Source organism: Tyto alba, unplaced genomic scaffold (genome assembly GCF_018691265.1).
Source record: "Tyto alba isolate M040663 unplaced genomic scaffold, T.alba_DEE_v4.0 Super-Scaffold_20, whole genome shotgun sequence".
NCBI classification, from domain to species: Eukaryota; Metazoa; Chordata; class Aves; order Strigiformes; family Tytonidae; genus Tyto; species Tyto alba.
In genome coordinates, this window is record NW_024881283.1 from 4,788,775 (window position 1) to 4,842,140 (window position 53,366).

General features: G+C 54.7%; 4 protein-coding genes across 5 annotated transcripts; 3 read left to right on the forward strand and 1 right to left on the reverse strand.

The window, feature by feature from the left end:
- Positions 1 to 1,544: 1,544 nt before the first annotated feature.
- Positions 1,545 to 14,852, forward strand: LOC116960342 (cAMP-dependent protein kinase inhibitor alpha-like). The gene is made up of 5 exons (XM_032987528.2): positions 1,545 to 1,867; positions 12,750 to 12,846; positions 13,650 to 13,805; positions 14,114 to 14,265; positions 14,360 to 14,852. The coding sequence occupies exons 4-5, from the start codon at positions 14,121 to 14,123 to the stop codon at positions 14,440 to 14,442; spliced, it is 228 nt and encodes a 75-aa protein (XP_032843419.1). The 5' UTR covers positions 1,545 to 1,867; positions 12,750 to 12,846; positions 13,650 to 13,805; positions 14,114 to 14,120; the 3' UTR covers positions 14,443 to 14,852.
- Positions 14,853 to 18,090: 3,238 nt separating this feature from the next.
- Positions 18,091 to 21,831, forward strand: FABP3 (fatty acid binding protein 3). Of its 2 annotated transcripts, XM_042793513.1 has the most exons (5): positions 18,091 to 18,406; positions 18,445 to 18,578; positions 19,315 to 19,487; positions 21,309 to 21,410; positions 21,532 to 21,831. In XM_042793513.1, the coding sequence occupies exons 1-5, from the start codon at positions 18,324 to 18,326 to the stop codon at positions 21,583 to 21,585; spliced, it is 546 nt and encodes a 181-aa protein (XP_042649447.1). In that variant the 5' UTR covers positions 18,091 to 18,323; the 3' UTR covers positions 21,586 to 21,831. The 2 variants fall into 2 exon arrangements, with proteins under 2 accessions (XP_042649447.1, XP_042649446.1); XM_042793512.1 differs by having other exon boundaries at positions 18,231 to 18,578.
- Positions 21,832 to 22,551: 720 nt separating this feature from the next.
- ZCCHC17 (zinc finger CCHC-type containing 17) lies at positions 22,552 to 38,763 on the reverse strand. The gene is made up of 8 exons (XM_042793511.1): positions 38,671 to 38,763; positions 38,444 to 38,549; positions 38,020 to 38,077; positions 36,472 to 36,572; positions 34,648 to 34,739; positions 33,802 to 33,902; positions 32,423 to 32,571; positions 22,552 to 23,430 (listed from the first exon to the last, which is right to left on the reverse strand). The coding sequence occupies exons 1-8, from the start codon at positions 38,688 to 38,690 to the stop codon at positions 23,251 to 23,253; spliced, it is 807 nt and encodes a 268-aa protein (XP_042649445.1). The 5' UTR covers positions 38,691 to 38,763; the 3' UTR covers positions 22,552 to 23,250.
- Positions 38,764 to 39,020: 257 nt separating this feature from the next.
- On the forward strand, positions 39,021 to 49,722 carry SNRNP40 (small nuclear ribonucleoprotein U5 subunit 40). Its single transcript, XM_042793510.1, has 10 exons — positions 39,021 to 39,272; positions 39,603 to 39,732; positions 40,283 to 40,376; positions 40,993 to 41,158; positions 41,650 to 41,772; positions 42,756 to 42,876; positions 43,626 to 43,708; positions 44,126 to 44,187; positions 47,418 to 47,521; positions 49,280 to 49,722. Exons 1-10 carry the CDS (start codon positions 39,057 to 39,059, stop codon positions 49,327 to 49,329), a joined length of 1,149 nt encoding a protein of 382 aa, XP_042649444.1. The 5' UTR covers positions 39,021 to 39,056; the 3' UTR covers positions 49,330 to 49,722.
- Positions 49,723 to 53,366: the final 3,644 nt, after the last annotated feature.

The window sequence follows — 53,366 nt, forward strand, 5'->3', positions numbered from 1 at the left end:
GCCGATGGCAGCCTGGGGAGGTGGGTTACCGTTCCTGCATCAAAATTTGAGTTGCTTTCAGCTCACACTCAGGGTGACTCTGTTCATCACCACCTCTCCACTCCCTCGCTGCTCAGATCCAGCTCAGGGGTGCAGGCGGGGAACCCCCATCACACACACCCAGTGTTGGCCGTGTCCCCCCCTTGAGGTGATGGAGGGGCCAGGCCAGGAGCAGCCTGGGCTGTCTGGACGGTGGCATCTGCTCTGCACCCAGGCTCTGCCCAGCATCCTTCTGCAGCGAGGACAGCTCTTGTGTTGGGCAAAACGTGGGGTTGTGACATGATCAGGTGGATTTACCAGTCAGATTCAGGGTCTCCTAGCTCCCTCCCCCCCAACTCCTACACCCACTGGGCACCACATGCCACAGGGGTGCAGACACATATTTTTTCATCACTTTTTTTCCAAAGATTTTGAGTCTGGCAATCATTTTTGGCTGAAATAAATGCGCAGGTTGGTGTGTGGGCTGGGGCCAAGCTGTCCTGGTAGGCAAGCAGAGCCCTTCTTACCCCCTCACTGGGGCCATGGAGCTCCTTCCCCACGGCTGCATCCAGGGACCCTAATTCAGAAGAAATTTGGAGGGTTGTACTTTTTTTTCCAAGTGGGCTACCTGGGCCCCTGGCCTGAGCAGAATTGCTGGCCATGCTGGGCTAAGAGCCTGGGCTGGTAGGTCCTCCCAGTGCATCCCAGGGCAATGTCAAACCTTATGGGGGGAGGCGGGAACCCCGGCTGGGATGCCACAGCCCCACCCCAAATGTCTTATTGAGGGGGGACACAGGGGACACAGCCCCTGGGCACATTGGCATCTCTGTGGCAAACAGCCACCACATGCAGGGCCAGCCCGAGGCAGGGTGGGGGGGCTGCAACGTGGCTCCAGAGGGGGGAGGGGGCCGGTCTCCAGCAGGTGGGATGGGGATGGGATGAGGATGGGGATGGAATGGGGATGGGATGGGAATGGGGATGGGATGGGAATGGGGATGGGATAGATATGGGGATGGGATGGGGATAGGGATGGGGATGGGATGGGGAGGGGATGAGGATGGGGATTGGGATGGGATGTGGATGGGATGGGGATGGGATGGGGAGGGGATAGATATGGGGATGGGATGGGGATGAGGATGGGGTTGGGGATGGGATGGGGAGGGGATGAGGATGGGGATTGGGATGGGATGGGGAGGGGATGAGGATGGGGATTGGGATGGGATGGGGAGGGGATGGGGAGGGGATAGGGATGAGGATGGGGAGGGGATGGGAATGGGGATGGAGATGGGGATGGGGAGGGGATGGGAATGGGGGTGGGGATGGGGAGGGGATGGGATGGGATAGGAATGGGATGGGGATGGAATGGGGAGGGGCGGCCCCAGCAGCCCCCGGCAGCGCCCGGCGGCGGGGGGGGAGGCGGCGGGCGGGGCGGCGCGGCGGCGGTGGAAGGAAGGGGGGGGGGGGGGGGGGGCCGGGCGGGTGGGTCCCCCCCCGCACGGAGCGTGGGCCGGGCGCGGGGAGCGGCGGGGAGCGGCGGCGTTGGGCGGGCGGCTGCGGGCGGCTCGGCCTCGGGTGCCCCAGGGCTGCCTGCGAGCCGGAGGCTTCCCCGGGGCTCCTGCAGAGCGCCGAGCATCCTTCCTTCCTCCCGCCCGCCCGGCTGGCACCGGCACCGGCACCGGCACCGGCACCGGCACCGGCACCGGCACCGGCACCGGCACCGCCAGCATCGGTACCAACGTCAGCACTGGGCACAGGCATCGCCACCGGCACCGGCAGCAGCACCAGCCCCGGCACCGGCACCGGCAGCAGCATCGGTAGCGACGTTGGCACCGGCTCCGGCAGAGCCCAGGTGAGCAGCTGATGTGTGGTGGGTGCTGGTGACGTGGTCGCACCGAGGCCCTGGGCCGCGGCGCTGGGTGTCCTGTGCTGGCGGGTGCTGGGGAGCAGGTCAGGGTGCCCGCCCTGGGAAGTGGGTGCCCACCCTGGGCACCCCCACGGCAGCACATCGGGGCACAGGGAAGGGCGGAGAGGCAGGAGGCTCAGGAGATGGCGGTGTCCTTGGGGGGCAGACGTGTTTTGGGGGGGTGTGAAACTTTGCGGCAGGCTGTGGTGCTGAGCAGGGTGACGGGGTGTCCCTCGAGGGCTTGGGGGGGGGGGCCGTGCCAATCCCACAGGGGGCCGTGCCCATCCCACGGGGGGCCAGGTGCCTCCAGGGAGGATTGGGGTGAGCGGTGGTCAGGTGCTGAGCAAGGCTTGTCCATCTTAGGGTGGCCACTTCAGCTCAACCCCCCATGGTGTCACCCCTGTCCCATCCTGGCACCCACCCCTGCCCCCCTCACCCCATGTCCCCTCCTTCCTGGCAGGTCCTGGGGTCCCCACTGTTCCCTCCACCTTCCACCCTGCCCTGTCCTCATCTCAGCTACCCTGACCCCTCCCAAGCCCCCAGCTCCAGCCCTCAGTTTCCCAGATTAGAGCTTCCCAGATGATTTCAGGCCTGGGGAGCTGCAGGGGTCCAGACAGTGAGAGCCCAGGGAGAGCTGCTGTGGGACTGAGCACCGCTCTGTGCAGGGGACACGCTTGTCTTATGCCTCCTCCCAAGTGGCATCCTCTCAGAAGAAAAGGGCTTCCCAAGGGACAACCCTTCCTTGCTGCCTTCAGGGCTTTATTTTGGCAGGTTGCCCCCATAGATGCTTGGATCGGGTCCCTGTGGTCCCCAGAGCTGGCTCCTGTCCCCTGGCTGGGTGGCAGTGCCACCGAGGAGGTGGCAGAGGAAGGATGTCCTGTCCTCACCCCAAATACTCCCAACCTGTGACCTTGGGGCTGTCCACCAAGGGACACCTCAACCCTTGCTGTCACAGAGGGCTGCCTGGACTCCTCCCGGGATGTCCCTCCTGTCACAACTGGGCAGAAGAGGTGGGAGGTATAATGGGGTGGGAACAGCCCTACCACTGTCTCCACCCTTTAACTGCTCAGTACCATCTCCCCCCAAAAAGCAGGAGGTTTTGGAGTGGGAAAGGTGGTGGCTGAGCCAGGTTCTCCTCACTTTTTCAAACTGGGGGAATCACAGTGTTTCTTCCCAGAGTGGGATGCTGGGAGGCAGAGCGGGAGGCGGAGGAGGTGGCTGGGAGCTGGGGGATGCTCAGTGGGGTGCTTGGGGGAAGCCTTGGGGCTCAGCTCTCGGTTCAGCCCGTGAAGTTCTGGCACTCGTTCCTGACCTGGCCCCGCGCTCCCTCGCAAGACGAGGTGCTCCAGTCACCTGCAGGGACATGGTGCCACAAAGGATGGGGACAGGGGCCACAGCCCTGCCCTGACCTTGGCTCCTCAGGCTAGCGGTTCTGGTGCCTGGCTCAGCTGAGGGGACATGGATCCAGCTCTGCCCCATCAGGGCTGGGAACTTCAACCCGTGCTTCTGATCCTAGGGTGACTGCACAGGTTTCTTCCCTCCTTGGCTTTCAGTCCCTTCCCCGCCAGCTCCCCAGGTGCCAGGCGGGTGGCTTTGGGTGGCAGGGAAGGTGCTGTGACAGCCACAGTGTCAGGGAATCCCAGTGATGCTCCCAGCATCCATGCAGGGATGGGGGAAAACATCTGGATCACCTCCACGCAAGGCCTCGCCACGGGGGAGGCCCGTCAGTCCCTCCCGAGAGAATGCTGCCTGGGGAGCAGGATACCCTGGAAGATTTCCACCTCCCTTCTTGGATAAGTTGCAGTGGGAAGGAGCAAATCTTCCGGCTGCCAGTGACCTGGGGGAAGCACATGCCAGGGGCTCCCCAGGGAGCCGGAGGTACCAGCTGCATCACTTGGCCTGGGAAGCTGTCAGCTGGCTCCGCTCCCCAAAATTAATTATCCGGGTGCCTGAAGATGTCCTGCTGCTTTGGCAGAGCCAAGGAGCCTCTTCCAAATTCCGTGCCTCTTCCCCGGGGCACCCGCTGCCCTCTCCGCCACACCCAGCTGGATACAGCAGCACCCACGGGCTGAGCTGGGCTCTCCTTGGGGTGACCAATCCAGCCTTTGTGGTGGAACCAGTATCGCCCAGCATCAGTCTGTGGATTCACTGGGCAGGTGGGGGCTCAGGGAAAGGGGATCTGGAGGAAGGGAACCCTGGAGGTGGCGAACTGGGAGGTCCCTGCATGTGGTGCAAGCACTAACATGGTGCCATGGGATGGGTGACGTGGAGCATCACTCCCCCCGACCTGACTGCAGCGGGACAGGGCTGTGGGGAGGGGGCAAATGCCCCCAACATTGGGAGCTGGACCACTGTCCTCTCCTGGTGCCAACCAAGGGCAGGTGGAGATAAGGAGCCTTGCACAGGCTGAAGAGACTCCCACGGTGCAGAGCCGAGCCTGGGGCATTTCAGAAGTACCTGCTGCCTCGTGTCACCCAGCCCACGGTGCTCCCGGCATGGCACAGCCCGGCACGTGCTTGGTGGCACCCAGGTGGCACCCTGTGCCCCAGCAGATCTCCCAGCCCCTGCCCCAAGCAGCGCACAGCCCGTGGCGCAGCATCCTTGCAGCTCCTTGGGTTTCCCCTGGCACAGAGCCCTGCGCCGTGGTGCTCACCCACATGCTCCTCACCCACAGCCGGGAGAATCGAGAACGTCCCTGTCCCTGTCCCCATCGTCTTGGATCGGGTTCATCGGCTCTCACCCAGGATGCTCAGGCTGGAGCAACTGATGAAGAGCCTTTTGGGGAGGAAGGAGCCTGAAAATCCTAAAGAATGAAACTGATTTCGATGTGGGTGACACGTTTATTATGCAAAATTATAGTTTGTGCCATCGTCAGAGCAGCTAACTAAAGGTTACGGTGGGAGCTGTATTACCCAGGGCTCAATCATCATAATTACCTCCCATTAGATCACCTACTTTGCAACTGAGACGCGTAGTAGGGGAAGCTCCTGTTTACCTCCCTTGGCTACAGGAGCAAGTGCTGATCTACCCTGACGCCAGGTCCTTCTCTGTGGGGGTTGCGGGCGGGTTTCCATCATCCCTGTGTGAAAGGAGCTGTAGTATTTTCCCCCTTGGACTCAAAAAGGACCTGAATGCAGATGATGGGACTGAGAACAGACCCACAGGGTTAGGAGTGCAGGGAACACAGGCTCAGCCCTCCCACGCAGCACCCAGCACCCTCACAGGGTCCCTGATGGGCACCTGAACCCCCCAGGGGAAAATTCCTGTTCTCCTCCCACCATACCAGCAATTAAAGGTAATTAACTGATGGGGATGTAGGCAGGGATGCTCACAAGCCCTGGAAGAGGTCACGGCCCACAGGCTGGCAAACACCCAGCTGGCCTGGGAGAGGCTAGAGCAGCCTTCATCCCTGCCTGGGATGTGGTGGGATCCCTCCCTGCATCCCTCCCTGGGATCCCTCCCTTCATCCCTCCCTGGGATCCCTCCATCCCTCCCTGGGATCCCTCCCTGCATCCCTCCCTGGGATCCCTCCATCCCTCCCTGGGATCCCTCCATCCCTCCCTGGGATCCCTCCCTGCATCCCTCCCTGGGATCCCTCCATCCCTCCCTGGGATCCCTCCATCCCTCCCTGGGATCCCTCCATTCCTCCCTGGGATGCAGGACAGCATCTCCATCTGAGATGTCTGAACAGGGGGGCACAAGCCGGTGGTCCAGGCTGCTCGTGTGTGGGCAAGGGGACGGGTACAAGCCAGGGAAGCTGCTGTTTGATGGGTGATCCCAATCTGCACCCAAACCGATGTGTGGGTGGGGGTCTCGCTCACTGCTGTGCTCATGCTGGATGCGTCCTCCTGTGTGGTGGTGCTGAGCTGGGTCACGTAGCTGTCACCCCCCACGCTGTCACCAGGAAGCCAGGGGCTGCCAGCACTGCCGGCCCTAAGGATTTGCCATGTTCCCACAGTAAACAGCCACAACCGGAATATCACTGGTGATTTTTTGGGTGCTTTTCATTTTCCTAATGCCAATGATCAGGCGGGCTGGCAGACCCGGCGGTGGCTGTGGCACAGAGATGGGATCATTTTACTGTCCCAAAGCTGCTCCTGCTCCGGTGCCTTTGTGTGTCAGACCCCAGGGAGGGAGCTGCTGGCTCCTTCCTCGGTCCTTCCTCGGGGATGCCATATTGCAAAGCAGCTCCGTCCCTGCCAGCAGCAGCTTTCCCCGAGCCCTGCCTGCATCTTTGCCCAGGGACCTCGCACCTCCCAGCTGCCGGGGAACAGGAGCCCTGTGATGGTAAAAGCCAGAGGTGCTTGTTATTAGCACAGAGTGAAGGAAAAACTTTCCTCTCTAAATTTCCTGGAGGAGAATGGGGAACCCAGGGGAGGTGGGGCAGGATGGGAAGCAGTGATGTGCATTGGGCCAGGAGCCCCAGGCTGCAGGAGGATGGAGAAGAGGACCCGGGATATGGTTATTCCTTCTCCAGGTGAGTGGGCCCCGATGCACGCCCCATGGCCAACACAGCTGAGGTTTATCCATCCTCTCCCTGCACCAGGGTTTGGGGAGTTTTTGGGTGCAGGGTAGGTCCCCAGCAAAGCCTAGCAATGATGCTGTGCTGTCAGCACACGTCCTTGCACTGCTGCAGATTGAGTTTTTAGCGCTTTGCTCTTTAATAAGAGCAACTGAGGCTTGTCCAGGAATTAAATTAGGGTGGTCCAGAGGGCATCGCACATTCAGGTTTTCCTGGTGCTCTTGGCATCTGCCTGGGATGCTGCATGCACTATTCCCACGGAAAAAGATGCCTCACTTTTATCAGTGTATGGACTTGTAGGAGATGCTGTGCTCAGTGGGGCTGTGTTGGGATTAAACTGCCTACTCTGGAGCGCTTTTTTCTGGCCCAATCCAAGTCTGCAGGACCAAAAGGGGATTTTCTCTGTGGTCACTACCCTTTGGGGAAGCCAAGCCATGGTGTGGGGCATGGTGGTGAGCACCTTGAGGTCTGGAGGCAGCCAGATTCTGGTTGGCAGCGTTTGGGTTTGCCCTGCAGATGCTCAGGGAAACTTTGGGTTGGGATGTCAGCGAGCACATGAGCTGGTTTCACTCTTACCCTCGAGCAGGACTTGCTCTGATTTGTGTTTGCAACATTATAAACCAAAGTGACAGTTTATACAAATAGCCTGAAATACTGTCTGGAGAGACTCAGGTTGGATTTTATTTTTTTTACTGGCTTTTGTGAGGGTATTAAACAGAGCTGAACTCTGCCATCATCCCCAAACACGATGAGACTGGGACTGATGGAGCTATAATGTACCCTTCGTTTCTCCCAGCGACTCCATCCTATGGATTTCAGCAGCAAAATGCTCCTCTTGTTCTCGCCTCCCTGTTGGCTTGCAGGAATTATGGGGAATGAAGATGATCTGTCTCCCATCTCAAAGCCCTTCATTCTCACTCTTTGCCTTGAACAGGAATTTAGGTAGCAATATCTAACAAGCCTGGATGAGCCCTGTGCAGAACCAGTGAAGGGAAGCCTTTGTGTTCAGTCCAAGCTGGCATTAGCTAGGACACGTCTCAGGTTTTAGTGTGAAAAAGAAAATCTGAAGGCCCACAGCTGGAGGAAAAAATCCTAAAAAAATAAGTCAGCCCTAAAGCATGCAAAAAAAGAAACAGAGGGTGAATAAAGGCAGGTGAAAGATGATCTTTAAAAGTATTGTTATAAACCAGGGAGAGGACTGGGTGGAATAAATTAGGATTGGGGTGGAATAATTCAGGAATGGGGTATGAGCAGGGGTGGGACTGCGCGTAGACCTGGTCCTGCCCACCTGCAGGTCAGTGATGGAGACCAGGGAGGGAGGAGGGAAAGGGGAGGAGAGGAATGTCAGGATGATGGAGGGAAGGAAGAGACACTTCAGCATGTCCCAAACTGATGGATGAGGCGATTCAAGCATGAGCAGGAACCGAAGAGAAGACGAGAAGCAGGTCAGGGTGCGAGGATGGGTGTGCAAGAGCAAGAGCAGGGAGGAAGGTCAATGTGCAAAGCAGGACACACCAGGAGGGGGCTTAGAGGGTAATGGGAATTACTGCTGTAAGTTTATTAGTCTAATGAGGAAGATCCGCTGCTCAGCAGCGAGGGGTGGTGCTGGGACCCCATGTGTTGGATGCCTTTGGGGCAATGGGGTTTGCTGGAAAGTACATCATGTGGAGGGGCCAACCCCACAGGTACCAGGATGCACTGGATCTTCTCAGACTGGGACAGTGATCTGGGGAGCTGCCAACGTAACATCCTCTCTGAAAACCTGCTGGTATGATTTCTCAAAGTTTTGGGGAGGAGCCGAGGACACACAGTGAGGAGAAACCGGGGAAAAATGGGAGAAAAAGTATTGTGAGACCTCAATGATGCTCCAAGCATCTGGGCACAGGTTTAGTTGGGTCCCTGCACTTCACTCCGTGCATGTCACTGTCACTCGAAAGGTGCCAGGCAGGATCCAGGCTGGCCCAGGCACCTTCCCAGCCTGCCTGGAAACCTGGTGATTTAGGGACAAAAGTGCCAGTCTGTGGTTGGAGAGGTTTCACTGCCGAGGGCAGGCACTGGCAGCTGCTTCTCTCCCAGCACAGCTTCCAGGAGTCATCATCATCTCGAGGCACTTGGGTTGAGACTTTCCCGTGCTGTGGGATTGAAGCAAAACCTGTTCTCTGTGTCACTCTGCATCTCCATGTTAAAAATCCCTGCACCAGCCAACATCCCTGGAGTCTTTTCCCTTCTCATTTTCTCGCCCTGCCCTGGAGATGACGAGTTTGGGACAGTATTTATTCCCATCCTTCCCTCCCACCTGGATCCTGGGAGCTGTTTGTGGGTTGCTGACAGCTGATGAAACCCATTTCTACATGGCAGTGGGTACCTGCTCAGCATCTCCTGGGCTCCGGCAGTGCTGCCGCTACGTCGGGCAGGAGCGCAGCTGCCTGCGGCCACGACCCTCGAGACAAAACCAGTGGGACCAAACCTGCCGCCTCCGTGGGAGATCTCTCAGCTCTCCAGATTTTATCCGGTGTTTAATTATTGCCATCTGCTATTCCAGGCTCCAGGGGCTGCTCGGTCTGTCTGGTGGTTGTTGGTCTCTGGTTAAATCAGCCCTGTTGGATTTTCCTCCCATGCGGACTCATCACTGATTTTCCTGGATGATGCTCTCATCCCTATCTGATCCAGGGCAGCTCTCTCCTTCCCGGCTTGCAACGCTCATTTAATTCAACGTTACAGTTACGCTTTGGTAAATCCTTCCCATTTTTCATCACTTTCATCATCTCTTAATAACATCCATGTCATGGGGTTGCTGGTGAATTTCAGAGGGCTTGTGCTGGGCTGCAGCGTTTCCCAGCCTTTCATCAGCAGGGCATGGCACAGACCCTCTAACACATTGAATTAAATGAGCATGAAGAACCCTCCTTATAAAGAAAGCCAAGAACATTAAATGGTCCAAACCCACACTTCCAAATTAGTTGACAACCCACCACTTCGAAGATGAAAAATCAAATCTTTATGCCTATGGTTAAATGAATCCTTAACAAAATTTTACAGCCGTCGCTGTAACACCTCCCCAGTCCTAAACATCCCAGAGCACTTCTGGTTCATGTGCCCTAGGAGAGGGAACGTGTTGGGAAAAGCTGTCCAGCATGGTGTGACCACGCTCAGGGTGCTGGCTCTGGCAGCAGCCACAGATGCTATTTTGGGTGAGCCTGGTCTGCTCCCTCCCACCCCCTGGCACCCCAAGTTGCTGTGTTAGAGGGGACATCCCTGCCTCGATCGCTGGGGAGGATCCATGGACATGCTGCCCATGGAGGTGTCTAACCCTGAACTGAACCCTCAGTCTCTTTGGCTGCTTCATCCCTGGAGTGGTTCACATTTTTCTCTGCCCACTCAGCATCTTCTTTCCTTCCTCCAGGGCTTTTATATCCTGGGAAATGGGAGATTAGGTCAAACCTTTGAGCAGGAATGACGCCACACCGGAGGGAAGACCTCCACCACCAAACCCTGCTACCCATCTACCCATCCTACCCAAACCCCCCGCGGGATGGGACCGAGCTCCTCCTAAACCCTCGGCTGGTTTCCTCCCAGTGGGGTGGCCAGAGCGTGTCCCTGCCCGTCACTGCCTGCGGGTGGCAGGGAAAGGGGTGGCTGTTTCCAAGCCAGGTCAGCCCCTTGGCTGGGTCCGTCCTGCAGCTTCCCTGGCCCAAGGCTGGGAGAGGAGGATGATAAGGAGGAGGAAGAGGAAAAAGAGGGGGTTGGGCACTCCTCACCCCAAACTGCTCTCTCTCCCAGAGCTGACACTCTGGGTCTCAGCGGAGGTGTCCAGCTGTAGCACCTCCTTCACAAGCCATGGAGTTTGGCTTTTTTGGGTGATCTAATCCTGCACAAGCTGCACGGGCAGCCTGGATGCCGGGCACAGGGTGGGGATCTGCAGCAGCATGTGATGAGGAGTGGCACATCCTGGCCATGATGAGATGGCAAAATCTCACTTCTCTTCTCTTTCGTGTCGTGATTACTTTGCATCTCACCCATTGGCCTTCATCCAGATCATCACCTTCCTCTGCTGTGCTTTAATTGGTCACTGCTGCAGCCAAATTATGCTACTGAGCATCCCCAGCCCATTCCAAGCTGCCCAGCGTGTGCCCATGGCTCTTGCCCGCATGACACAAGAGCATCAGGGCTCAGCGGCACCACGGGGGCAGAGACCTGGGGAGCTCTTGTGTTGGGAGGACATCGGGTTGCATGAAGATGCCCAAGGGACATTTCTGGTCTCCTGGTGGCCTCTGTGCAAGTGGCAGCTTTTGCCATGGTGGAGCTGGCAAAAGGGACTTGCCCAAGGAGACACAACACGTCCCAGGGCCGTGTCCTTTCACCACCACCTCTTCCCAGTACCTCCCACCACAGCCCATCTCCAGGAGTGATTAAGGTTTATTTCTGCCCTGCCCTCCTGTATCCCATTAGGGGAATTTAAAGCAGGAGCCAGCAGCCCCAAGGACCTTCTGTGTGACTCCAGGAGCTTTTAAGTTGACACCACATTAAGCCCCCCAGAAACAGTCCCTGAATAGCGGGAGAAATCCCTGCTCACGGGGCAGAGGCCCTGGGGTTTATGCAACATTATTTGCCCAGAGCTGGGTTGGATTTGCTGCCTGTGGGACCGGGAGGACGCAGCAGGGCTCAGCACGGTGCGGGCGTTGGCACCTTGGACCTTGCTCCCAAGGGAGCGGCAGGGATGCGGGGGGTGGGGGACAGCCCGGTGGGCTCCCCGTGACAGCAATGCTGCCTCCCAGGAGCGTTCAGGATTCCCCTCCTCCCTGTGACAACCCTGTCCCCCTCCGGGGTCCCGGCGGCTTTTCTGTCTGTGCCAGCATCAAAGTCCTGCTCTCTCTGCACGGCTTTTTGGTGTGCAGGGTGAGCGTAGGGGTTGTAACCCCTGCTGCATCCCGGGCACCCCATCCTGGGCACCCCATCCCGGCATCCCTGGAGGTGTTTTGCTGCAGGAAGGAGACGGGCAGGATCCAGCCTGGTCCTGCAGGCTGTTTATTGCCTGGTTCTCCGGCGCCTGAGCCAGCAGGAGCTGCTGGGCTGCCGGGAAGGCAGCTTTGAGCCAGCCCTGCAGGGCTCCTGCCTCGCTGGGATGTGCAGAGTCTGTCTGTCTGTCTGTGTGCAGCGTGTGTGTGCATGCGCGCACTCGTGTATGTGTGAATCTGCATGCACGCAGGGTTGCACGTGTGCACGCATGTCTTTATGCGTACGTCCGTGTGACAACATGCGTGCACAGGTCTGTGTGCTTGTGCACGCTCGCATGCTCACACCATCGTGCACGACGGGCGTGTGAGCCCCGGCTCCCCCCGGCCCCTGTTCCCAACGGGTTCCCAGGGTGACACGGCGGGTGCTCCGGTGCCATCGCGGCTGCCACACGCTGCCTGCCCCTGTCCTGCCGCCCGGAGCAGCGGCTGTGGGGCCAAGGGCTCCCGCCGGGTGAGCAGGGGCTGCTGTGGGGCGCTCGGTGCCAGGTTCGGGACATGAACGTGAACGTGTGGTGTGTGATGAGAATCTCTGTGACCAGGAGGTGACACGGCTCCAGCGCTCACGGGAGCTGGCAGGAGCCCTCGCACTGACCTAGGGGTGCACATGTGTGCTGGCATGCATGCAGGGCACACAGCATGCACACATGTGTGTCAGAGGGTGCCACGTATGCACATTTATGTGCCAGTGGGCGCCAGGCACGCACACACATGTGCCATGGGACACCATGTAAGCACACGTGTGCCAGGGGATGCCATGCGTTCACACACACACGCTCCGATGCACCATGCAAGTACACTCATGTGCCAAAGGGTGCCATGCAGGAACAAACATGCGCTAGAATGCACCATGTATTCACTTACTTGTGCCAAGAGATGTCAGGCATACACATATGTGTGCCATGGGACACCACGCATGTACATGTGTACGGGAGGACACCACACATGCACACCCTGGGGCTCAGCTCCAGCTGCATGTACACATACGCTCACACACAACAGCCCGGCCAAAGGTGATGCATGCAAGCATGCACATATGTGTGCCAATACACACACACACACACACACCCCACTGCACACGCAAATGAACGCAGCTCCAGAGTGCCGTGGATGGTGCACGGGTACACACATACACCCACGCAGGGAGCATTGCACAGACACAGCTCGCAGGGCCACCCGCCCTGCCCATGTCACACCCCTGAGCCTCGCTCCATGCCTCAGTTTCCCCACCTGGAAAGGGTCCTGTGATTAATCACCTGCTGGGTTAATGATTCATTTCTCCTCCTCCACACAGTCGGGGTCACTTGTCCCTCTCAGCACGGTGCCTGTGCCCAAGGACTCAGGGACGTTGGTTTGTCCTCCACCGGAGAGTGATTCCCAGGGGGACGCTGGTGAGTTCATGCCCCCCACAGCAGGACAAGCTCCCACTGCCACCAGCTTGAGGACACTAGTCCCAGCATTGCCACCAGCATCCAGCTTGGAGGGGACAGGGCTGCTGGGGTTATGCCTTGGGGGTCCCTGCGCCCCATGAGTGGGTAGAGGGGGTTTGGGGAATGTGGAGGCCACCCTGTCACTGTGAAATCCTCTGCCAACCCCCACCCCCCACCACCACCTGCAGCTGCAAAATCCTTCTGTAAAAGCTAAAAATATTTACCAGCACTGAGCAAACATCCCAGTAAGGTCCCAGCAGCGGCGTGCACCAGGGCCAGCTCCATGCTGGCAGGATCTGCACCATGTCTGGTGCTGGGGGCTTCCCTGGAGAGCCCCCCACCTGCTCGAGGGCACCCCAGCGTCACCACTGCCTGCCCTGGCTCAGCAAAGCTGCTCTCCAAGGGACATGGTGGGGTCCCCAGGTTGGGGACGATGTGCCCTTGTCCCCTGGCACTGCAGCTGGTCCCGCTGCGCCCTCTCCACCTCCCTTTCTGTCCCTCCTCCCAGCCGGGTGTCACCCCCATGTCCCTATCCCTGCTCTCCATTCTTCCCTCGCTGCCACCCCCTCCTCCTACCTGCCCACCAGGGACGAGGAGGGGTCCCTGCCTTTCACAGCCTGGCACGGTGTGGCCATGCAGGGAGGAGGGTGCTGGATGCTATGGGGACACAGCCTCTCCCACCCCCGGGCACTGCTCCCCGCTCCCTCCTTCACAATCCGTTGGCACCAGCCCCATCGCTGACCCCCTGCTCTGCCTCCCCCCAGGTCAGAGCCGGAGGGGACCCAGCCGGCAGTCCCAGTCTCTTGTGTGGCCCCTCGCTGGCTGGGAGACGTCTGGAAGGAGAATCACCAGGCCAGGGAGTGGAGCGGGACCCTGGGCCCGGGGGAGACGCAGCACCAGGCCAGGCTGGAGGGTGCCCGGTAAGGCTGCTTGGGGTGGCGGGTGCTGGTGGGACCCCTGAGGACACCCCCCCCCTCCCCTTTCCTCCATGATGTGGTGACCAACGAAGATCAGAGCACCCAAAGGTGCCAACCCTGGGCATGGGGGGAGTCCCATGGGTAGGGTGGCCCCTGCCTTCGAGCCTGCAGTCCGGGCGGGCAGAGGGGGTCCTGGAGGGCTCAGCCCCACTCCCCGGGCAGCTGCAGGCGGGGGATGCTGGAGCAGAGCAGGGTCCCCCTTGCCCTCCGCGCTCAGAGGGGCTGACGGCGAGGGGACCGTGTCTCTCCAGGGTTAGCATGACCGAGGTGGAACCCGTGCTGGACTTCGCATCCTCCGGGAGAACGGGCCGGCGCAATGCCCTGCCCGACATCCTGGGCTCGCCGGCCGGCGTCAGCCCCTCCGACCTGCCCCTCAAGCTGGCCGAGATGTCCCTGAACGCAGGTAGGTGGGGGGGGGGGGGGTCGGGGGGGAGATGCAGGACAACACAGGGCGGGCAGGAACCGGGGTTGCTCATAACCCTCATCTCTACTCATAGGCAGCGCCCAGGAGATGCAGTCACCCTCGGCGGAGGTGCCCCCTCCGCAGCCCCCCAGCCCCGAGCTGAAGGACACGTCCTAACCTCGCTCCTGGGGGGGGGACGTTGCTGACCAGCGGAGGAAAGAGGAGGCTGCGGAGCATCAGCCCGGCTTTCCTGGCACGGCCGGAATCCGCTGGGTTTTCCTCGGTGCTACCGCGGCGAGACCGTCGGGTGTCATCCCCCCCCCCCGCCGTGGGGGGAGCATCGCATGGCGGGGACCTGCCGTGACAAAGGGGCGATTCCCACCCACGCCCTGGGCGAGGACCTGGGGGGGCGGATTTTTTTTGCCTCCCCCGGGGGGGGAGAAATATTTTTTTTCTGGGGCATTTGGCAGAGCCAAGCGCAGGGGGTTTACCGGGAGGGGGGGGTGTGTGTCTTTCTCCTCGTTGAAGGAGCAGCCCGCGGGTGTTTCTAGCTGAGTGTGGTGTTCACTGTGATGTTTTGGGTACCACCTCCGTCTCCTGGCCTTTCTTCCCGGGTGATGCAGCAGCCTTTTTCAAGAAGAGGTCGGGGGGGGAAGCACTACAAAACGCCAACAGCCCCCACAGCCCTTAAGCAAGCACCTCCCCCCCCCCCCCCCAGCAGCCAGCACCTTGCTGAGGGGTCACACCGAGGAGCAGAGCACCCCAGGGTGGTCCCTGCCCCAGGGGTGCGGGGGTCTCGGCTGCTGGGGACAGAGGGATGTCGGTGATTTTGGAGGGGATGAGCGGGGTGATGCTGGTTTGGGCATCCCCAGCCCTGCACACCATCCCCGTGCCAGGGCCACCCATGGGTGCCCACGCCTGGCTCCCCTCCTGCAGCCCTGGGAGCCCCTCTGTGTCCCCGGGGAAAACCCGGGGAGGGGGAAGCAGCAGCAAACGGGGCCAGACGGATCCTGCGGTGCTTTGGGGGTGTGCATGCCGGGCTTTCCCAGGCTCTGACTGTGGTCCCCCCCCCCAAAATCTCTGCTTCTGCCGGCAGGGTGGATGGGGACCCTCTGCCCGGGCATCGAGGGGCTGGGGGAGGCGGGAGGCCAGCCACGAAGGACTTGGGTTGCCCAGATCCTGCTGAGGCCAGGGGCTGGTTGCCCGGGGGGGGGGTTGCTGGCCGGAGGCTGGAGCTGGGCAGAGCGGCTTGCACGGCGCGCTGGAACCAGTTCCGTCACGGGTGGTCACCTATAGCTGTCGCTGTGGGACCAGCGAATAAATCCCGAAGCCCAGATCCACTCTGGCCACAGCCCGGGTGGTGACTGGGACCGGGAGAGCTGTGCGGGGCCACCCGTGGGGCCACCCTGTCCAGCAGCACCCATCCCCAGCACCCCAGGGTGGCCCAGGCCACCCCAGGGCTCTTGGGCAAGGCCGTCGCTTGGTGTGGAGGCCAGGACGTAGCGTCGTGAGTCTGTGGGCATCCGTGCGCGTGGGCACACGTGTGCATGGGTGTCTGCATGCGTGGGTGCCTCTGTGCACGGAGCACCCACGCGTGTGGGCACTTCTGTGCGTCCACGTGCGGGGGTGTTGTACCCGTGGGCGTCAGCGTGGGTGGGCGGCCACGCTCACGGCTGATCCTGCGGGTGTTTGTGTGCTGCTGTGGGTGGGCAGCTGTGTGCACATGTGTGTTCGTGTGCGTGTGTGTATGGGCGTCACGTGCATGGGCACCCGTGGGTGTGTTGAGTCTCTGTCGGTGCGGGTGGCTGCGTGCGTGGGTGCTCGGGTGGGTGGGTGTCTGTGCGCGTGGGTCCCCATGTGCAGAGGGAGCCACATGCACGCACGTACATGTGTGGGGGTGTCTGCGTGCATGGGTGCTCACGTGCATGGGCACCCATGTGCGTGGTGGGTCTCTGTGAGCACGGGTGCCCACATGCATGGGAGCTGCTGTGGGTGGGTGTCCACGTGCACGGGCAGGCGTGTGGGTGCGTGCTCAGGTGCCTGGGTGCTCGTGTGCATTGGCACCCATGCGCGTGGCGAGCTCCTGTCAGCATGGGTGTCCATGTACGTGGGTGACTGGGTACACGGGTGCTCACCCACGTGAGTGGGTGCCCGTGTGTGGCTGTCCATGTGCACGGGCAGCCGTGTGCGTGGCGGGTCTCTGTGGACATGGGTGTCCACATGCACGGGAGCTCCTCTGAGTGGGGTGGGTCTCTGCGTGCATGGGTGACCACGTGCTCGGGTGCTCCTGTGGGTGGGTGTCCGTGTGTGGGGGTCCCTGAGTGTGGGTGCTCTGTGGGTGGGTGTCCGTGTGTGTGGGTCCCTGAGTGTGGGTGCTCCTGTGGGTGGGTGTCCCTGTGTGGGGGTCCCTGAGTGTGGGTGCTCCTGTGGGTGGGTGTCCGTGTGTGTGTAGGTCCATGACTGTGGGTGCTCCTGTGAGTGGGTGTCCGTGTGTGGGGGTCCCTGAGTGTGGGTGCTCCTGTGGGTGGGTGTCCCTGTGTGGGGGTCCCTGAGTGTGGGTGCTCCTGTGGGTGGGTGTCCGTGTGTGTGTAGGTCCATGACTGTGGGTGCTCCTGTGAGTGGGTGTCCGTGTGTGGGGGTCCCTGAGTGTGGGTGCTCCTGTGGGTGGGTGTCCCTGTGCGTGGGCAGCTCTACATGTGACTGTCCCTATCTCGTGGTGCCGTTGTCCCCGGGGAAGGCTGGGAGCGCGTGTGGGGACCAGGGCTGTGCCGGTTCGGGACCCTGACCCCCAGGAGGGTGAGGGGACAGGGGACAGCCCCTGTTCTCTTTGTCCCCTCCCAGGCCATGGGATGGGTGTGAGTGGGGGCTCTGGCTCCCTGGAAACTTGCCTGGGGAATAAATCATGCGTGTTTCCCTGTGGAGCCACATCCTGTGGGGTGTCCCAGCCGGGGTGGGGGGACACCCATCCTGTGGGGTCTGGTGCCTGTCCCCCCCCCCGGGGCCTGAGGCAAGGGGGTCCCGCTCGGAGGCAGTGCTGGCGGGAGGAGGCTGAGCACGAGCTCCCGGCTATTTTTGGGTGTCTGTGATGACACCTTGGGGCCAGGGAGAGGGAGAAACTGTCCCCGGGTCCCTCCTGGACCTGGTCACTTTGACCCCAATATCCTCAAGATGGGGGGACACGCTGCAGCCGTGTGGCTCAGGGACACCCAATCCCCCCAGCTGGGACCCTCCGCTGCCCAGGGACGGGGGCAGGAGGCGGCGTGTCCCCACGGAGCTGGGGGGCAGGGGACACCGAATCCCACAGCCACGAGTGACCCCCTGCACTCTGGGAAGAGACTGGGAGACGCACTGGTCCCAGCCCTGGAGCCACTGGACCCCAAATCAAAGGGAGATGTTGGGGGGGAGACGTGCTGTGAGTCCCATGGCCCCACGGCTGTCCTTGTCCCCAGTGTCCCCCTGACACACGGGAGCATCGCTGGGGGCACATGTGTGTGTCCCCACACACACGGAGCAGGGACAGGGCCACACGTGTCCCCCCCACACACATGGAGCAGGGGTGGGGTCCCCACGCTCCCCTGGATGTCTGACCCCCACACACCCTGGTCCCTGCGGCTCCCCGTGCCTCAGTTTCCCCTGCTCAGCCTCCCTGTCCCCAGGACACGTTACTCTGAAGGACACTGCCATTGCTGGTGTCCCCATGTCCCAGGCGTGTCCCCACCACCCACAGACCAGGGGCAGCACCTGCCCCCCACCCCCCCCCCCCCACCCCGGGGGGCTGCCATGGGGCGGGCACACACCGCCCGTGCCCACCTCTGCCTCAGTTTCCCCCATCCCCCACGCCCTTTGGCCACCCCACCCCGCCGGCGCAGAGACCGTACACAACTCGTGACACGACTGACCCACTCCGCTCTCCCCAGCTTTGACCCTACCCAGCCTGGCCCTCCGTGACCAGGGGACCCAGGCAGAGGCTTGGTGGCCGGTGGCCGGGCCGGGGTGGCCGCTGGCAGCGCTGCCGAGGAGTATTTCTGGAGCGCGGTTGTGCTCTTTCCAATCATGTGATGAGGACATTATTTAAGGCGGCTGCGAGGCCGGGAGGCAGCTGCGAGCTGGGCGGTGCGGTGCCACGCTCACAGCCGGCCGGAGCGTCCCCCCACCCACCCACCCGCATCCACCCAAAACACCCGCGTGTGGCTGTGCGCCCCCCCCCCCCCCGCACCCCGCCCTGCACCCCCCCGTCACCATGGTCGACGCCTTCGTGGGCACCTGGAAGCTGGTGGATACGGCCAATTTCGATGAGTACATGAAGGCGCTGGGTGAGTGTGGAGGGGCGGGGGGCTGCGGGGGGGGGAGGGGCTGCACTCACAACATCCCCCCCTTTGTTTTCTTTTTTTTTTTTTTTTTTTTCTCCAGCCCCCCCCCCCCCCCCCCCCCCCCCTTGTTTGCCTGGCCGAGCCCCCTGCACACGCGGCTCTGGCTGGGGGGGAGCTGCAGGCGTGGGGGGTCGCTGCTGCTGATTTGGGGAGGGGGGGGGGGGCGCTCTGGGGCTTTGTGTGTGTGGGCTGGGTAAGGGGGTCTTGTCTTTCCCCTGCCCCCCGCCCCCCCCCCCTCCCCGGGGCAGCCTTTGGCGGAGGGAGGGGGATATCCCTGCAGGGAACCGCCCGGGACCCCTCCAGCCTCCCCCCCCCGCCCCTCTCCCCGAGTCCCCCAGCCCCAGCTCCGGGGCAGGGTGGGCCCGGGGAGGGGTGACACCCATGCCCCCCCCACTCTGCCCAGCCCCCGGAGTTGGTGGGTGCTGGTGCAGGATCCACCCCCACGCAATGGCAGCATTCGCAGGTCCCCCCCCTCTGATCCTGCCCAGAGCCCCCCCCCAGGCACGGTGGGCACACACGGGGCTTCCCCAGACCGTGGGTGGGGAGCAGTTTTGGGGTTCACCCTCCACCATCATGGAGAGGAAGAGCGCTGGGGTGATGCTGGCAGGAATTGGGGGCTCATGGCCACATCGTGCCCTCGCACGTGCCCTCAGCCCCCCCCCAACCTCGCACCCCGCAGGCGTGGGCTTCGCCACGCGGCAGATGGCCGGCCTCACCAAACCCACCACCATCATCGAGGTGGAGGGCGACAAGGTCACCGTGAAGACCCAAAGCACCTTCAAGAGCACGGAGATCAGCTTCAAGCTGGGCGAGGAGTTTGACGAGACCACAGCAGACGACAGGCACGTCAAGGTGAGCCCCCCAGCGCCTGCCCCCCCAGCATCGGACCCCCCCAAAAGGGTCTGTGGGCTCGGCTGGAGCTGGCCATCAGCTCTTAGCTCTGGGGCTCCATCCTTTTTTGCCTAGAGGCGGGTAAAACCTCTATGCCTCCTGGGGTTGGTGCTCACGCCTGGTCTCATCCAGGCGAACCCCCCTCCCCCTCCCCTCGCCCCATTTTGCAGTGGGGTTTTCCCCGGGGAGCAGCACGGGACCCAGAGCTGACGGGAAGGTTGTGCAAGAGCCAGTCTTGCACACGCCAACTGCCCGCCCGGGGTCTTGCTCAAGAGGATGTTGAGGGGACGTGGTGGGGTGGCGGCAAGTGTTGTCCCTGCTCTGGGGGGGAGAGGGCCACAAGATCTCTTTGGTGAGCCCCCTCTTTGCTTGCCCTACAAAGCAGGCAGGGATGGACCGGCTGGGCAATCCTGCCTGGCTGATGCCTCCCTGGGGGGGCCAACACCTCCCTGGTCAGGCTGTTCCTCCCCATAAGAGCAAGGAAAAATAACACCTCAAAGGGTCAGAGCTGCTTTCATGGCCTCTCCCACCCTGCAGAGACATCTTCCCTCACAGGACTAACCCAGCCCTTGCTTTTTCCCAGTTTCCCAGCTGCTGGTACCACGCACCATTAAATTCACTGTGCACAGAGCAGCTGGCAGCCCTGTGCCCCTCGCCCAGCCCGGGGGCGCCTCTGGGGGGACTTTGGGGCTTGTTGGACACAAAACCCCTTCCCAGCCCCAAAGCAGCAAGAAAAACAGCTGGGGGCAAAGCGAGGATGGGCTGAGATGGGCTGAGCGCGAGCAAGGCGGTAGCGCCGGGCAGATACAGGGCTGGGAAACTGTCCCAGGCAGTGGAGACGGGTGACCTGCTGTGAGCCCAGGGCCGTGCCCTTTGGGTGCCCCTCGGCCAGTGGCCAGAGGGCACATGACAGGGCAGCAGGGGCCAGGGGTGGTTGCCCGAGCCGTGGGGCTGCGTGGGATGGGGCAGAGGGGGGTCTGGCATGCTGAGTTGTGGGGCACAGAAGCTGTGGGGGGGACCCAAGCTATTGGGGCACCGGAGCAGTGGTGGACAACCAGCTTGGGGGGGGGGTGGGGGGATGACCCCCTGAGCCACGGGGGGGGCCTTGTGGGGACCTTGCACTATGGGAGACCCAAGGGGCTGGGCGGGGGGGCACAGGGCAGGATGGAGTGGGGCAGCCTGTGCCTGTCCCGGCAATGCCCCATGCCAGCTCTCACACTAACCTTGGCACCGGTCAGGCTTTCGGAGCTGAGTCAACAGCAGCCACTGTGCAAACAGCAGCCCCGGCGAGCAGAGGCGTGTTTGCCAGCTCAGCCCCTCCGAAAATCCTTGCCGGGCCCTCCGGCACAGGGGGAGGCTTCGGTTCAAAGCACCGATGCCCGCTCTGATACCTGCCCCGCCTCTTCGATCCCCTCTGACACCCCGAGCCGTGCTTGGGAGCGGCTGGGATCAGGTCCTGGCAGCCCCGGAGCAGGACGTGGCCCCGGGTCAGGGAGGGCAGGGTCACCGTGACAGTGCCCGCAGCGGGGGTGCTGGGGGCTGTGAGCCAGCCGGCGGCCAGAGCGGGATCAGGCCTGTGCTGAACCCGGCTGACAAAGCCAGGCGGGATGCTGCCGGGTGGGCATCCCCATGGTGGCACTCGCGGCCTGACCCTGAGCCCCGCGGGGCTCTGGGGCCAGCACCAGGACACCCAGCGTTGTCCCCTCCAAAGCGCAAAGCCCCCCCCCAAAGCCAATAACCTTGGGGAGGAGGGTAACGGTGGGTCTTGCACTCTCCCCGCAGTCTGTGGTCAAGCTGGATGGAGGCAAACTCATCCACGTGCAGAAGTGGGATGGGAAGGAGACATCGCTTGTCCGGGAGCTGAAGGATGGGAAATTAATTCTGGTAAGGAAATGGAAATGGTTTTAAATTGGGAAGGGGCGGGGGGTTCAGCCCGGGAGAGGGCAAGGCAGGAGCTGCACCAGCTCAGCACAGCTAACCTCCCCACCGCCACTTCTGCCACCAGACTCTCACCATGGGCAACGTCGTCTCCACCCGCACCTACGAGAAGGCGACGTAGACGCCGTCCCCAGCTCCCCCCGCCCGTCACCCCGTGCCGCACTCGCCCCCCCGCCCCTGTGCCGCCTCCGCACAGAGCCCACGGCACCCCCGGGGCTGCCCACCCCCCCCCTGCCCCCCACCGCCTTGCGGGGCTGCTGGGGGCCTGGGTGATGGTTTCACGGTTTGGTTTGGATTTTTTTTTTTTTTTTTTTTATTAATAATGGGAAAACCCAGATGCCAAAATAATAAAGGCCATGTTGTTACAGGTCTGTGATCGGTTTACTTGGAAAAGCGCTTTTTTCGGCACCCATAGTGCCAAGGCACAGCGGTTTCAGGCTGTGGGGAAGATGCGCAGGGCTTAAAGCCAGCCCAGACACCCTGGCAGCGATGGGGTTAAACAAGCAGCTACCGTGGTCATTATGGTTAGAAATGGGCTTTTTCCAGGGGCAGTGTTAGCTACTCCCTGTGCAGCTCTGCTGCCAATGGTCCAGCAGCCCCACGCCCCAGCGCAGGCAGGCACGCTCTGCCAAAGCATCAGCTGATGGTGCACGGCCGAGCCAGAGCCAAGGTCATGAGCACCGCGGGTCTGGGTTGGGGAAGGCCCAAAAGGGGAGACACAGCCCTGGGGAACCGGGGCAAGAAGCACTGGAACGGGCAAAGCGGAGGGAGGAGGGGGCAGGTGGCCTCCCGCGGGCAAGCGCCAGCCCCACGCTCGCTGCCCCCGAGCCAGAGGCACCAGCGGTGACTCAGCTGCGGTCACCGCAGCCCAGAGCCAGGCGGGAGGGCCCTGCCCTCCACCACCCCTTCCCCCCTGACCTTCAGCTCCAGTTACAAGATTTATGCTCCAGTTGCTCCTTGCCAGAAGGCACCAGGTTTCTCGTAGGGGTCACCTCATCACACACCCCCTTCCCACCCCAGGGAGCTGCTGAAAGCAGCCAGGACTTAAAAAAAAATAAAAGTCATGAAACAAACAAACACACAAAAAAACAAGGAACAAACAAACCTTTAATGCAGGTCTCATCCCCTCCCACAGCTAGCTCTATTTTTTCACTGTCCAAGATGAAGTGTGGAACTTACAAAAGAAAAGACCCAGTACAAAGTACAGTGGGAGATTGGAGAGGTTTATTTTCTATCACTTACCAAGGCAGCAAACACACCACAGTTAATGTTTACTTGAAATATCTCCACTCCCCACTTTGCTCCTTACTCTTCCATTCCCACTGTTTGCACACAAAATGAGAGGCTGGGGGAAGGTTTGCAGACCAAAGCCGAGCAGCTCCATGCTGGTACCAGCTGGGAGGACGCAGCCCCAGCAACAGCCACCCCTGTCCCCGAGCGCGGGGCCGGGCAGGGCGAGCACAGGGCAGCTGGCCGGGGGAGTCACCGAGCCCTGGCAGCTCACCCGGAGAAACATGAGGCTACGGGATGGGAGAGGTGCCGAGCAAGGGGTGTAATTAGCCTAATTTGGCAGGAGTGCCTAATGGTGGGAGAAAACGGCAGCTCACGCCTAAGGTAACAGAGGACACTTGCATCAAAGTCAATACTCAACACCGCCCACCGAGCGTTGCTTTCAGGAGGAAACTCCTTGTCCCCGGAGCAAGGGGTGCGCAGGTTCGGCTCTGCTCACTCCTCCTGAGGTTGCGCCAGGGACTGGAGATGCCGGTACCCCCGCCCGCCTGCCCGCTCAGTCCCGGGGCTTCTTCTTATGCTTCTTTTTCTTCTTCTTCTTCTGAGCCTTGCTGGGCTTCCCCGAATGCTTGGTCCTCTTGCTGGCTGGCTGAGCCCCATCACTGTCCGAGTCTGAGCTGTCCGAGTCCGACTCGGAGGACTGCTTATTCTTGTGCTTCTTTTTCTTCTTCTTCTCCTAGAGAATGAAGGCAAAACAAATAAAAAGCCTTGCATGTGGGGAAAACTGTCACTTGTGCTCATCAGGGCAGCAGGCACTTTCTGCAGCAAGTGCCCTACAGGCTGTGACAGGGGTGAGCCTGTTTTGACACAGAAAGTGCACACCCCTTCTGCCCCAGCAAGTCAGGATTTAACCATCGCTGCCGGTCCGCAGCTCCACTGGGCAGGGAAGGGCTGCTGCCTGAGCAGAGCAGGGATCAAAACGTAAATCCAATGTAAATGAAAACTATTAGGTCAAATCACGAGAGTCCTTGCCGTCGCTCCACAGTCAGAGCTTACTCCATTATTTAAGGCTATTCTTCACTGAGGTTGACAGGAGGAAGCTTTTTTGCCAACGAAATGGGTTTCTAAAACAGGCAGCTGGACGTGAGCGCCATCCCCACACCATCATCAGCCCACAGACTGCCAGGAAGTGAGCGCTGATGCGCTGGAGAGCTCAGGCCAACGTGCCCTTCCCCTTGCAGGAAAGCCCAAGCCCAGCAATGCCAGGCAGTTTCTCGCAGCCCTCCCTGGAGGGGAGCTGGGAGGAGGAAAGCGCCCTTTTGCAAACAGGAACTCTTGTGCAGAGTCTCCAAGCAGACTACACGCCCTCCTGCTCCCACAGCTTCCCATCTGCTCCCCCCCTCGCACAGTTTCAGGGCAGCAGTGAGTCCTGGGGGGCTGTGTTTCTGCAAAGTCCTGAAGCAAAAGCTACACAGAGCTCAAAACCTGACAGTCAGACGCAGAGTAAGAACAGTTGGTGCTGGAATAAAGCTCATAAAGGAACTTTGAAATGGATCTAAGCCCTCAATTTTGAGGCATCTGACTAACTACCAAGTGGAGATCAGTACCGTGGTACATCTTCCACTGAAATTGCAGGAGGCAGAGCATCCCAAACCAGATAAACACTATGCAATGATGCAGTATAGCAATTTCTATATATTTAATTAGAAAACAGTACTGGGGAGGGGACCTGATCTGCCTGTGCTGGCAGCGCACACAGCCCAGCCGCTAGCCCCACTCTGCCCGTTGCTCCATCCCCTTCCAGGCGAGGAGGAAGAGGAGGAGAAATGCTGACTGCAGCTCTCTGGGAGCCGGCCGTGCCCCCCGAGGGCCAGGGCAGCCTGAGGGCTTGGTGAGCTGGAGGCAGCACGGGCAGCCAGCGCCAGCCCCGGCCGTCCCGGTGCCAGGAGCACAAGTGGCTCCGAAGGCATCAGCTGGCCTGGGCAGCTTTTGTGCATAAACACACCCCCACATCTGATCCCAGCACGACTCCCCTTTCTCATTCTCTGAACACCCACACGACCATCGTCTAGACCAACTTGTGGAACAAGATGGAAGGTATTTTTTTCAGATGTATTTGAGGAAGATGCTTTGAAAAAGAAATGATTGTCCTGCAAAAATGAGGTATTTTCTCCAACACCCGTTGGTTCTGGGAAGTAAAGGAAAGCAGCATAGAGGTGAGAAGGCCCATTAAAAAAAAGAAGTAATTTTAGTATTTTGTACGTGCTTAATATAAAGCATTTTAAAATTGCCAAGATCAGTAAGGATTCCAGCTTTCCATCCAAGCCCATCAACACTGGCCTCCACAGAGGATCCAGTGATCTCATCCACAGTCACATCAACATCAAAGAGAGACCTTCCTGTGCAAGTGGCTATTGTGAATTTTCATGCTGTTCAAGGACATAAAGATATAAGGAAAGAAGCAAAAGAGGGTTTCATGAAGCAGAGAAGGGCCAGCAAGGCAACCCAAGCCTGTGTGATTGCCTGCGATAGGCTTAGACACCAGTGAGGAATGCAACCCAGCGAGCAAAGCTTGCTGCTTTGACTAAGCCATGTACCAGCATTTTTGCTTAAAGCAAGCTGCACCTTTCCGGGTGATCCAGGTGTGCTCACTGCTCTGGAACTGGTGCACCCAGACCAGCCACAATCTTCCCCAAATTTGCTACGAACTCTCTCTTCCATAGTTCAACTACACAGCCAGGTGCCAGTGATACACCTACTATTGCTGGCTGCACTAGATGAGGTTTTATCCCCCAGCCACAGTCCAGCCCCTTTGCCCCTGCGCGTACTTTATCTTTACTGGATGCATCTCCTGCAGCCTGGTGTCATCCTGGGTTTGTAAAAGCTTGCCCCACGGCTGAGATGGCAGAGCAGCATTGCAGCTGGGGTCAAAGTGAGCTCTCGAAGCAGGAGCCATGGCCATGGCACTGCCTCCCGTGCTGACCACCGCCTCCGGAGGGCTGAGCTCCCCCTTAGTGGCAGCGAGTCTGCTGAGCTTGCACCAATGGGTGGGAGAAACCCAGGGCATTCACTTCAAGGCATCGCTACACCAGGAAAGGGAGTTTTGGTAGGCCAGACAAACGGCCACGTTTGCTCCCACCTCCACCTCTCTAACTGAGAGAGGTTGAATGACGGCTTGTTCAGAGCATGGCTGTGCACAGGCTTTGGGGAACAGCACAATGGGAGACTGACAGCAGTCAAGTGACATTCCCAAACATAACACACAAACGTGTTTTACATTCCACTACAGAAGGGAGTGTAACGGGAGAAGTCTGGAGCCCCCAAAGACAGTATCTCTGCTTATTTTCTTTGCCAAGTGTCCCCAGTGACCTCAAGGCCACCCTTGGGCTTGCAGAGTGTTTTACTGGGAGAGTTTTGCTGTAAGTCACCCCTGCCTTGGCAGAGCTGTTTGCGCCACCCACTCATTTAATGGGAAGGAGAATGAAGCAGAAAGCCCAAGGGCACGGTTATGCCAGTCACAGGACTAGGGGCAGGACAAGCGCTCGGGGAGGCTGCCCTCCTTGGCCAGCTGCTGCAGACATCCACAGCCACCCTAGAAGCTAAGCCAAGGGAGAGAAAACAAACATATGATTAGATAAAGGGAAGAACAGCAATCAGCCACGGATACGCGAGATACCCGTCCAAAATCAGAATGATTGGTGTGGGCAAGTATTTCCACCTGCTCCAACACGACCAGGCACAGCACTGGCTGGTCATGGGGGCTCAAAGTCTGAACCCAGCACTGACACTGGTTTTGTGGGTCCGGTGTGAGATATTCTCTCCTCTGGCAGGCACCCACAGGTGCTGTGACACACTCACCCCACTCAGGGGAAAAGAACCACCCTGGCTGAAAATTAATTGGAAAGCATTCACCTAAAGAAAACCTGCCTCACAGAAGGAAGCCTGAGACATGGCAGCATGTGCATATTCATCCAGAGGACTCCATGCGAAGAAGCCAGCACTCATCTGTTTGAAACAAAAGCCAGAAGCAGGTGCTAAGCACAGCATGAAAAATGGGGCAAAGAGGGGGAAAAAACAAATCCCCTGCATTAACTGAGCTTTAAATCCCAACCCTGAACCATCTGCTGTAGACTTGGAGATGTAGCTCACCAAGGCAGGTGAGCACATTAAAGCCAAGCCCATGCTGTATTTAGGCATGCATTAACAGCGAGGGCACAGAGTTGCCGGCAGCCCTCCAGTGGCACCTACAACCTTCCCCTGAAGGGCAAATTGTCTTAAAATTGTTTGGGGAAAAAAGAAGTGTCTCAATGCAGAGAGCACAGAGAAGGCTGGGTTCCCCCTTCCTCCCCACAAGACATTTCTTCCATTAGCTTCAGCCACTTCCAGGTAAGTGCAGTTTCCGTATGAGGATTAATATACTGGCTTACGGGAAGGCAAGCTGAGACTGTCCACTCTTCATTTAAAAACAACATATTCTCCTGTGAGAGTGGGGACAAACAAGACCCAGCTCGAGACATCAATTTAGCATGGATTGTGTGTCATAGCACCAGATACAGGCTAACAATCAGGGACAATAAAGGAAGGGAGCTAGCAGCTTATTTGATGTGAAACAGGACAACTCCTTCAGGAAGGTGGTAGAGGAAAGACAACACATGGCTTGGAGCTGAACATCAAGCAAAGAGTCCTCGGTTCACTCCACACCTAACAGACCCTCGGCAGGTATCAGGGTATCAGTTTTTTGTTGCTCCACAACAGCACTGTGATCATCAATGTCATCCAAAATTTCAGTGTCTACATTTTTCTGTGGGACAACACCAGACTCACTACAAAGCCCCCTGCCCACAGATGTAGGGCAGAAGCAAATACTAGCAGTCTTCAGAAGAGGAGGATGGTAAAGAGTTAAATCTTCTAGAGAAAGGGATGAAGCAAAGAGAATTTTCTCAAGCTTTTCCAGCCTGTGCACATGGTGAGAAAGTTTGACGAGACCTTAACAACTAACAGAGTTTCATTCCAGAGCTTGGGAAACTTTCTCAGTATGTGAAGGCAGGACAGGATGTCACACATGTTCTTACAGGATTACAGAGGAAATAAAAGAACACACATGGACATTGTGCTGGCTGAGGAAAAAAAAAAAAAAACAAACCTTGAGTCTTCCCTTTTTTGTGGCTTCTGACTGCCAAACTTCTCACACCAACATAGAAAAAGTACTTTCAGTGCAGTAATTCAAGCACCACACACTAGAGTGCAAAACTGCAGGGAGCAAGCCAGCAACAGAACAGCTTATCATTTTCTGTAGCAGGAGGCAGTGCTGCTGCAAAATCATCCTGCTCAAGCAGCATCCTTCTACTAGACCACAGAGTTCTTTAAACTCCAGCATCCTGATACTGGGAGACAAGCACTCCACTGGTTACCAGTAAACTCACCATTGCACAAGTGGGAGAATTTCTCTGGTTTACATATCAGGAGGGTAGTGCCAAGGCAAAAGCCAGACTTCTGCCTCCAGTGACAGCAGCAAAGCCCTGCCACACCCTGAGATCCAACCTGGACTCCAGAACCCATGGCTGCTGATGGACGCTCAGCTCAGCTCCCAGGCACACCCAGGCACTCCCCCAGAAAAGCAAACACTGCATCTGCATAAACATTTTGAGTGGATTTTGCCTAAGCTGACTCTCAAGGTAAAGATGCAGAGAGCGCCAACAAATATGAAGACCTGTACATTACTGTTCCTTGCACATCCTTTCCAGTTTATGCAATGATTACAATTCTACCAAAATGGAACAAACTTGCTCCAAAATCTCTCCTCTATAACACCAGCTCTGGGAGCTGGCAGGCAGAAGAGCGATAGGCTGGGATAGAGCCTGATAATGCTGGTTTTCCTAATGCTCTAATTATTTTTAAAAAGCTGGCACTACTAAGAGGGGACCACATCAGCACAGTAGGCTCCCTCCTGTCCTTTGTAAGCAAAGTTGCTCAGGGCTATGCTTTAAGAATGTTACAACAGTTCATTCCTTCTAAAGATATTTGATTTTGAGATAAGAGGGGAGTGTCCAGAACTCTCCAAGAAGTTTAAATATTTTTTGAAGGACCATTTTATGGAGTTACAGTCTCTCTCACAAACTTTGCCTGTCCTTGTGAAAAATTAGGATGGATTTCCAGATAAACGTCTTTGCATCTCCAGAGCAGCCAGTAATCCTTCTAGGATTTTTTTATTCTTAAAAAGAAAAAAAAAATATTCTTAAAAACTAAAAAAAAAAAAGAAAACAGCAAAATTCCACCACCCGGTTTAATTCCAAACAAGATTCATTACATAAATCTAAAAGTATTATTGCATCCCTTGTTTGAGAACCAGTCAGAACTAATCTGACGAGAAGAATCCAGTCTACAGCCATTAAATAAATACACCAAAGTTCAGCAAAGCACAGCTAAGGACAGTAAGAGAACAGCATAGTGTGTGAAGAGCTGTGCCCTAAGCTAATGCCATTTAAGAACTAGTAAAACAAGTACCAGCTGCAAGTGAGAATGGACCAAGGCTTGATGAACTACAGGTCACTGAACAAACAACAATTAAGAAGGTGTGGTTTTTACATGAAGAGACAACACCTGCAAGCAGATTGCCTGGAAATCTTTTAAACAGTGGGAGAGAAAGCAGTAAAGCCTGCCAAAAAGCCATCACAGGTACCACGTGATTCCAATGATCATCCCAAAACTACCCCAGGGATAAGTTAAACAATGTATGTGAGCAGAAGATGGGACGCTTTTGTTGAATTCAAATTAAAGGGGTTACTCCTGCTGTCGAAACGGCAGATCTTTCATCAGAAGACAAAGAAAGAAGAACCACAATGGTTCATTTCTCCTCAGCACGCCTCCCTCCCACTCAATCCCTGCACAGGCACCCTGCCCCGTTCCCATAAGAGCTCCCTCACCCCTCGACCCAAAGAGGAGAAGTGAGAGGGACCCAGCCACGTGCCCACGCAGCTGCCAGCGGCTCCTTGGATGATCTCCGACTTCTGCACAGCACTGAGACAGCGGCATCACCGCTTCTCCCTCAAGTCACTGATTTTCTCAGGGATCATGGCAGCGCAGGACAGTGCTTTTGTGCAGAGAACTAACAGGGTGATCTGTCACTAGAAAGACTTGTGCCCATGGGCACACCAGAAGCCTGTGCCAGCGCAGAGACCCAAAGCCTACAGCTGCCTCTTAATCCTGTAGATGCTGGGAGGTTCTGGCAGGAGAAAAGCAAGGAACTGAGGGACCACTGGGAAGGCAAGCTGAGAAAAGAGGGAGTGAGGACTCCAGAGTATCTCTGTAAGGAGGGGAATTTCTAGGGAGAAAAAAGAGCAGTGCAAAACTACAAGGAAGCATCAGATCAAGGAAACCGAAAATGTTGATCATGAACAACTGAAAACATTAATACCATTGCTATGACACTAAACGGATGCTCGGTAGATAGCAGTTCTGGGGCTACTCATTTAAAAATATAAGCTCTACATTTATGTTACAAGCATAGGATGGGATGGGGTCAACAAGGCAATTGTTACTAGGTAGATGGAGCTATTTCTACTTTGTGTAAATCCCCCTGGGGCTCTGGGGAAGCAGGGAAGCATATGGTGGCTCCCAGAGGAGATCACAGCAGGCACTCCAGACAACAAGGGAGCTATTCATTTTGAGGATCCCACATCCTGCCTCCAAAAAGCTCAAAAGTTTTATTTTCCAGCACTGGAAAACATCTGAAAACTTTTGATCTCCTCCTTGAGAAAGGAGGAAGATCAAAGGAACAAGCAAGATTTAAAGGAAGGCTGTTAATCCACACAAATTCAGGACAGTGACCCACAACACATCCTGCAGTCTCAGCAGGGCAAGACTCCACCAGGAATCCCCCCCCGGTGGATGGGCATTGATGCAATAATGAGCTATCTGCACACCTCAGTGTAATTTTTCCCGGCAGCTTTTAAATAACAGTTACACATGCCTTTACTATACAAACCACCATCGCTGCTGGAGGGAAGAGAACCCAAGGCAGGAGAAGCGAGCCCCGCTGCAGCATTAGCAATGGCCTGCTCTCACCATCACTCCATGGCATGAGAGAAGCCCAACAGCTGGAGTCCACAAAGGTCAGTCGCTGTTAGCCTGGGATCTGAGAGACAGCTCAGTTCAACCACATGCTTCCCAGCTCAGAACAGAAAGATGACTGTGTGCGTTTTCTATCACAGCATAATGACACTCTGCAGGCAAGTGCAAGCATTCCTGAATAAGAACTGAATTCTTAAATTCTTGAATTCCTTTTTTATAAGAGCCTAGGTAGTGGGAAAGCAAAGCACATCTTGGAATGGAACCAGGCAACAGGTTCTACAGTCAAGAAAGATCCTGGCCCTACTACTGTATCAGCTATCCAGAGCACTACTGAGCAAACAAGAACCTGAAATTTGGCACCAAGTTAATGCTAACTTCGTTTTGTACTGACTGTAGGGAAGAAATGGCTATGCCACAGGGCAGGGACTGACACAAGGAAAGTCACTACACACGTGGCTCTTCTACACTGGTACAGTCACCACCTACAGTCCCACAAACAGCCCCAACTGCTCCTCTCAAGTAAGAGAGCACTGAAGTGCCAGCAACCACAATACCAGTGAAAATCGTGACTAGAAGCGAGAATTCAGCTACCAGTGTCAGTCACTCTGGACTCATCTGAGTGTTGCCACCAAAACAGACTCCTCCATTTCCTGTTGCCAGCATCTGCAGTGCAGTCTCTCCTGCTAGCACCAGTACTGGTTTAACTCCACAGAGAGCCTGGGAGAACTAAACCCTCAGAAGTTAGTTCTCACTATGCAATTACAAACACCATCCTTGTACCTCTCCTGTAAAAAGGAAATTCAACACCTTGCCTGCCTGTTGCCCTGCTCCAGGGATACAGACAAGCCACAGGGCTGGAAAGAGAAAGAAAGAATCAAAAAAAAAAGGAGGTATTGGAAGTGTAATTAGAAGTTGGACACTAGTTGTGAAGGGGCTGATGAAACAGTTTATTTACTGAAGCCTAGAACTGGAATACTTATTGCTGTATAAGCAGACTGACCACCAAATGCTCTTGTTTTAGGAGGACTTCTTATACCAGCATGCTCTGAAGCCAGAGCTCAAACACTGGACGTAAAAGGTCTCTTACATCTTGACATTTTCACATGGACAAAAATTGCTTTAGAGCCTGGAAATGGAGTACACACTCCCTTTGCAAATACAACCAATGATTTCCTCCTGGTATGCGCAGATAAGCCTAGTTCACATTGCACTGGCTGGGTCAGGAGACTCGCTGTAGCAAGGCAGCAGAGCATTTAGTTCAAAGAAAGGTGTTAAGGCAAGAGCAGTGAGAAGGGAGGGGAAACAGGCTTATTCGCAAGAATCACAGAAAACTGAAGCTATTTCTATAGAGCCTCTCAAAGATCAAGAAAAAAAAAAAAAGTCCTTTTCTCACTGTAAGAAATCTCTTTTGAGGACTGTGCATTATAGCACAAAACCATCTTAAAGACAATTTAACAAGAATAAAGGGAGAAAGCATAAGAAACGCTAAAAAGTCTACAGAGGAGATTCCTCTTTTGCAACAGAACCTACTCAAAACTGAGCCACCTTCTCAGCCCAGGACTGGCTACTACCACATTGCTATAGTAAACCACAGATGTAACCATATAGAACAAATGATCTGGCTCACTTTTCCAGGCCAGTAGTAGGGCACCTCATACCTTTTTCCTTTTTTTTGAAGAGCTGTCAGCCATGCTGGTCTTTTTATCTCTTTCATATCCTGCTGCTGCCACCTCCTCTTCTTCCTCTTCTGGAATGAGGCTATATTTGGTACCTCCAGGCTGCACAAAACACTCCTTGGCAAAATGACCTGTAAAATAGTGTTTGAAGGGGCAACCTACTTTTTTTTTTTTTTTTAAACAATTGCATTTCAGACACCTGAAGTGCTGCCAATGATCTTTTTGTTATTAGTCACAATAAAAGAACCTACACTGTACATTTTTTGTTCTAGTATTCCAGCTATTTTATCATGCCCTGATTAAACAAACCAGGGAACAAACACAACCCAGGTCATTCATGAAAGATTAGTCAGGGAAAAACTAAGACACTCTTGTCTGAACAGGGCAATTGGTAGAAACGTGTCTGTGCAAATAGCATGGAAATAGTATGGGAAAGGGAGTAAATTGGTGTGATAGGCACCTGGTAAATGAGACCAAAGCAACAAATATACAGGAAATCAGCTCATTCTGGTTCACCCTTTGTACTCTGGAGACATCAAAGTTGACCTACTAACAGTTCTACTGGAAACAGCAGATAGATCGCAGCTTGCTGCCTGTATGAGTAGACAACAGCATTAAAAAGCAGACTGGAAATACACAGAATCCAGTGTTAAGTTTCGGGGGCTCTTTAAAACAGTATTTTATTTAAAAATAGTTATCTACGCCTATAGAGAACCATATTCATTATTAACCCTCTCCAGCTTAACTATTTACTCTACGGCTAAATAATGCAAGACAAGTAGGGTGCAGCAAAATCTCCACGTACAAAAATCTACTGCATGCCTCAGCAACCTGCAAAAAGGCAGTGAAGAGGCATCACATAAGCCAACTTCCTATTGCTGAGCTAGCCAACACACAAAAATTTCACCAGGTTAAGAAAAAAACAAAATGCTAGTTTTCAGCTCTAAGACACTGCTCCCAGCAAGCGATCAGTAATTTCCACTGATGGTTCATCATAATGAAATGACCTGGTGAAGATGTGTTTATGTCTTAAAATGCAAAACTGGAATGAGACCTCAGCTGTAAGACACATTAGTGAAAATACTGTGAGAAGGGAACCCCCTACTGCACCTGCACACAGTAGGAAGGTTCTTTACAGGAAGCTCAAAGGGATCTGATTTTAAGAAACGGACCTTTATAAAAGAAGTTCAGCTAAGTCTTTCCTTTTCGTAACAAGTGACAGAAAATGTAGTTCTAAAAGAGACATGTGGAAGCAAAATTGAGTCCTTCTACATAAACATGAGACAGATGTCAATACAGTTCTATTTACAGGTCCTGGTCAGAACAAGGCTACATCCAAAGACAGTGCTGCATGAACATACCTTTGCAACCACATTTCTTGCACACAGTGTTCAAGACAGCTTCAAGCGTGATCTTCTGACTCGTGTAGTCTCTGAACGTGCGTTTTTTCCTCTCATCCTGACTGGAAAGAGTAGGATAGTTCGATATTCAATCCACCCTCATCTTTAACCCCAAATACTTATACGGACACAATTTAAACGGAAGTTTTCAAGTGTTGCTCTAAAAGAACCACTTAATCAGCTAATCCAAAGAACACAGCTGACCAACAGCTTATTAGAATAAACCACATTGTTAACGGCGTATTTACATGTCATCATCTACTTTTAAGATTCTCAAATGCAGGGAGTTGCAGTTACATCCCTTATACATCCTTAGACACCTGTGTTACATATGTGAACATACACACACTTACATACTTGCACTGTATGAAAAGCAAAGCAATTTCATTTGACCTGCAAGAGATGTCACAAAAAGAAAAGGTAGACAAGGAAGCACTGAATCATCCGAGCAGTTAAGATTAGATTTCACAGTATGTGAAAGTGACACAAATCCCCAGCTGGAATGAAGAGTCCTTCCACACGGCCACAATGCAGGAACGAAAATCCTGCCGTGGTATGAAGGGCTGGAACTCCCTGCAGCCTCCTCCAGCTCCTGCCTGCCTCCTGGCAGCAGAGCCAAGGCAGTGCCTCAGCCAACCCTCCAGCCAGCCAGCGCATCACTGAGGGGCTCAGGAAGAGCCCCCTTCACCCTCCTGAGAAGGGGGAATGTAGAGAATAAGTATGACAGGAAAGCCAGGAATGCAAGGCAAGGAAAAGAAGGCAATATCAACCTGTCTGATCTATATTCTGCTCAGTAGATTTACCTACTCAAGAGAAACATTGTTTGGATCAAGGTCTTTTCCCGTGCCTTGGTTAACAACCTTCATGGAGAGCGAAAGCTTCAGTTTGTCATCTTTCATCTGAAAGAGGAAGATAGGGAACAAGAACAGTAAATGACAATGATGTTAATTAATACATTGTCTCTGGAGGCCTACAGAGAAGGAAGGAAATCGTTGGTTAGCCAACAGCAGCAACACAAAGGATACTACATGAAGGTCCTTTTGTTCTATTATTTTGTAGCTCTATTTAGAGTATCCTAGCTAATGAAACAGCTTCTGTTAAGCAGCTATCTCTGTAATAAGACAAGCTCAAACTATAGATCTGTTCAGATTAACGTTCTGCTTTCAATATGACCAAGCGCAAGAGCTATCTAAGAAAGTGCACCTCTGGAAGCTTTGCTGTAATTCTCAAATCATCCACCCCCTGGACAGTTCCACCTGGACCAGTACTTTGGCCGACTTGCATCCTGAAAAATAAAACTCTGTCTTTTTACCTATCCCTATCCTCTTATAAGACTAAAAGTGTTTTAAATATCTCTATTAGGGGCTTACTCTTTTATGAATCCTAGTAAGTCCTTGATAACCACATTATCACTTTAGAAGCAAGAGCAAAAGTTGCATGTTGGGAAGGGGGGGGTTATGCCTTTCTTACAGCTTTCTGCATTTTCACCAATGTTGCTATTGAAAGTATTTCTGTTTTGTCTGTTTATGACATCCATGCAGTTATTTGCAGACAATCTAACAATGAACTCCTCAGCTGTCCACCTCTCCAACATGCTTCTGCCCCTTGCCTCTACAGCAAAGAAGCCAGGAGCCCAACAATTGAATTGTGTTCCAGATAAAGAAAACAGTGGCTTAGGAGAAATTTATACAAACAAAACTTTTTTAAAAAACCAAACAAAACAAAAAAAAAAAACAAAACCAAAACCAAACCAAAACAAACAGAAAACAAAGCACACCACAGATGGCCCAAAGAGAATCTGTGAAGTCTTTTATATAGTTTTTCTATACTGTGTAAATAAGACCAAGTTTCTCAACCCATTTCCCTTCTCTCTCACAAAATTAAGTCCCTGTTTCGTACATTAACCTGATTATCTTCTTACGAAAAAAGGCAATGCATTTATGGCCAAATCCTGTGCAACTCTGAACTGAACGCTTCCACCTTGAGCACAACAAAATACAGTCAGCTTGCTTTGTTTGGCTCACCAAAGCAAAAATCTTCATTTTTTTTTCCAAGTAATCTTTAAATACAGATATGTTTATTGTCACATCTTCTGCAGAAGAAAAAGCAATGTAGACTGTAGGGGGGGGCAAAAAAAAAGTATAATGATCTTCAGAACAAAAAGCATCCGTACTTTCTCTTGGGGGTAATTCACTGCTGCTGATACTTGCTTGAAAACAAAAATCTCACCTTCTTCTAAGAATGCACCTGTCTCTCAAAACATTTAATGAACTGTGTTTATATCAGCTTTTATCTTGGGATGGTCTCAAATTGCTCGTGTAGCCACAAAAATCACAGTTAAATTGACACAACCTGCAAAGGGGTGCACAAGGGAAGAAAGGGAAGCATTTTCTTGCTGTTAAGCCAAAAGCTTTTATGAAGCTCTGTTATCTGAATTGCATTGTTGCAAGTCACTAAAGCGGTGTGCCTGAAGCCACATCTGGAGGTAAAGAGAATTCACCCGTCTGTAAAACAGAACCCATCAAACCCCGACAAAGCAACAGAACACAGAGCCTCTGTGTGCACAAGTTCTTAGTGGTTTTGCAGGGTATTTTGTCTACCCAACACTAAAGAAACAAGAATTAACATTACCTCTTTTCCAATAAGCTTCACCCATACTTTGTCTCCAACATCTACTATCTCTGAGGGTTTATCCACACGGCAGGAAGACATGTGAGTCTTATGGACGAGGCCTGGTCATGGTTTTGGAAGAAAAGAAAGGCGAAAAATAAAGACAACTCTCCACTGAATCTCAGTTTTGCCCTCTAAGACAGCAGTCTTCAAAGTGGGATGGATGAGAGACAATCCTTTGGGGGTGTGGGAAGAAAATATTTTTGTACCATTAATGAATAAAATAAAAAACAGTGCTTATTTCATCTTTAGCTCATCCTTTTTAAACTTCTGAGTATGTTTTACAATGTACATAACAGTAGCACATATATGTAACTTAAAAATAAATATACATATATTGGGGGAAGCGTGTTCAAAAAATTTTTAAATAAGGTTAACTGATTTTAACTGTTCGTGCACCGGGGGTGCACAATCAAAAAGGTTTGGAGACCACTGCTCTGAGAGACAAGGATGTATTCAGCAGTTGCCCTAAGCAAAATTAGCCATTTCTTTCCTCCAGTATGTTATTCAGATTGAGAATCAACTAGTTGCATCAATCAAACATGTAAAAGCTCATCAAGATCTGCACCAAATTAACTCAGAGAAGCAGGCCTCCAAAGCAATGTCTTTGTACTCCAAACAGAAGACGCCCGTAAAGAAAACTGCAGCAGGCACTAACACCTCTCCCCTCCTGCCTGTCCTCTGAGGCCACCCTGAGCACCGGAGAACAAAGAGCCCATTTCACGCATCAGCAACACAATACTTTGCTGGCAAAGTCAAAAGCTTGACACACCAAGGCTGCCCCCATCTCCTGCACCTGCAAGGTCACACAGCCCCGAAACTCTATTTTTAATTTGCACAAATGACATGTGGGTTACAGGGTTATAAAAGGGAGGATAAATATGGAAACACACCTTATTGTTCAAGCTCATATTTCAGGGCCTGTTTGCGTCTCAAAGCGACTTCCCTCCAGCAGCCACACTTCTGTCCAAAAAATTTTATTAGAACTTGTACTACAGTGACTGGGCACTTCAAGAGGAGAGTGGAGAAGAGGTTATTTGTGGGCCTACCAGCATCGGGCAGAACACCCACCGTAAGCTGCTTCTTTTGTAAAATTAGTTTGTTTGACTTTGCAGATTTCCCACAAACATAGACAGAGCTTTAAGTCGGCTTTTCTCATTTATTTTTCATTTGCGTTTCATTCCTGTCTTTTTTTATTTAACTCATTTATAAAAGATTTAAGTTGGGCAAACTAATTGTAGGAAGTTTCTTTGGTTTGTTCAATACCTCAAAGTGATTCTCTAATATCCTGGTTACCAAAAAGCACTTTGAGTCTTTCTGGTATTCATGCATGCAAACACACCTTCATGTTCTAAATACTTCTTAAGAGCCTCAATTTCTTTCTAATTTTGAAAAAAAGACCTTTTCTGAGATTTTTTTTAAAAGACAGCAAGCCTTTAATTGAGGACGGCCGCTTGGTTCAAACACACCAACACGAAACTACGTCTGAGCAAAACTAGAGAAACAAACCTTGTTTCCTGCAGCCTGGGATTTTTATAAACGCCCCATATTCTGTCACTGTAGCAACCTGTGAAGAAAATCAACACAACGCCTGAAGGAAAACCCTTCACAGAACACCCATTTTCAAAATGTGTTAGAATACGCACAAAAAGTCTACACGGTTCTCTTGCTTTCCCTCAGCTTTAGATTTGCGGGCAGGTTAGACACTGCAATGCTTGGTAACTCCAGAGGGCGGGTGGTCAGCCAGCAGCCCTTATTTCATTTAGATAAGCAACTTATACGCATATATCCGTATGTATGTACGGAAACACGCAGGCATAGGGCTGTGGTACAGAACTGCCGCTTAGCCAACCCGTCGCTGAGGTAAGCGGCGAGCGACACACCGAAACAAAGCGGCCCCCGAGCACGCCCGCGGCCGGGCCGCGCCGCGCACCTCTCCCTGGAAGATGGCGTAGAGCTCCGGCAGCGCCTCCATCGCCGCCGGCCCGGCGGGGCCCCGCCGACGGCAGCTGGACTCACCCCCAAGATCAGCGCGGTACCTTGGAAAGAAACACTTAATTAGCGCGCAACCGCCGCTATTTCACCGTGACTCGGCGCCGAGCGCCCCAGCGACTCACTGGGGCTCGGGGGAAGGGGGGGGGTGGACGGCACAGCCCCTACCCAGCAGCCACGGGGCCCATCGGGACCCGTCAGACCCCAGCGCGGCGCCGCGCAGCCGCCGCCATTTCGCTGCCGCCCTCACCCCGGCGCGACCCCGCCGCTCCGCCAATCGCCGCGCGCGATGATGGGCGGGTGGCGGCTCCCAGCCAGTCAGCACCGCTCGTGTTAGGCGGCGCCCGCCTCCCCGCCGCCCTCAGCCAATGGCGCGGGGGGGGGGGGGGAAGAGCGACCGGCGCCTCTTCCGCTCGTCACCCGCGCGCGGGAAGGACGTCAGAGGAAGGGGGGCGGGTCGCCCGGCGGCGCTCCGCCAGTCGGCGCGGCGGGCAGCGGCGCGGCTGGCCAATGGTGGGGCGGGGCGGGGCGGGCGCGCGCGGCCGGCGGCGGCGATGATCGAGCAGCACAAGCGGAAGGTCCCGGGCGGCGGCCCCGGCCCCGGCCCCGCTCCCGCCCCCGCCCCGGGCGCCGCTCCCAGCCCCGACCTCCCGCTGCTGCCCGCGGCGGCCAAGCGGCCCCGCCATGAGCTGCCGGGGGCGCCGGGCGGCGGCGGAGGCGGCGGCGGCGGCGGCGGGGGGCAGCCCGCCCCCGGGGCCCTGCTGCAGGCGGTACGGCGGGGAGGGGCGTGAAGGGATCTGAGGGGCGGGATGGACGGGGTGGGGGGGACGGGATGGCGAGGAGGGGGCGGGCCGTGAGGGGATGGGGAGGGGGGGGGGATGGAGCGGGGGGGGGAGAGCCGTGAGGGGACTGGGGGGGGGGGGCATGAGGGGATCACGGGGGGTGGGATGGACAGGTGGTGTGGGGGGGCCATGAGGGGATCAGGGGGGGCTATGGGGGGCAGGATGGAGGGGAGAGGGGGGGCGAGGCCCCTGAGGGGATGGTGGGGTGGGGGGTTCCGCCGCACTCCCCTCACATCCCTCCCCTGTTGCCACCGGCAGGGCCCGCCGCGCTGCTCCTCTTTGCAGGCGCCCATCATGCTGCTCTCGGGGCACGAAGGGGAGGTGTACTGCTGCAAGTTTCACCCCAACGGCAACACCCTCGCCTCCGCTGGCTTCGACAGGCTCATCCGTGAGTACCGGGCGCCGCTGGCCTGGCCAGCGCGGCTGCAGCCCCAGACATTTCAGGCCATTGTGCTGCGATGGGGTTTTAGCTCAGCCCTCGGCTCGCTGGGTCCTGACTGTGAAGAGCTTCACCAGGAAAAGTGCAAGATAGTTTCTCCAGCGCCTCTGGCAGGCTGCTGGTGGGGCTGGTAACGCACCGTGCTGGCACAGCCCTGTGTTCCCAGGTCCCTTGTGCAGGTCACCATCGGTCCACGTTTGACCGCAGCAGTGACAGTCTGCAGAAATACTATTTTGAATGCCTTGGCTCGCTGAAGGGAAGGTTATTATTTTTCTTAATAAATCCAGCTTGTTCTAAAACCATAAATCGTCTCGCACTAGTTGCCTGTCCACCCAGGGCTTGCACGGTGCTTCTTTATGGCTACACATCAGCTGAGACTGGAGATGATAGTGGTGATAGTACATAGTTCGTTTCACTGAGCTCTTGGAGAACCGCTCCATCTGCAGCAGGGAGGTGGTTCCATGTTCCCTGTACTTCCCGCTCCTTTCCTTTCCCCCAGTGCTGTGGAACGTCTACGGGGACTGCGATAACTACGCCACCCTGAAGGGACACAGCGGGGCAGTTATGGAGCTGCACTATAACACAGACGGCAGGTAAGGGGCGTGCGGATGGCCTCAGGCCTGCCTCTTTCTGAGGGAACAAGCTTTCTGCTGGCCAGATTCCCTCAGAGCACCTCACTGTTGTTCCTGCTCAGTCCATGTATGGCAAGTATTTGCAGTGTGGCTTTTCCAGACAAAGAGCGGTGCCTGCTTGAGTTTAAGAAAAAGGATCTGGAGTCGCCCGTGACCCACCAGTGCCCGAGTGTCTCGAGAAACGGGAAAGTTTGTGTTGATCACATGGGAAACACTGGGGAGGGAAAGAAAACAAGTGAGATATTTGAATTTGAAAGGCTGTTCAGCTATTGCACCTGAGCCAGGATTGCCACCGTGCTTTCCTTCCTGTGTTCATCCCAGATAGCGTTTGAGGAGGTGAAAAACCAGTCTATATGTATCTAGAAATGGGTCTTATTGGAGTTCCTCCAGTGTAGCTGCTCCGCTGTCAGTCAGCCCGCTCTGAAATGCCACCTTTGTCTTGGTATAGAGGGGAGATCGTTCACGGCATATTCCCACTGAATATCTCAAGCACTGATTGCAGAACTTGAGAGTAAAAAAGGCAGGAGGGGAGAAATGCTTCCAAAATGGAGAACCTCACGGTGATTCTTCTCTGCAGCATGCTCTTCTCAGCATCCACAGACAAAACCGTGGCTGTGTGGGATAGCGAGACTGGAGAGAGAGTGAAGAGACTGAAGGGCCATACCTCGTTCGTTAACTCCTGTTACCCAGCGAGGCGAGGACCCCAGCTTGTCTGTACAGGCAGTGACGATGGGACAGTGAAGGTCAGTATATTGCATAAGGAGATAGTCTCCTTATGAATTAAAGTAAGATGGGATCTTTGAAAGAATTTTTGGGTCTTCCCATTTAAGTGGGCTAAGTTCAGCCCTTCATTACCCTTATAATAAGTAATAACTTTGATTTCAGAAATAAAAAATTTGAAATAAAATTTGACTTCTCCTTTTTCCTGTAATTCTTTGTGGAGGGATGAAGAAGATGCACCTTCTCAGTTGTACTTTTTCCACTGAACTGCATTAATAAAGCATGAGGAAGGCAAGCTGTTAATGAAATCTCGCACACTAGCCCCTTCTCCCCCCACCACGCTCCTCTGCTCTGACCACACCAGACTCTTGTTACGTTTTTTTATAGAGATCTCCTGAGCTCTAAAAGGGGATTTCAGGAGAGTGTTGTGAGTCTCTGCCAAGTATCTGTGCAACTTCCTGTAATTTTGTCATTAAATATCTCTATGTAACTTCTACAACTGCTGTCTTTTCAGCTGTGGGATATCAGGAAAAAAGCTGCTGTCCAGACATTTCAGAACACGTACCAGGTCTTGGCTGTAACTTTCAATGACACCAGTGATCAGATCATATCTGGAGGCATCGACAATGATATTAAGGTAGGACTCCTGTGTCTTTGTGTGCCTTTCTGACTGCACACGCCTCTTCTATCCGGTCACGTCTTGCATTGGTCAAGGACAAATGTAGAAGCCTGTTGGGTAATTTTACAGTCACAAGAACCACGCAGACCCGCTGTGTCTGACCTCGCTGTTGATATAGGGCCAATAAACTCTGAGGGTGTTGCTCCAGGGCTGTTTGCCATGTGACAGCCTGGGCAGCCCTGGCATTCCTGGCCAGGCGTCCCAGCACTGCTGTCACCCGCTGGAACCGATACAGTATGCTGGCTCTGCTGGCAGCCTCTGCCCGTCCTGGAGGCTCTAGAGCCATATATGAGGTAAACTAAAGAAAATGTGGTGACACATCCACACTCTGCCCTCTGCTCCACTTTGCGACTTACTTTGTCACCTGCTAGTGTGGAAAGTTCTTATTTAAGAGTGAGCTCAGTGTTTCATTCAGCTGGTAACTGAGATTCTCCTGGTAGCCGTACGGTTCAGTCTGTCTTACTGTCCTTTTAGTCGCAGGCTCCAGCCTTACCTAGGCATGGGGAGCATGTGCTTGTCAGAGCCATTGCTAAGTGTAGCACTGCCATGAAATCTGTTCCAACTGCCCTTCTTCGGGAAAGAACAGTGTGAAATTTTGGGGATTGGACAACTGCTGCTCTGTGCCATCAGGCAGTGGAATTTGAGAGCCAGGGGAGCTGTAGCCAGGTAGAGAGAGATGCTTGCATGTGTGGGGTTGCTGACATTTAACTCCTTGGTTGTTGGACACATTTGGTAAGAAGTCTTCTAAGGGGCAAATTCCAGTTTCCCTACAAGACATATAAAATTCTAGCCTTATGTTTTAGTCATTCAGACCCCACCAACAGAAATTGATGTCTCATGTCCTCAGCTGACTGATCGCTACCAGTGGGAAATGCTTTGCAAACAGCAGTTCCAGCAGGCTTGGCTGTCTTTTTCTTAAGCTGCACGGTTGTGTCTCAAAGGTGTGGGACCTTCGCCAGAACAAGCTCACTTACACGATGAGAGGACATGCGGATTCAGTGACAGGCCTCAGCCTGAGTTCAGAAGGCTCCTACCTGCTCTCCAACGCAATGGACAACACAGGTACGTCCTACCTGATGTGAGAGCACGGCAGTCAGGCACTGCTTTCTTACGGTAACTGCATGGCAGGGAGGAACTGCTCAAATTGTTCAACATAGAAGAACAAGAGCCCGACACGGGGATAGGCTGAAGGGAGTTTGGCTCCAGAGATAAAGCTTGAATTCTTGTTAGGCTGGTGACAGTGACATCCTTTGCAGGGAGGGAGCAGCTGCATCAGAAGGGTTTGTCACGTCTCCCGAAGGGCAGTGAGGACACAAGCTATGGCACACATTATTTGCGCAGACACTTGAACACAGTCTTGGTCTGGCTCCTGTCAGGGCGGTTTGGCTGTCTTCCCGCAGCAGGGAATGACAGCACGGTTCCCAAACTGCCTGTCTCCTGTGCAGGGGTGCTCAGTGAAGCTGATCTGATTAGAAGCGTGATCGTGGAGTGTGTCAGAATAAAGCAAATGCTCATGTAAGGAGATGGTGGCTCATTTGTGTAATAGTTGCTTTGGATTTTTCCCCTCCTGTTGGCAGTGGTCTTGGTGTAATTATAAATTTCTGCATTTGACCTTTCATATCAAAGCTCTCTGGAAGGGAAGGCTGCTGGTTTCCTTTTGCTTCTGGGGAAACCTAGGCATGAAGAGAGCAAGGAGCGTGACCAGGTCTCTTCTTGTTAGTGGCTTGTCTTAGGAAAAGGAACGTTTCCAGAAGCTGACCTTGCCCACACGCTTCTGCCTTCAGCTAATTACTGTGAGCTCTCTGTTGCAGTTCGCATCTGGGATGTGCGACCATTTGCCCCTAAAGAGAGATGTGTAAAGATTTTCCAGGGGAACGTACATAATTTTGAAAAGGTGAGTGTACTGCAGACTGAGACATGATTGTCTGTTGCTGCTATTAACTTTTCTGTAAATTGTTTTTTAAATTCAAGTTTAAACTAGAAAGGCTTTAATAAGAACTCAAAGAAAGATAAATGCACAAAGTGGGATTCCAATTAAAGCTGCAGTAACAAGATTTCTTTGCTCAGTTCAGCTATAATTAGCTGTAAATTAAGTATTTTTTACATTTACTATCTACTTTGTGTAAAATAACAAGGCACTGGATGTTTCCAGCAATAAAATAAAATCTGTAATTACCATCTCATCTTCCGAAGGGAGATCATTAAAGCGGTGCTTTTGGTATTTAAAGTCTCGTAGTGATTTTAATTCAAGTAGAAGGGGAAAACTAAGTCTTCGTTTGGAAATAGATCTGTGCACGTTCTTTTATTTTAGAATCTTCTGAGGTGCTCTTGGTCCCCAGATGGGAGTAAAATCGCAGGGGGATCGGCCGACAGGTGAGTTACCACTGCATTCATCTGTTACCATCAGTCCCAAACAGTTTTGCAGGCACTCCTGAAAGGGAGTTGGATCATATCTAAAACGAATCTGAAGACTCAGAGTTGTGCATAGAGGTGTGATGACCCGAACAATCCCCTGTGGTTTTCGTGAGCACTGTCCGCCCTGATTACAATAGTGATGTGTTTATATTGCCCTTGTGTTGGTGGAGGAGCACCAAATAGTTGTAAAATCTTATTATTGTCAAAAAGCTGACTAGGGTTCTGCATTAGTGCTTATGGTCAGCCATGAGATCCACCACAAGGACCAGGAGATGACAGGAGCATATGCTGGTCAGTGGACTAGGTTCCGTGTGTCGTACTGGCAGATGCTTGTGAGAGGCTCTGAGAGGCAGGGAGTCTGGGGAAGTGTGTGTAGTGTGGGGCTTATACTGATAAGAACCACAAATACCGGTTGAATTGCTGTACGGTGGCGTGTGGCAGGCACGAGTGGTGTTCCAAAAGCGTTCCTGTTCCTTGCTTTAATTAACGAGTAAGAAGAAATAAAGATCTGACTAAATTAGCAGATATTGGACTTGTGAGATGCTGTATGAACTAAGGCAACTGATGACTAAAAGGAGTAGAGGGAAGAAACCAGCAAAGGGTCTATGCCAGGCACTGAAGGTCACTGTGAAGGATACCAACCCCCGCTGGAGCAGATCCAGCTGCACTCTCAGTGACATCGAGACAGGAATTCCTGCAGGCCGTAGTCCAGGGCATGGAGCAGTAGTAATCAGCAAATCAATGAGTTTCTGATAGAGGATAGGGAGAACTTCAGCTCTCACTGTCCAGATATAGCGGGACCAGCTGTCACGGCGAGGGGCTGAGACATGACTCCTTTCCAGTCGTGCTGGGCAGTAGCAGCGGTGCTCGCGGAGGAGCCTGCGGGTTAGCCCGCCGAGGCTGTGGCTGATCCGTCCAGGGGCAAAGCACGGCCGGGTGTATTGGGTGTTTAGTTCTGCAGGAGTTCATGTAGCTCTGCGGTCTGGCAGCAACTTTGTTGTGGCACTTGTGGGGAAGAGCACATGGCCAGGTCCTGGGGCAGGTTACACAAGGCCACGCAAATCTTTCCGCTCTTTGAGCTTTTAAATTTTTTCTTGAGAAGGAGTATCTGCTGGGAAAGCAAAGCAAAATTAAACAAATGTTTCATTTGTCTCAGTACAAAAGAGTTCCCCAATGATTAGTCTCTCCTGCATCACATGGAGTCTGTATCCATGATGGAGGGACCTGAATATTTTTTTTGCTGTTGAGCCCTTCGGAAGGGTTATAGTAAAATCAACTACTTCAAGTGCTTGCCTGTTTTGCAATACCAAATTAAAAACATAGATAGATGTTAAATAGATAAATTAACATTTATCTAGATAAAACAGTTGTGCTTGAAGAACTGCTGCTAGTTGCAGGCTTGAATTTTTCCCTTTAATATTTTTCAAGGAAATAAGTCAAAGAGTAGCACCAGCCTGAAAATGAATGCTCCTAACAAAGCACATCTGCTCTGTGTTGGTATCCAGTGTCCTCTCTATCTAGCCAGCAAGTGTTATAAATGATTCAGTGCTTTTTTTTGGGGGGGGCGGGAAAGAAGCTCAGTTCTATTTCAGCTAAAAGACAGGCTAATTGTACAAGCAAATCTTGTGCTTTGTCCGGTCTGCAAAGCCCTGACAAATGGAAAGGAACAGGTGAAGCTGAGGAACCCATTGCTGGTAGCACTGCGTGAGCCTGGAATGGCCCAGCCTTGGATGCAGAGCTCGGGCTGCGTGCGGGGCTGATGAAAGGGCTGGTGATCCCCAGCGTGTCTGAACGCATGCAGGCGAGACACAGGGATGTACAGTGGCATTTGCAGTGACCTTCCTTTGGAGGAATGTAATGCAGTAGACTGATTTCACACGTGTTTTACGGGCTGTCCCCCGTGCTCTCACCCTCCTCAGTCACCTGTAAATAGCCATAGTGATGCCTCTGGGCTGTGTGGGCAGCAGAGTTGCCCTTTATACCAAACCCAGGCAATTACTGCCCTGCCGCTTCCCTTTTCTGCCCTGGCAGATTTCATTTTAGCTGCCAGTCACCTCCCTAAAGAGCAAAATGAGAAGGCAGAGTGAGTGTAATCCAGAACTGGCAGCTTTCCCCAGCCACCCATTTTTTTTCAGAGCTGTAAACCTTGTAACAAATGCCATTTCGCATGGCGAGGCCATTGTGTTTGGAAGGGAGGGATGCAGCCTTCCTGTGCAGGTGAGGTGCAGCATCACCTTACCTGGCTTGTAGGATGTTGCTCAGGGCTCTTCTCATTTTGATGGATTAAAAAAAATCACACTTGCTCCTGTGTGTCGCTCTGCTGCCCGGTGGAGTTTGTGTGCAGCCACCGCACCATGCAGGCAGCAGTCGACACCCATGAGGGCCAAGCAGTGATCTTGCATAAAGTGTGATTTACAGCAAGGCACCGTGTCCCTCATGCTCTGAGTCCATTTATGAGAGTAATCTGAAAGCTGATCTGTGCCTGGTGCCAGCAGTTTCTTTCTGACCTCCTGCCTGAAGGATCCAGGTGCGATGCTCAGGAGGGCCTGGCCAGCGGCGGGAGCCCGTGCTCAGGCCTGCAGGAGGGTAATCAAAGGGCTTGGTGCAATCTGAAAGGCACCCTAATAAATGCTGGGAGATAGGTCATGACTTTCATGGCAGAGCAGGAAGAAATCCGTATAGAAGGCTGTTGGCTGTGAGGGATTACGCTGTAGCAGGCGCTGGGGGAGCACCTGGGCTCCTCCTCGCTGCTTGCCAGCCAGCCCAAACCAAGAGTGACTGCTGGGCTTGCAGGCAGGTGTCTGCAAGTGTGACAACCCTCCTCCCCACTCCCAACACTAATTTTCTCCCTTAGTCCACTGTGTTGCTACTATATTGAGGGTCTCTGTGGCCTCACACTTTCAAATCTGTCTTGGTGCTACGAGGAGTGAAATGGGGCTGCTGTGCTGTGATAGAGATGAGGCTTTTGACACCAAATTGACTTGTTAGCTCCTACCTGCTCAGACCTCTGCTTTTCTGGATTTGGCAGCACAGCAGTTTGCTCCTGAGGAGCTCCTTATTTATCCACACTAAGAGCTGCATCTGTTTCAGCCCGGGTGGTGAACTGCTACAGGAAGAAGCCACTGGTGGCGGGGGGATGAACTGCTTTCCCTTCTCAAATGCCTGCACTCATAATGACTCTGTTCTAGGTTTGTCTATGTGTGGGACACCACATCCAGGAGGATTTTGTACAAGCTGCCAGGCCACGCTGGGTCGGTGAACGAGCTGGCTTTCCATCCGGAGGAACCCATTAGTAAGTCCCCCCCATCTCAAGTCATTTGGGGAAATAGTTTCAGGGCTGGCTGAACTGCTGATCCTCTGGAAAACAGCCCCCAAATTCCCTGTGGCCCAGAGCATCAGACAAGCTGAGGAGTAGCAGACTCCTGCTTGTTCCTCTCCCATAGGTAGGAGTTGGGCTGGCTGTGCCCTGGGATCCTGGGCTGAGCACAGGGGCTCTGCTTCTCTGTTCTGCCTGGGGGAGACCTGAGTGGGGGCACCCACACAGCAGCAGGGTGGTCACTTGTGGGTGGCCACGAGCCGTGGCTTGGCTGCCACCGCCTAGGGCTTGTCCAGCCTTCCCGAGAGCTGTGCAAAAAGGTTTTGGGTACCTGGGTTTGGACACCAGGGATGTAACCATACACTTGGTGATCACATGAGGACAGTGATCACCCGGGAGCACGTCTCCAGCCTGGGCTCCCTTAACTTACCCTAAAGCTGTAGGAAGGAAAAAAGACTCTTTGTGCAGCAGGTTTTGTCCCCATTCTAGAGGTGCCCAGCACGTGGCACCACCGATCAGTGCTGGGTGAGACAATGCTTGTGGTGGCTTTCTCAGAACCATTTTAACCACGGTGTGGTGGCTTTCTCAGAACCATTTTAACCACCATACATTAGCTGAGACCAGATTCCATAGCGGTTTCTTGGCGCGGTGTGCGGCCCAGGCAGGACCCAGGCAGGGTGCTGCTTGTTTCTATGGAAACACTTGCACCATGGGCTAGGTCACCACGCTGCTCCAGCCAAAAACTGAGAGTCAACCCCGAAATGGAGCCAGGAGCTCGGTTGTGCCGAGGATGACAGACTCTGCAGCAGGGCAGTGAGTTATGGGTTTGTTCCTTAGTTATTCATTGCCTTGTCTTCAGATTGGAGACTGTGCTGGAAGAGCAGAGCGATCTCTCCGGTTTGGAGCGGATTGTTTGCAGTTGTATTCTGCTGAGCTCTTCTTTGTGAATCAATCATTCAGCTTAAAATAAAAATTAAAAACCTATCCAGGCATTGCATGCGAGTTATGCAATTGATTTCTATTAACAACTGGGAGCATTAATCTTGTAAATCACTCCACGATACTCATCTGCGCGGGAGGGCGCGCGGGGAGCCCAACTGCCGCAAGATGACAGACACCAATCTGCGAGTTCGTGTAGAAATCCCCCAAATCTCTCCTGAACTCGAATAAACCTGCTGTCAGTGTCAAGAGCAGCGCTTCTGGGTCACTCTTAGTGCCTTGAATCCCCTGAAGAGCCTTTTCTGAGTTAAAGTGGTTCAGTGGCACGTTGTAGTTGGGCGCCGGCTGCATTTTGCCCGTTCTGATAAAATAATGTCCCGGCGAGGCTTTCCTGGCCAGCCTGTGCCCTCTAGCGGCATGCAGCCCTGACAGCAGTGCCTGGCTTGCGATCTGAACACTCCTTGCAATGAAAATAACGCTTCAGGATGCTTGAAAACGTTAACAGCGTGTTTATATGCCTCTCTTTACCATTTTAATACTTAGACATTACAGGCAGTACGCCGTTATGCCTGCCTTGGGACAGGGGAATGGCAGCCACGACGCACAGCGTGTGATTAGGTGTCAGAGTAGTAACTCCATGAAGTGTTTTTGGGAAGCAAATGAAATTTGGCTTTCTAGATCACTTCCAACAAGCGAAACGAGTAGTTTGATTCAGATGAGGTGTCGTTAGTGGAGATCTCAAACTGTTGTGCTGAATTTTCATATTCCTCCCTTCCCCCGCGCTCTCTCCCCCAGTTCTCTCCGCATCCAGCGACAAAAGACTCTATATGGGGGAGATCCAGTGAAGCCGACGAGGAGATGGCGGGATTTGTGCCCTTGTGATCCCTGGGTTACAGAAGTTGGATTGACTTGCTTCTCGCCGGTGCCAGCCCCCCTCACGTTTGTGGCAGTGGGAAAATGTTGAAGCAGCGTGATGGGACAAGCCGCTCTCTCACAGCCTGCAATGGCTGCGTGGTCTCGCTGTACAGCTTTTTTCCACAGCCCCTTCTTTGGGGAGAAAGAAAAATTTGGAATTGAAAGGAATTTGGTTTTGGCTATACCACTGACTAAAAAAACCCTTACCCAGATCACTTGAAATTGGTAAAATTTGTTTAAAGTCCGTATGTGGCTTGTACATTCCCTGTCCAGTTTCTCTTGTTTTTTTATATGGTCAAACTGAAATAGATAGCTTTTTACAAGAACTGTGTGGATGGGATTTATTGTTCTGTTTTACTTTTCTATTGTACAGTACTAAATCAAGGCCCTCGTATATAACCTGGGGAGATCATAGATGTTAACTTCATAGAATCACAGACTGGTTTGGGTTGGAAGGGACCTTAAAGATCATCCAGTGCCCCCCCCTGCCCCGGACAGGGCCCCCTTCCCCCAGCCCAGGGGGCTCCCAGCCCCGTCCAACCTGGCCTGGAACCCTTCCAGGGAGGGGGCAGCCACAGCTGCTCTGGGCACCCTGGGCCAGCGCCTCACCACCTGCACAGGGAAGGATTTCCTCCTTATATCTAATCTAAATCTCCCCTCTTTCAGTTTAAAACCATTACCCCTCATCCTACCCCCACCCCCTGATCCAGAGTCTGTCCCCCCTTTAAGCCCTGGGAGGCCGCTCGAAGGGCTCCCCGGAGCCTTCTCTTCTCCAGGCTGAACCCCCCCAACTCTCTCAGCCCGGCCCCCCAGGGGAGCTGCTCCAGCCCCCCCAGCATCTCCGTGGCCTCCTCTGGCCCCGCTCGAGCAGCTCCGGGTCCTTCTGCTGTTGGGGGCCCCCGAGCTGGCCCCAGCACTGCAGGGGGGTCTCCCCAGAGCGGAGCAGAGGGGGAGAATCCCCTCCCTGGCCCTGCTGCCCCCCCTGCTCTGGCTGCAGCCCAGGGCACGGGTGGGTTCTGGGTTTCCTGCAACGTGTCCCCGCACCACACAGCTCGGTGTCATCGCTGAACCTGCTGAAGGAGCGCTCGATCCGCTGTCCGTGTCACTGACAAAGCGTTAAACAGCCCCAGTGCCACTTGTCCTCAGGCGAGCAGCTTTATTTTTTTATTCATGGCAACAAAAATGACCACACTTGAAACAATCACTGGGCTACTGCTGAATCCTGTTTTCATGTTTTGAGTAAAATCCAGCCTTCTGCTGTAAATAAATGCAAAGGGAGCGAGGTTTCTGCGACGGGCACGGTGCGTTCGGTGCTCAGCAGTGGGGGAACCGGCCAGGCTGGCAGGAGGTTGGTACAAGACGGCGGCAGGTCCTCGAGCAGGCGAGGGCCGTACCCCGTGTACCTGTGGCTCACGGCTGGGGCGACGTGAGGGTGCCTGCACCCTGCCTCAGCTTCAGGGGGGACCTCAGCTTCTGCCAGATCTTGCCCTACAGCCGCAGCAGCCCCCCAGCCGGCTGACTGCTTGCTGCGCCCCGGTCCCGGGGTTTAGGCTGGAAGGGACTGGTCTGCACTGGCCAAGGCTGAAAGCGGTGCCAAGCCCTCGACCCGGGGCTGAGCTTCAGCTGGTGTTTGTGGGCATGTGCGAGGGGAGGTTCCCGCTTCCATGTTGTCTGATGTTAATTAACTTGCCAGGAGAGAGTACATGCTGCATTTATCTTCTGCATGTGTCCAACTCAGCTTTCATCCTTTCTCCTCCTTCCCCCCCATTTTCTCCCCCGCGTTTGCTGCCTTGGCTCAGGTTCTACTGGGCGTTTCTCACCTCTCACCACCTTCCTGCCCCATCCCAGAGGGGCTTCGCGAGGGTGGAAGTTCAGCTGGGACAGTGGAGCGTGGACACACGATGCCCCCTCCCCAGCAGTGCCGTGCCGTAGGACCGCCCTGCGCAGTCTAGGCCAGTGTTTGACCAGGATGAATCTGCTGCAGCCACCGGGTATTTCAGTGCTGGGAAATCAGTCCAGTTTGTGCAGTGAAAAGGGAAGAAGTGCAGGGGCCCCCTGAGACCATTTCTTGTCCCTGCTTTCCCTGCTGTGAGCAGAAGAGAAAAGCTGGAGGATGGCACACCTGGGGCCGAAGCGGAGCCATCAGCTTTTAAGGAGGCAGGGGAATGTGGCTGCGTGTTCCCCGGGAGGTGAGAAGATGTCTCCCAGACGTGGAGTGTGTGGCAGTGTCCCTGGTCCCTGTCACCTGGGGCAGCTCCTGTCCCAGTGCCATGTCCTTGTGACAGCAGAAGGCTGCAGGCTGCCCCATCCCTCGGGGACGTGGGACCTCACTCACTGGGGTGTTTCTCTTGAAGCCCTTGGGGCTGGAGCAGAGCTGGTCTCTGCTCCTGGTTCTTAAATCATCGCAGTCAAAGTGACTTTGGGTGCAGACGGGGGTGGGCTGGAGAGCACGGGTGGGTTTAACTGTCACGAAACCCTCGACCCCAACTGTGCCTCCTGCATTCACCCTCTTCATCCACGGGTTGATGGATTCGAGTCTCAGGTCAGAATGCTGACGCTCAGCAGAGCTCCCAGGTCAAATCCAGGGAAGATCGGAGGAGCGGGTCTGGTCCCTGGCAGCTGCCAACAAACACCCACCTCCCGTCATTCCCCCGACTCCCAGCAGGAATGGCAGGGGAGCCCCTGGGAACAGCTCCGGCAGCCCTGGGACTCTGCGGTTGTCCCTGGGCTGCTGCACCCGACGGCATCTGTCCCCGCGGGGGGAACCGCGTGTGGCCGGAGCCGGGCATCGGGGGGGTGACGCCGCAGACATGGGAAGACCCATCGCCAGATCGTGGTGAATGAATGTACCGGAGGACAAACAAATCACCCTTCAGCTGAAGAGGCGGGCGGAGGGAGCTGGAGGCAGGGGGAAGATTTATTTTTAACTCTGCAGAGTATTAAATAACGTGCCCCGAAACGCGCGGAAATGAGAGCTGGGACTCCAGCGAGGAGTGTCGCGACCCAGGGCTGACCTCCCCAGACCCACCGGAGCAGGAGCCCCGTGCCCGGGGACCGACACTGCACCTCTGTCCCCTCACCGAGGGCTGCCAGGCAGGGAGGGTGCCCGCACATGGATTTAGTGCTTAATTAGACCCTGTTATAATCCTCAAGAGTTTATGGTTTTATTTGAATATATGACCGAGTGTCAGAGGGAAGAGAGACTCTTGGGGCTGAGCCAGCAGTGCCAGGATGATAACCCTGCAGTTTACTCAATCTTGATTGTTTAAAAGAAGAAAAAAGGGTGTTGTTTTTTTTTTTTTTCCTAATTCCCAAGCCAGGAACCTGCAGGGAAGCAAGGAAGGGGCATCTCTCTCCCCCTGCCCCAAGCTCTGGAGGGTTTTGGTTGTGGTGCCCGGGGGTCCCATGCAGGATGCTCAGCACCCGGCACCTCCCAGCATCGGGCAGTGGGGGCTGGATGGTTCCGCACCCCACCCAGGGGTGTCACCCCCTCAGTCCCCAGACACTCCTCCATCACATCGGCACAGACGTCTGTGGAGCTGTGACCCAGACTGGGGAAATGATCCGGATTAATGCTAAATCCCCCGGCCCGGAGGGAGCGGGCGGGCAGACCGAGCCAGGCGCCGGGGCAGGCAGCCGGTTTGCTTTGAGGGCACCTCCCTGCTGCACGCACTGCTGCCACCCGAGCACTAACAAACTCGCTGCAGCAGTGAGCACCCAGCCCAGCTTCCCAGGCAGGTCCTTGTGCCCATCCCAGTGCTGCGAGAGAAATCTCTGTTCCCCAGTGCCAGGGTACTGTAGATCAAAGAAGCGTTCGATACCAACGGAGGGTGAGGAGAGAGACACGGCCAGGGGCAGCTCTGAGTTACCGCTGCCAATTATTGTTTGCAATTAGAGCTGGATCGATGCCCACCCGCCTGCATCCGTGATGGATCGGATCATGTGCCGACGTCCCAGCCCCTGGAGA

Excerpts from the sequence above, each read along its gene's own strand:
- SNRNP40 (XM_042793510.1), top strand. The coding sequence starts at position 39,057 with ATGATCGAGCAGCACAAGCGGAAGGTCCCGGGCGGCGGCCCCGGCCCC. Across the intron at positions 40,377-40,992 it reads CACTATAACACAGACGGCAG|CATGCTCTTCTCAGCATCCA; the intron begins GTAAGGGGCGTG and ends TCTTCTCTGCAG. Across the intron at positions 44,188-47,417 it reads GCAGGGGGATCGGCCGACAG|GTTTGTCTATGTGTGGGACA; the intron begins GTGAGTTACCAC and ends ACTCTGTTCTAG.
- ZCCHC17 (XM_042793511.1), bottom strand. The coding sequence starts at position 38,690 with ATGGGCCCCGTGGCTGCTGG. Across the intron at positions 34,740-36,471 it reads TGAAGCTTATTGGAAAAGAG|ATGAAAGATGACAAACTGAA; the intron begins GTAATGTTAATT and ends TTCCTCTTTCAG. Across the intron at positions 23,431-32,422 it reads CTTCAAAAAAAAGGAAAAAG|GAGAAGAAGAAGAAAAAGAA; the intron begins GTATGAGGTGCC and ends TTCATTCTCTAG.
- LOC116960342 (XM_032987528.2), top strand. The coding sequence starts at position 14,121 with ATGACCGAGGTGGAACCCGTGCTGGACTTCGCATCCTCCGGGAGAACG. Across the intron at positions 14,266-14,359 it reads CGAGATGTCCCTGAACGCAG|GCAGCGCCCAGGAGATGCAG; the intron begins GTAGGTGGGGGG and ends CTCTACTCATAG.
- FABP3 (XM_042793513.1), top strand. The coding sequence starts at position 18,324 with ATGAGGACATTATTTAAGGCGGCTGCGAGGCCGGGAGGCAGCTGCGAG. Across the intron at positions 18,579-19,314 it reads TGAGTACATGAAGGCGCTGG|GCGTGGGCTTCGCCACGCGG; the intron begins GTGAGTGTGGAG and ends CGCACCCCGCAG. Across the intron at positions 21,411-21,531 it reads AGGATGGGAAATTAATTCTG|ACTCTCACCATGGGCAACGT; the intron begins GTAAGGAAATGG and ends TTCTGCCACCAG.